This window comes from Lonchura striata, chromosome 1A, assembly GCF_050655825.1.
Source record: "Lonchura striata isolate lonStrDom1 chromosome 1A, ASM5065582v1, whole genome shotgun sequence".
NCBI classification, from domain to species: domain Eukaryota; kingdom Metazoa; phylum Chordata; class Aves; order Passeriformes; family Estrildidae; genus Lonchura; species Lonchura striata.
In genome coordinates this window covers 5378938-5449237 of record NC_140741.1, presented here as the reverse complement: position 1 = coordinate 5449237, position 70300 = coordinate 5378938, and the positions used below count along the sequence as shown (strand labels likewise).

The window sequence follows — 70300 nt, the reverse complement described above, 5'->3', positions numbered from 1 at the left end:
CAAAATGGGAGATGTGGTGTCTTTTTTTTCCAGTTTGTGGGGTTGGGAGAGAATGAGGATAGACAAACTTTTGGGTAGAGAAAAAGGTGCTTTGGGTGCTACTGCAGATATTTGAGCTTTAATTCACAGAATGACAGAATTATTTGGATTGGAAGGGACCTTAAGGATCATCTGGTTCCAACCCCCTGCCATGGGTAGGGACACCTTCCACTATCCCAGCTTTCTCAGAGTCCCATCCAACCTGGCCTGGAACACTGCCAGGGATGGGACACCCACAGCTGGTAATTATTTAGGGTACCCAGATCTCATAGAGTTATGGAACAAGGAAAGTTGCTCATCAGTAAACACCTTATAGCATAAGGGAAGGACAGCAGGGAAATACACAAAAGTGGGAGAATACAAAACAGCAAAACAGTAATTAAATATTTTTTGCTGGTATGATAGTGAAGAGACATTATGAAGAGCCTGCCACTAATAATTTTTGCTGAAGTAACACCAAAGAAGCCACTGAGTAGTTGAAAGATGTAAATTATTACTGATTTTTTAACTTTCACTGGCTCTCAAACTGTCTTTCAGGACAAAATTGGAGATGCAGTATCTTTTTCAAGTTTGTGGGGTTATGGAGAGAACAGGGATAGACTTTTGGGTAGTGAAAAACCTCCCTCAGGTGCTGAAATCTAGTTGGACTTTCTGGTTTGAGTTCTGCCAGCTGGCGTAAAAGAATATCATTTATGCCTCAACACATAAACAAGCAAAGGTCCCTTTGATCTTCTGAACATTGTGGCTGCAGTGTCAGTGCCCCTGTGTAACTGGTAATTCCTATCCACACTGGGATAAAACCTTCAGTGTGCATATGTGAGGCTGCTCCCAGTCCCATCCAGCCTGGCCTTGGGCACTGCCAGGGATGGGGCCGCCACGGCTGCACTGGGCAACCTGTGCCAGGGCCTCAGCATCCTCACACAAAAAATCCCTTCCTGATATCCTATCCTATACCTCCTCTCTGTCAGTGTGATGCCATTCCCTCTTGTCCTGTCACCACATTCTTATGTATATCAGTATCCTGATGATGTCCGGCCTCCGTGGTTCCCAAGTTTTCCTTGCTCCTTGAGGAAAGGAACAGCTTTGAGGCATTATCCCATCTATCATGGATCTGGCTCTTTGCATCTCTCCCTGTCTCCTCGCTTCAGAGCTGTGATACAGGAGGATTGCTTTTTATATTTATTTTATATTTTTACTGAGTATTCTTTACTTGCTTCACTTAAAACTCACCGTGAGCTTTCCTTGCTCTTTAAGGAGTGATAGCCTCTGTTTGCTTTCCCTGTCTCTGTTTGGTCCTTAACTTTACCAGCAACTTCCCAGGCCTCCTCCCCACTGACCTTACCAGATACCTCTGAAGCAGCCCATCAGGAGTCTTGGCATGGGATATTAGAGAGGAAGCATCTGTGGTGAGAAAACCAATTTAAGCTGTGAGTTAGCAGTGCTGAATCCCAATTAATATCCCGAGCTCTCTCCTGTTTCCTATGCAGGCCATGGAATTTCTGTCCTGACTGCAGCGCCGTCGGCGTTGCAGCAGCACCGCCAGGTCCATCACGCCGTGATCCCTCATGGCAGAAGTGGGAGATCCTCTGTCAGTGGCATTGTGGCCACTGTCTTTGGAGCCACAGGATTCCTGGGACGATACGTTGTCAACCGCTTAGGTAACGCTCACCAGGTGTACTGATGAAAGAGATACCCAAAAAGATGTTTAACCACACTAATTAGTCTCTGGGTTGCATGGTGATGGAGAATTCTCTGGCATTTTGGCTCTTAAAAGTGTTTTGCAGTCTGCAAGCATGTTTTGCAGCCTGCCAGCATGTGACAAGTAATAATCAGTGCTTTAATCAAGGAGATATTGGAGCTTTGGAAGATTAGGGTCATTAAAAGAAGTCCTACCCCTCTGTAGAATGCAAGTCTGAGGAGAGGTACAGCATGTATTCGATTCTTCTGGTTTTAGCCATATTAGGACATTTTACCAAAGGTTTGAAGGAGTTTGATTGGAATTGCCAATTCTTTGGAATTGCCATTTTGAATTTAAATTTTGGAAAATAACCCATGCTGCTTTTTTCCCCTCCTTCTTTTCATGCAGCTTACAAAATGTTAATATCCTTGCAAATGTTCCATTTTTTAGGTATTGTGCTGTGTTTGTAGGACACACCATTTTTGTTGTTAACGAGCTTTGGCATTTTGTCTTACAAGCCTAAATATTAAGGAAAAAGTCCTGTTTAAGAATTTGAATTACGTAGCTTCAACTGTTCTACTTCTAGCTTTGCAGATATGCATTTAAGATACTTATGTATAATAGTAGTGCTTTAATGCCAGGGAGGAAAAGGGAGCTTTGTTTATTCAGAAGTTCATCTACTTAAAGAGAGGTGTTTGTTTGAAACTTTGTGGTTTTTGTGGCCCTTTAGGTCGCATTGGCTCTCAAGTCATCATCCCCTATCGCTGTGATCAGTATGACCTGATGTATCTGCGGCCCATGGGGGACCTGGGGCAGCTTCTCTTCTTGGTGAGTCTGGCTTGGCATCAAGCACAAAGCCCTGGCTATACAAGGCAGCCAGGTAATCCTTCTCAAAGACACAGCTCCAGCTGTTGTCTAGCCTCTAAATGGAAATAATGTGGAAGAGCTTGCTTTGGTGATGCCTATTTACACATTATCTCATTTTTTCCCCCATCTGATGCTCTGTTTGCAGGAGTGGGACTGTAGGGACAAAGATTCCATCCGAAGAGCCGTGGAACACAGCAATGTGGTCATTAATCTTATTGGAAAGGAATGGGAAACAAAGTAATTTTCTTTTTTTTTCCTTTGTATATCATAGATTTGAACCTGGTATTGTAGCCATTGTTTTACAGCTTGTGTGTGCAGTGATGTTTCCATTTTCTTGGCTTCTGTGAAAAGACAACCCCAGTATTTTGCATGCAAACTTTCTTTAAATTATTAATTCCAGTCCTGGTAGTGATCTGCTTTGGAAAAGTGCATTCTTTCCACAATTTTCCAGTGTACAACTTTTGTTCTGTCAGAACATTCAAATGTGCTACTTTCACATATCTCATGAGTGTTCCTCGAGTGCCATCCTATAGATGACAAAGCCTCACCAATTTCTTATATTAAGAAACAATTTTTTATATTTAACTCATATTTACATTATATTTGTATTTACATTATCACAGAACTAAGATTTCATCCTGTCACTTGGACATAGTGATGAGTTGTAGCCTGCTAGAAAAAGCCATGATCAAACAGGAGTAACTGATGGAGAGTCCCGAAGATGATGACTAGTAACATCATTCCTTGGTAGAATTTTGGCACAGACAATATTAGCTACAGAAGCATTCCTTGATAATAATTTCTAAGAATAGTTCCTTTTTGAAATCCATTTTAAAATTCCCATATTTTAGGTTAAAAATACCTGTAACAGTCACCTGCTGTGTGTTTGTTCATGCACTTATGTCCATTTTATTTAAAGCCTTGTGCAGAACTGCCAGACAATAATTTAATTATGAGATTTGCCTTTGTATGGTGCATATTTTTGCTCTGGTAGTAGATGGAAACAAACATAGATATCAGTTTCATCTCTGTTTATAAACCTAATGCTTTTGTTGCCTTTTTTTTTTTTTTATGAACAGCCCTTCAATGTTCAAAATTTCTGGACTTGTGTAAGAAGTATGATTTATAGAAAAGGCAGTTTCTTTTATTATTAAAAGGAAGGGTGAGGACAACAACAGAAAGTTTCATTCTGGTTAAAAATCCCCAAACCTTGTTCTCTGTGAAGTTTCAATCGATTGAAACAGACAAGTCTTGGTCCATGTTTAAAACTTTTGGACGTTACAGAACTTAACCACTGTGTGACACAAATGTTTTAATCACATGCTTTGTGCATTTGGTTATCGGTGGTGGTGCTGAAACCCTGAGATCAAGTTCTCTGATTTTGTTAAACACGAGGTCATTGTAATCATCCCAGAGCCTGTGAAAGACTTGGGCAGGAAGAAAAGTAAGTTTAGATGGAGAGATCAGTCAAAAAAAGCAAAGCCTGCCATGAAATATTTTCTTCCTTGCTTTGTACTTGTGTCCAGGCTTCTCTGTGTGTACTGTGTTGTTTGAAACTCCATGGTTACAGGAGGGATGTTGTTCGTTCTCGTGTGTTTCTAAATCTGTTTTGGTGAGCAGAACAGGAGTGATGGTTCCCAGGATCAGATTAGTTATTGAAGGCTCAAAAATAACTTTGTATTTTTAAGGCTTTCTTTGGACTCCAGTGGGATCTGAAGAGCTGTGGGAGGAGATAAGGGACGCAGAGGGAGGTGTTTGGATAAGATGTTTGTTACCCAAAGCAAATGATCAAGATGCAGGGGTGCCTACAGGGACAACACAACAACACGAGAAACCAGTTAACTTTCTTGCAATTTTGGAATTGTTGGCAGGCTGTAATGTCAGTTCTGTGTGGAGGCAAAGCTCCAGTCTGTATTGTTCTTGATCAGATACCAAACTGCTTGACAGTATAACCCCCTAATTTAGGCCCCTTGAATGTCATACAGGGATGATTGCTTCTCCTGGAAGTCCCTTGCAGCTCTGAAAGGGTTCTAAATGCTTTGACAAATTGTTTTTCCATTTGCATGAGCACCTCTTTATTCTCTGCTTAGTTTTTGTCTTCTTCCCTGCTGCCAAGCATGTGCCCTGATTCATGCTGCTCAGAAATTTTGCGCTTTGTAGTCTAATTAGGTGGATCAAATCAAGGCAAGTTTTGAACAGGATTTGTAAAAACACAGCCTTACTCAGAGTTCAAGACGCAGGAGTGTTTCTTTTAATAAAGATAACCTGTTTTCACTTTGACTGGGAGTTTTCTCTTTGTCACAGATAAGTGGGCAAGAGGATTATTCATACTGATTTAATCTTACCAGGTGAAAGGGTGGAGAAACTAAAATTGAAGATTGCAGTTGCAATTTCACTTTACTCAATATTTATTATGTGAAGAGTCCATCATGAAGGGAAATGTTGTTTCTAACAAAGAGAATAGTTTTTTGATAATTCATTCAAATAAAACATAGTAACTGCTTTTTGGCTGAGTGGCAGCCATTGTTGACTGCTCTTAAAGTAACATTTGGGTTTTGCCTTGCTTTAGAAACTTCAAATTTGAAGATGAATTTGTAAATATTCCTCAAAGTATCGCACGGATAAGTAAGGAAGCTGGTGTGGAAAAATTCATTCATGTCTCTCACCTGAATGCTAGTATGAAGAGTCCCTCCAAATACCTCAGGAACAAAGTAAGTCTGGAATCCACTTGAATATATTTCCTGAGAATGTACTTAGTGTTTGGTTTGGGTTTGGTTTGGGTTTGGTTTTTTTCCCCCAGCTGGGCCTGTTAGAAGGAAATCAGTGTATGAATTTACTAAAGCCTTTGTTCTGCAGCTGAGAAATGTTTCAGCTTTCTGTGAGACCTTTATCTTAGAGCAGCATCTTGAGGATGAAATGGCTTAGATATAAATAATTTTTGTGCTACTGATGGTGTCTTTTCTTTCAGTTCTGTAGTCAAGGATGCTTTCTGTTATGAAAGGCATCCACTTCTGCTTGGTGCAGCATGGATCTAGTGAATGTGTTTGTTTTAATTGATAGGCTGTTGGAGAGGAAGCAGTGAGGGAAGAATTTCCAGATGCTGTAATTTTGAAGCCCTCTGAGATGTTTGGGAGAGAGGACAGATTTCTCAATCATTATGCAAGTAGGTACTCTTGGAATAATAAACCCATGTATGATTTGTGTAACTGCCTCTAGAGAACAGAGAGAAAATGGGATTTGCTTCTGAAAAACATACAGGTGTGTTCTTTTCAGCAATGTGAGGGATATATAGCAACATACTAAATTCTCAACTCTTGACAGAATTCTTTCTCAATCTAGTTAGATGTTGCTCTTTGTTTTTATTTTTGTAATAATCTTATTTTAAGAGGGCGTGTGTACTGACCAACTCTAAGGAAACAGCAAATGCAGCCCTCTCATTGCTGTTAATACAAAAACTAAATGTGTCTTGGAAAAAAAATGCTGCTGAAATTGGCTGGGAGTTCTTCCAAATCCTATTTTTTTTTTTCTGAAGAGAAGTCAATTTTCAGAAGTGGTCCACACTCAGTGTTGTGTCAAATGTCTTGGTTATTCTGGTACTGAAATGAAAGGATTCCCAGATTTTCTTTTTTTTTCTGTCAGACATGCGCTGGTTTGGTGGCGTGCCTCTTGTTTCTCTGGGCAAAAAAACAGTCAAGCAACCAGTCTATGTAAGTTTTCCATGAAATCTCAATCCCAAGTCCTTGGTGGGTGGATGTATTGGTCTGTAAACCACCTCTGAAATAAGAGTGTGTGCATGTATTCATTCCTGTTTTGTCTTGGTAACTGTTGGGATTTGCTCCTTACAGGTGGTTGATGTAGCAAAAGCAATTGTTAATGCAATTAAGAATCCTGATGCAAAAGGAAAAACATATGCCTTGGCTGGGTAGGTCACTTTTTCTGATTCTAGTTAACTCTAGTACATCTTTTTGGTGTCATTTTTTGGCATGCTGCACAGTACATTTAATTTCTCCATCCATGCACACAGTGTGAGCTGCAATAAATTCCACCTCCTTTTTGGGAGGAAAAATGGCTCAAGCTCTTACTGTGAGTACTCTGAAAATCCTAATCTGGACCCCACTGCATTTCATGTGATGTATGTGCACACAAAGAAGTAGTAGCTTGGGAACCATGCTAGACAACATGGATTTGGGGAAAATTCTGGTAAAGCTGTGTGGAAACCACCTGCAATTAGAATGGTTTAGAGGCAGTGAATGTACAGTTGGAGACTGGATTTACAGTTTACCCAGAGAATCTGTGGCTGCCCCATCCCTGGAAGTGTTCAAGCCCAGGTTAGACAGTGCTCTGAGCAACCTGGGATAATGGGAGAGGTGGGTCTAGAATCAGATGGTTTTTAAGGTCCCTTTCAACCCCAAACCATTTTATGATTCTTTGATCTCTTGGAACTTTTCTGGAGAACATGTCAGTTTTCATGCTTGTAACATTAGACCTTGGCATCTGTGAGATCCTGCGTTTATCAAACTGCTCAGCAGTGTGCTCTTGTGCTGTCATGGAGCTTTTCAGAATGTTTTGAATGGCAGCAAATTGCCTGGAAGGCCAAGGGAGATACCTGACAGCTCAGTCTGAGCACATCTAGAGTGCTTAAAATTCCAAGGCAGGATCTTAGCAAGAAAGGAATGAGAATTCCTGGTGTTTTATGTTACTCTTAGGCAGGTGGATGGAGGACTGATTGCTTCGTTCTCTCCATCTTGAGAGGGAATGTATTTTTTGGACAATTCATCTTGCTTTTAAATAGAACAAGATACTCTTAGTCAAGTAAAGGAAACTGAATCAATTTCTCTGCAGCCATTTCCTACCAAATATGGGGGATGTCTTTTTAATAAAGCATCCTTAATTCTCCATTTGATTTTTGCGTTCCAAGTGGGCTTGAACAAACTCATGTCACAGTGCTGGAAGTCTTTGAGTTCAGAATAGAATCAGCATGGAAGGAGGCACATTCAGGTGTGCTTTCAAAGCACACAAACACTTCATCCAGTGTGGTTGTGGTGGGCTAGCCTTGGCCAGCAGCCAAATACCCTCTCTTCCTTTCTGCCAGATCTCTTCCATGCTTTTCCCCAGCTCCAGGATGGGCCCTTCAACAGGCTGCAGTCTTCCAGGATAAACCTCCTCACTGTGAGCCACAAGGGAATCTCTGCTGGCAAATGATTTGGATTGAAGAAACAGGCTTTGGGGTGGAGGGTTTAAAATCGTTTATCTTCTCTGGTGCTGATATTGCAGTGTAGCTGACTGAGGTGTGACGTGTGCTGCGTTCCCTTCCAGCCCTCACCGCTACCTCCTGTACGACATGGTCGAGTACGTCTACGCCGTTGCCCACCACCCCTTCATTCCCTACCCGCTGCCACGGCCTCTCTACCAGTAAGTGGGACCCTAATTCAGTAAGCTCCTGGCAGCACAGAAGCATAAATACCTCTTGCATGGATTATTTACTCTGCCCAGTTGTTATTAAAGTGGTGGGCCTGCCAAAGTTGCCTTTCCTGAGGCACTTCTTAGACAGTTTTGAGCCTTCAGCTTGAGGACAGGCCTGCATTTGATGAGCTGGTACATGAAATGCATGCTTTTATTGAGCTTAGCATAGCTGTTCATTGCAAAGTCATTTCTCCCTGACACCTAGGGGGACAGACAGCATTGAGAGGACATAGCCTCAAGCTGCACCAGGGGATGCTCAGGAAGAATTTCTTCACAGAAAGAGTGGTTGAACATTGGAGTGGGCTGGCCAGGGAGGTGTTGAAGACACAACTGGACGTGGCACTCAGTGGTCTGGTTGACAAGGTGGTGATCAGCAAAGATTTGACTTGATCATCCTGGAGGTCTTCTCCTACCTAAGTCATTCTGTGATTGAATGGCTTTGCTGAGCCAAGAAGAAGCAAAAGGTCCTAATTCAATAAAATTATAAGTAAACCAAATGATTTTTAACAATACCGCAGGGAAAATTTGTGTGTATGTGTATGCAGACCCTGACAGATTTTTTTGCACAATCTTAAGGATCTGCTACTGAGCCTGGGACCGATCCTTAGGGAATAATCACACCTTTTTGAAGAGCTACCCCAAACAATAAATGCTATTTCAGAAGTCGCCCTCAGCATGATGGGTCTGTGTTATCATTTGGCATCCTGGTCCTCCTTATTTTTAGTAAAATACAAATTAACAAGCTTAATCAGTCACAAGAGTTAGAACCCTCCTTCCAGTACAACTCAGCATTGGAAGAGCTGATGGATAACACTTGGAACATCCTAAACTCTTGTGGCTGTTGCAATATTTGCTGCAAGAGGCACCAGGGTATAACATGACTCTGGTGACACAGAGCAGCTTGTTAGAAAGGTTCTATGTGGGTGCTTCTTCGTTTCATTCACATGTGCTGCAGTCCATGTTATGCTTTTTTATTTATGGGCTAAACTAATTTGAGAAAAATGCACCTAAAAGGCAGATGAGCCTGGTTGTGTTTATGTGCAGTGACTCAGTAGAACCCTAATCTTCCAGGTGAGCACTTCAGCAAGAAGTCCTGCCTGTTCAGTGAGTGATTCTGCTGTTGGTCCCGAGACACTGAGCAAGAACTAGAGCATTATTTCCTTTTCCCTGTCAGATTTCCCTTCTTTCAAGGGAAACTTCATTTCTGAAAACTGCAGATAACCCCAGTCCTCACCCTTTTTATAGATTGCTTCGGATTCCACCAGATTGTTTGTGTTGCTGATAACCCATTTAGTTGTCAGCAAGCATGTTTTCTCCTGGAGGCATTGAATCCAACTTTGTGGCTAATTGGATTGCTGCCTACACTGGCAGGGAGCAGAGTTTGGATGAAAGGCAGGGGCAAGACTCAGCCCTTTGGTGTGTGGGGAATTGGATAACCAATAATGCTCATTTTAACTTCTAGAGATCTGCTTCTCTATTCCATCCAAAGTAAAATAAAAGAATAATTCAGGAACAATTAATTACCAGAAACACAACTAAGAACTTGGTGGCTGGCACATCTAGTGCTTTAATGAGCTCAGAGCTTGCAAGAACTCTTGCTCACCCTCTATTAAGTCTGAAATAATTTTTTACCAGATTTCTGTGTATCTGGATAAATGACTGCACCTTTGCAATATTTCTTCTGTTCACAGTTTTATTGCAAGATTCTTTGAGATGAATCCATTTGAACCATGGTTGACACGGGACAAGGTGGATCGGGTAAGTGAGGACCAGCCAAAAATCCCTCCTGGGAAATGTTTCATTGTGCATTTGTAGCTCCTGCTTGCAGTTTTGCATTCCCCAAAACCACATGGAGTTGAAAACGGCCAAGAGTAGAGGTTGGATGAGCAAAGTGAAGGGGGCACTCTTAGTTTATGCACCTCTAGATGCACTAAAATCACTTCCATCATCCAGGGAATGGTGTTTTTAACAACTGAAGTTGAATTGGTCCCTGCACACATTCCAAAATCTCACTTAGCATTCAAGTGTGTTTCCTGGGAGAACATGGCCACTTCATGTTTATTCCTGACTTCTCAGAGTGTTTCAGTGGGGTGGAGAAGTAAGTTGCAAAAAACTGCAAGCAAGGAAAAAGCAGGAATTGGGAAGTATTAGTGTCAAAATTTGGCTTATGTGTAGGCTAGCAGAGATAGTCATGTACATTCCCTAAACTGTCTGCTTTCTGAATTATGGAGTTCATCTTCCACCAGCATTGGAATTTCAATATATTTTGTTCTAACACAATATCAATAGCCTACTTAACCTGATTGTCCCCCAGGATGTAATTGTAACATCTCCAAAAACCTTTCTTCAGCTGCTTTTGTAGTTTCTTGAGTTGCATTTCATAAAATAAGCCTGCACCAAATCACTAAAACTGTTGCAAGTCAGCTGTAGCATAGGTAGTGTGAGAGAGAGTTTCTCTGTGTCACTTCTGAGTTTGATTCTTCCTCTTTCCAAGCTTTTCTTCCTTAAATAATCTGTGCAATATTAGATGTGTTTGACTCAAAAGGCCTTTCAAGGAACACCTTGAGAAATCTCTGTTTTCTAGGAATTAAGTCATATGAGTTGCATATATGGTAATAGAATTAACTATTTGTGCAGAACCTTATTCTAAACCATAAACAGAGCAAAGGCATCTACCAGAGGTGATAATTCAACACAACATTTTCTTGACAAATCATAATATCCATAATTGGAGTTCAAGTATAGCCTTGGAATTCTGCTTGGTTTTGCTGTTGTGATGCAGTAACCTCCCTGATAATGTATGGAAAAAAAAGGAAGGCACTTCCTGCATGGTATTTATTCCTGAATTAAAGCCTGAAGGACTTCTTGCTGGATGCAAATACCTGTGCTTCCTGTCGAAGGTCTTGGTACTCACGACCTCGTGTAATTATGCTACAATTCCGTTTGATCATTCCTCTTCCTCTACTTTTGGCAGGAGAGTGATTGCATTCGGTGCAAAGCTGTTCATTTCAAGTGAATTATCTTTTTTTTTTCCCCTTACCCTCCCCATTCTTGTTGGAAGTTTCACACAACAGACATGAAATTTCCTGACCTTCCTGGTTTTGAAGAGCTGGGGATTGAACCAACCCCCCTGGAACAAAAAGCCATCGAAGTCCTGCGCCGTCACCGCAGGTTCCGCTGGTTGGACGCTGAGCTGGAGGAAGTAAAGCCAAAAACACAGCCCGTGTAACAGCTGGCAAGGGGGATGCTTAAAGCTTCTTAAACTGCCTTTGGATGACCCAACTTCTTTGGAGAACTGTGTACATACTGAGTAAAATGTATTAATCATGTGAACTGTATTTCACCAGTGTTGTCTTTTCAGTTAAGGGGGGGCTATCATTGCAGCGTGGTTTTTCTCTCTGCCACAAAAGCAAATACCATGGTTGCCTAGCTGGTGGGCATTGTAATGTTTTGAAGGTTGGGATTAGAGGAAATGTGTCATAACACTTGTCCCTTTCTCCCTTGACTCTCAAAGCAAATGTATCACTGAGCTTTAGGTGTTAAAATAGTTTCAAGTGTTGCCGTTGGGGACTAGGTCACCCAGAAACTGCCCTTTACAGTAGGGATTTCTAGGAGTGCCACTTGTTCAGACTACGAGATCTCAGACAAAGCCCTGGTTTTAAGTTTTTGACTCTTCTGAACTTTGTTTTCTGTGCTGAGCATGGCTCTTAAAAAAAGTGCCAGCCTCCTTTCAGGGAGTTGTAGAGAGCCACGAAGTCACTGAGCCTCCTTTTCTCCAGGTTTAACACCCCCAGCTGCCTCAGCTGATTGCTGTAGCCAGAGAACAGGCTCACTCTTTCTGTATTGCCAAACTACTGTGAAACTCCTGTGCAAGGTGTTTCTCAGATTTCAAGAGCTTCCACATTTTGTTGTTCCACATCAAAACTGCTGCTGCTAATGTTTATTCTGTGAGAAAGTGATGGGCTCTTGTGAGTTTTTTGATCCTGCCTTTGAAGGAAGTATTAAATTTGGCTCTTGGGGATTGTTTATTTTTCTTTTGATAAGTTCAAAAGCAAAGGCAAACTGGAAGTGAAGTGCATATTCATAGTAATTTGAGCCTAAATTTTTATTATTTTTGACTGCCAGCTTTTCTCTATCAGACCTTAACTCTGTAGTCTCATTAGCACTCATTTGATAAGTGTGGTCCTGATCTTGATTTATTGCATGTTGCTCACGTCCTGCTGTGAAAGCACTTGTGTTCCTGAGCTGCTTCACAAGAGTACAGAAAGCTGCAATTATCACGTAGCCCTGCATGGCTAACAAGCAGTTTCCATTTTCAGATGGCCAAGTGCTGCAGGAAAAGCTGGCAAAGGCAGTGTTGGAATGTGAGGTGCCAGTTCTGGAAATGTTTACCACAGTGCAGTGATTCATTTCTCCCACCCCTCTCATTCAAAGCACAGCTTTTCCAGTTGTACTGAACTCTCCTACAGTATCTTAAATTAACAGCCATTAGAGAGTGGGAAAGGAGTGAATATCCATAAGAAATATACTTGAAGCAGCTGTTCCACATCAGGATTATAGGTAAAGTGGAGCATCACACCACAATACTTCAGCTTACACAGCACTTCCCCTTCCCACCTTGCAGAAACTACACTGTGATTTCTCCTTAGTTACCTTTCCGAAGCAATCCCTTTCTTTTGTAATACAGCCCTGAGTACAGAACTGCTAAAGTTGGAAAAGACCTCCAGTGTTGAGCCCAATCTTGGGTTACCACCTTGGCGATTAGACCAGAGCACCGAGTGCTACACCCAGTGGTTTCTTGAACACCTTCAGGGATGGGGATTCCACAGCATCCCTGGGCAGCCCTTCCAGTGCCTGAGCACCCTTTCTCTGAAGAAATTCCTCTTAATGTCCAACTTGAACATCCTTTGGCACAGCTTGAAGCTGTTTACTATTGTCCTATCTTATTGGGAGCAGAGTCTGACCCCACCTGGCTGCACCCTTCTGTCAGGGAGTTGTGCAGAGCCAGAAGGTCCCCCCGAGCCTTTTTTCTCCAGGCTGAGAAGTGCTTAAGGATTTCTCCAGTTGCTTAGAGGTCAGATTTTAATGACTGAGAGGAGCATTCATGCTGGCAGTAATTATTCTGCAGTTACCTCTCTCTCCCTGCTCTTTCTTCTTTTCCCTGTGCCCTATAAGAAGTGCACGTGGATGTGATTCTATGAGAGGAGATCAGAGGACCGATACATTTAAAGCAATCCAAATTCTCAGTAATTAATGAGACTATTATTGCAACTTCTTTGAGGTAGGGGAGTAGAAGGTGAAGGGCACTGCCAAAAGAGCAAAGGGAAGCTGGTGGCAGAACTGAGAACCGTGATGGTGTGCTGCTATAGTGCTTTTAATTCCTGGAACTGGCTCCCTAAACACCATTCCTTCTTGTAAAAGCTTAACATTAGGTGGGCATGTTGCAAACTACAGAATGGAAATTGCCTTTCTCATCGTCATTAGGGAACGTCAGGGATTTTGTTATCGAGATTCTGGTTTGAAGCAACACGTGGAATCTTCAGGTGGAAAAACATCTCTAGCAGCACAGACCTGGCTTGCACTGAATCGCCAGTAGTCGGAGCTGCTGCTTGGCAAATCCTGATCCCGGTTTTCCATTCACCTCTTCCAGAACCTCCTTCCCCAACATTCATTCTCTGGGCTGATACAACTGATTAAAAAGCCATTAAATACCTCCCTCCGAAGTTTTTTGTGTATACACACCCAAAGAGGAGTGGTCAACAACTCCCTGTCCTGATGGACATCGGAGACAAGTGGTATCCCTTGGGAGATCATACTGGGATCTGTGTTATTATAACCTTTTGCAATGGTGCAGCCTAAGGGATCAAGTGCACCCTCGGGAAGTTTACAGATGACACTAAAGCAGACTTGTCACACCTGAAGGACAGGATGCCATCCAGAGGGACTTGGCACAGGTTGTCCAGAGCAGCTGTGGCTGCTCCATCCCTGGCAGTGTCCAAAGCCAGGCTGGATGGGGCTCTGAGCAACCTGGGCTAGTGGAAGGTGTCCCTGTCCATGGCAGGGGGGTGGAACAAGATGATTTTACCCTTCCAACCCCAACCATTCTGTGATTGTGTGATTTTGGCAACAGAGGTGTATGTTTCCTTGCTTTAAAACCATTGAGCTCACTTGTCTCAAGATTATCCCTGAACCTTACTATTGCAAACCTCCTCTACATGGAGGAGATGCCTCTCAGCCTCTGGTCCCTGGTCAAAGCAGTCTGTGCCAAGAAACAAAATCTCAGTTCTGCCAGAGGAGCACCTCAGGTGCTGTAAGGGATTGGTCAAACTGCCTGCACCTGAGGAGCCTTTCAAGGGAGCCTCCCCTCAGGTGTGACTGGAGGCAAGACTGGGGGCAAAGGTGACAACAAAGTGCTTAAAGCAGCCTCAGGTGTGTGCCAAGGGATCAGTTTGGCTCTGGCAGTGGTGGTTGTGGGAGCTGCTCATGGATGTCCTCCCCTTCAGTCAGCGGTGCCTGTGGTAAGTCACTCTTTTGCCTTTTTGCTATCTGAAATATTTGTTGTGGGCTTCACAGATTCAAGAATGGATGGTTTTGCAAGCTGGAGCTTCAGTGAGCAGCTGAAAAATTCTCCCCTAGAGATATTGTGTTTCTTCTGGGTTGGTGTCCTGTGCTTGGTTGCTTGGGGCTATAACAGCATCAGTGCCTCATTTTGTCCCTGTTATGGTGTTTGTGTTGTCTCTCTGCCTTGGAATTAACTGCTGTGTAAGGCTTAAATTTATGTTCTAATAGTTCTATGCGTGGGTAAAGTGCAGGTTTTGTTCTCTATGAATTTGTCCCATCTTTGGCCAACAGGACTTTCTGAGGGAAGGGTGGAGAATAGGAGCACCTACACATTCTGTAGGTACAATTTCCTTAGGAAGTTCACCTCTTGCTAATGTTGCAATTAATTAAAATAAGGGTGATGCTGCATTTTTTGAGCCTCTGAAATCTGAGGGCAGCCTCGGCAAAACAGAGGTTTTGTCCCAAAAATGTGTCAGGGCAGTAATTTAGTAACACAATTGAGTGAAAATGAAAGAGGTTTGTCTGCTTCCAGTTTTGCCAGCATTTTTCTTACCTTTTTCTCCCACATACACCTCATGCTTTATACCCTTAAGTTTGGTTTGGGTAGGAAAGAAAGAGCCACTAAATTTTCCATGTTTGTTGCTCCCCGGACCACCTTATTCCTTTCTTTTTGCTGCCTTTAGAGTTTTCCCAGCCTGAACTTCAGTTCATTTACAAATCTATAACAAAAGAAGAACCTCTTACATCTTTGTGTCTTCATGAAACAAGAAAAATCTAGTGATACAGGGTAAATTATAGAACAATCCCCTTCCCTATTAATTAACTATTACTCTAAATATTTGAAATTTTTCATGCTAGTCTTCAAAAACTGGTTTAAGTCTATATGAAATTCCTAATCTGATTTACTCAGGCCACTGACTTCATTTTAGAACCACAGACACATCATCCCCGGGCAGCCTATCCCAATGCTTGATAACCCTTTCTGTGAAGAAATTCTTGCTGAAAAGAGAAAATTCAGAAATGCGGAGGAAATGCTTCCCTCCTTGGCTATGTGCTCAAGCTTGCTTGGCTTTGTTGTGTGTGCAGCAGGAACCCACCTTGGGAGGAAGAATTGGAAAAGGAAGAAAAGGTTTTAGTCTGTAGTGTCTGGTGGAATGGAAAGAAGAGCTGGTCTGGAGACAGGAGCTATTTAAGGGGCTATTAACTGGCAGTTTCTTTAAGGGGAAACTAAATCAGAGAACAGACAGAATAATTTAATCTGTTACTGAGGGGTTTGATTCATTCTGATCAAACCTTGTGTGGTAAAACTGTGATAATCAATAAGAAGATAATGTTAAAAAAAAAAACCACACTGCTTTCATTCACATCTTTTTTTGCTTGACTTCTCTAAAGTCAGGAGATAAATTTAGATTTACCTCTTCATTTTCCTTCCTCTCTGTGCAACTGCAGCCCTGCTGAAACATTAAGTGTGCTTGTTATGAATGGGGTATAGAGCCCTGCTTGCATCAAGCGTGCTCCAGTCAGGACCAGTGGGCAACCTTGAGCTGATTTATTATTTGAATTTCATCTGTCTCATATCAAAAGTAAGAGAATAAAAAGGGTAGTTTTCAGAAAGTTAGATGATTTACTAATTGGTTTAATCTGTTTGTCACTATTCCTGTCCATATCACAACACAAGTTTTCCATTCCTATACAAAGTTCTGGGGTTTTTTTTGTTGTTTGTGGGTTTCTTGTTTGTTTTGTTTTGTGGGTTTGTTTTTTTTTAATTTGTTGATGTTCCAGGGTTTTGTTGATGCTATTGAACCTGCTGTAGATCTCTCTTCCTGTGCCCATTTTCAAATGCAGTGCATTTTGCATTAATTTTCTGGTACATAACCTGAGGGTTTTTTTTTTAAATATTCAGCAGACTGGGAGCCTTTTTCCCTTGTGCTGAGATCCAGGTGAGATGAGGACACCCACCAGCTTGGCAATTAATTACCAGCACTGAGAGGGCTAAAGGGCAGAGCTGCTCATGGTCAGCCCCCCAAAACCCCTCAGTAAACTGTGCAAGACCAAAGACTGCCAGTGACAGGGAGGGTCCATCAATCCCACAGGGCAGATCAGGGTCATATCCCATCCTCTGTGCCTGGAATCTGGGGATTTGAATGGAGCTCCCTCCTTGGAACCAAGCACTGACAGTTCCTGGGTGTTCAGCTCAACTTTCATGTCCATGAGCAGCCCAAGTTTTCCTCATCCAAAACCTCCCAGGGCTGCTGCTGTGAGAAGGGAATCAGGAAACCCCTGCCTGTGCTCTGGCCATGAGCCACACAGTTTGCCCCAGAGCTGTGCCCTGCAGGAGCCACAGGACTCCAAGCCTTGGGACTGGCTGGAAGCAAATTGGGCAAAAATCATAGTTACTTCTAAAAATCCTTAGCCCTATTGACAAGAAAATGAAATGTCCTTTTCTGTGGACTCCAGAGATACTTCATTCAACCTTGAAACACACTCTCCTTAAACTCCACAACTGGTCCAGGTAGGTGTCCATTTGTACATTTCCTTAAATTATTTTCAAAGCTGAGGACCACCCAATATCCCCACCTCATATGGACACAAAATTTTCCTGCCTTTTTTATTCTTTAAGCAGTTAGCTGTTTTCAGGGTTGGGGTTTTTGTTGGTTTGATTTTTTTTTTCCACAGGCAATGTCTTGCAAAAAACATCTATTATTGAAGTGGCAAAGACTTATTGAAGTGGTAAAAACAAGATCTGGTTGCTTTGTGGTTTGCTTGGTTTTTCATTCTCATATAGAAATAGTTGATAGTTTCTACTCCAGATATCACTTCTAAAATGCTGCTTATATGGCCATGACATTGAACAGCTATGTCATTAATTTGTTAAATCAGGCTTTTTCAGAAAGGCTGGGAAATCAGTCCAAAAAATTGGCTGACCTAAAGGATTAAAATTATAGCAATCACATGAAATGTGATTTTAGAATTGTTTTATACTTCCTGCCACCAGCAGATTCTGTCTTCATTTGTCAGCTGTAATCTGAGATAAGATTTCAAACTGTGTTTTTCCTGATTTTCGGGAGATTTGGTGTTCCTTCAGAGCTTGTTCTTCCATCTCTTTACTGTGAACCTACTTGGAGTCCCTAGTCCTCCCAGACAAGGCAAAATGGTAGCTGGCAGTGTGTGTTTGCCTGCAGAGCTCCCCAGAAATTTGCCATCTGTTTCCAAGTGCCTAAAGCAACAACGGTACCGCAGCAGCTTGGAGGCTGAAACCACACCTTGCCTGAGCCCTGCTGGGGTGGGCACACAGAGCTCTGGACTCAGTGCTCGCTTCTCATTCCATTTCTGTTCCTCTTGCAGTGGTTCAAAAGAGATTTGCCAATGTAGGTCAGCTCTGTGTGGATTATTTAACAGGGTTTCTTGCTGGAAGAGTTGTATAAACAAGTGTCAGGACTCAAACCTGGGAGCTGCATGGTGCAAGGGCACGCATCTTCCAGCTACTGCTTCTGTGGGGAGTTTGATAAATGGGAGATTCTTGTCATGCACATGCAATTTGAGGAGGTGTTATCAATTTGCTATAATTCAAGGGGTAGGGATGCTGTGATAGAGCTCTCTGCTGACAGCCACATCCAAAAAAGGCTGAGTAAAATATTTGCAGACCTTTATGAGCAACTCCATAGCATTGCCCAAGTTTGTTTTTGCACCTCCTTTATAGTTGGAATTTGTGTGTCTGCTGGGTTCCTTTTTTTCTTTGTTGAAGGAGTGCAGGTGCCATTATTGTGGATGAACTGAGCCTGGCTCCTTCTTCACCCACCCTAGAAATGCTTCCTAATGTGTTCAGCTCAGTCTGCATCGAGTTCCATGTCTCTGGGACTGCCATGCAAGTCACTTGGTTTAAGTAATAGCACACTGTGCTGCAATCTGCTGCATAATTATACACTTAATTAGAGTCACAGTTTGCTACCTATGTCACACTGTGACAGGGCTTGCTGCTCTATAGGGAGGGCAAAAAAACACTCGTCTACTTATAGCTCAGAAAAGCATCGTAGCAGTTGATTTTCTCCCTGAAGGTTTGAGTTCCTCTTAGAAGAACCTGCAAAACAGATTAAAGCTCAAGTAATTACTGTTTATTAAATGTCAGTGGTGAACACCCCCCAGGTGAAACAGACCTTTGGGCTTGCAGGGGAAAAGCCCTGGGAACAAGATGATGATGGTAAACACACTTAGAGCTACGGGATAAACAGAGAGGAAATTTCAGTGTGTGAGTTCTGAAGGAGCTGTGATTGTGAGGTCTTACATGGCCATCACAGAATTGCCTGGGTTGGGAGGAACCTTAAGATCATCCAGTTCTACCCCCCTGCCATGGGCAGGGACACCTTCCACTAGCCCAGGTTGCTCAGAGCCCCATCCAGCCTGGCCTTGGACACTTCCAGGGATGGGGCAGCCACAGCTGCTCTGGACAACCTGTGCCAGGGCCTCAGCACACTCACAGGGAAATTTTTTTTCCCAATATCCAATCTAACCCTGTTCTCTGTCAGTCTGAAGCCAATCCCCCTTGTCCTGTCACTCCAGGCCCTTGTCAAGGGTCTCTCCACATCTTTCTGTAGGCTCCCTTCAGGCACTGGAAGGCCACAATGAGGTCGGTATCTCGTGAGGTGAATCACCTTCACACAAGGCAAACATGCTCTTGTTATTCTACAAAATATCTCTCTTCAAAGTATCTTCCTTATACATATTTAATCTGCCTTAAAACTCTCTGTGATGGGCACTGTTTGTGTGTGTCAGCAAACACCAAATAGCCTTAATTTACCATTATTCATTTAAAACAATAGAATGTTTTGGATTAGAGGTATCCATGGGGCTCTGAGCAACCTGGTCTAGTGGAAGGTGTCCCTGCAATGGCAGAGGAGTTGGAACTGGATGATCTTTCAACCCTTCCAACCCAAACCATTCTGTGATTCTATAATTACGTCATTTGCTCCTTCGCAGAGCAATCCTCCCCCGCTTCTCCGTGAAATGAGATGAAAAGATGGGCATAAAAATTTTATTTTTCATCCTGTCCTTTCAAGACAGAAACCTTAGAAGTGTCTGGCTGCTGGAGGTCCCCCTGGATGGGCTGTTTCTCTGAGCATGACCCTGCAGCAGTGCAGCACTGCAGGGGCTGTGTCACCTTGTCCACACTTTTAAGCTCTCGGAAATGTGAGCTGACATCTCCCTCTGTAAGGGAGGAGCCCTCCACAGCATCTTGCTGCTGTAATCATGGCAGATTGCTTTTGCACAGACCCTGCTAAGCTGCTGTGAAGTTGATTATTGTGCATTTCACTGAGCGGTGCCAGGATTTAGGAGCCCAGGCTGTTAATTAGGGAAGTGGTTGTCCCTCTGCACATCCTTCCACACCTCGATGCTGTGCCCAGTTTTGGGCCTCTCATTTCAAGTAAGGTCCCTTCTGTTCACCCCATCCCAGCCTCTTTGCTTGATACCCCCACCCACCATTTCTTCACCAAACTCCCAGTCATTCTGTCCGTTTTCCATCATTCTTAGTTTAAAACTCTCCTCAGCAGGTTGGACAATTCTCTGTCTTGGCTTTTTTAACTCTGGCGATTCTATCACCAGAAAAAGATTACTGGAACAGGAAAGTTTCAGTAAACTTTGACCAAAAAATATAAATAATAATGAAGTGGAAGTGTTTCATACCCCTGATCTGTAGCAGTTTCCCATTATGCTGTTTAGGATAATTTCTCATGCATGCACAGTGCACACCACCCATGAATCCTGCAATGGAAGAACCACTCAAGCTCTGTGTCACAAAAAGGGTTCCTTTTCCCCCTGCTCATGGAAGGCTGTTCCAGAATTTAATAGTTTTGATCCTTAGAAACTTCTCCCCAATTTTCAACCCACATCTTTCACTGGGGAGCAGAGACAAACAAGTCTATGTGTTCTTCTTAAGTCAGGGTTGGCTTTTAGCTCAGAAATTTCTTTCCTTTGTATTTTTCCCTCCTGGGAAACCAAGGAAGCGGTCAACTTCAACTCAGGCAATTTCATTTCCAACTTCATTTTCTTAGGCAAGACAAAGTAAGCATTTTTTTTTCTTCTTAGTTTCTTTTCATTCAAAGGATGTTCTTAACTGCCTTCATAGTTTTGTCCTATTGATTGCTTGTAGTCATCCTGTAATCAAGCAGCGCATGGAGCCTTCATTCTTTTTCAGTCTGAACACAAAACAGAGGAGAATTTCTGATCGATCTCTGAGCAGACACTGTTTAATTAGGGTTTTTTTTTTTTCATGTGATTGCTATAATTTTAATCCTTTAGGTCAGCCAATTTTTTGGACTGATTTCCCGGCCTTTCTGAAAAAGCCTGATTTAACAAATTAATGACATGGCTCTTCACTGTCACGGCCATATAAGCAGCATTTTAGAAGTGATATCTGGAGTAGAAACTATCAACTATTTTTGACAATGAGAATGAAAAACCAAGCAAACCACAAAGCAACCAGATCTTGGTTTTGCCACTTCAATAATAGATGCAAGACACTGCCTGTGGGCAAAAAAAAATCAAACCAACAAAAAAAACCCAACTCTGAAAACAGGTAACTGCTTAAGGAATAAAAAAGGCAGGGAAAAATTTGTGTCCATTTGAGGTGGGGATATTGGGTGGTCCTCAGTTTGGAAAATAAGGGTGAGGAAATGTACAAATGGACACCTACCTGAACCAGTTGTGGAGTTTAAGGAGAGTGTGTTTCAAGGTTGAATGAAGTGTCTCTGGAGTCCACAGAAAAGGACATTTCATTTTCTTGTCAATAGGGCTAAGGATTTTAGAAGTAACTATGATTTTTGCCCAATTTGCTTCCAGCCAGTCCCAAGGCTTGGAGTCCTGTGGCTCCTGCAGGGCACAGCTCTGGGGCAAACTGTGTGGCTCATGGCCAGAGGACAGGCAGGGGTTTCCTGATTCCCTTCTCACAGCAGCAGCCCTGGGAGGTTTTGGATGAGGAAAACTTGGGCTGCTTATGGACATGAGGCACATCAGAGCTGGGTAAGGCTCAGGACCATGTGAGAAGCTGCTGCTCTCAGTTGGATGCTGCAGAGCTGAATGGGCAGCCTCAAAGCAGCTCTCAGTGATGAAACATTGGCAAAGAAGGTGAATGCATTCCTTGGGGTGCAGCTTGCAGAGTGATGACTCTTGCCAGCCAAGTGGGAGAGTCCCTCTGTTGCCAAAAGGGACACAAAAGTTTGGAGATTGCTGTGAGTTGAGGGGAATGTGAGGCGGTGGTTCAGCCAGGTTAGTCCAGTGCAAGTGTAGTAAACACAGAGCCAAATACTGAAATATTTGCAAGACCTCAGGAAACATTCAGAAAACAGAGGACTTGCTGCTTTGTGTCTGTGGTAGTTTTGCATTACCTAAATTCCTTCCTAACCTGGAGGTTTGTCTCTTTCTTCCTTGAATGGTTCTCTCTGATGCCTCTAAAACTGATTTTATCATCCCTATGAAACAACAGAAATAAAAACCTCCTCAAAAGGCACATTTTTCAATAGCCCACAGTATCTTTGGCTGAAGATTTGGTAGCAGAACAGTTCTTAATGTCTTTTCCAGCAGCAGCCAGATCAAGTTCTTGCTGGGCTTTGACCCATCTAACTTTCTCTCTGCAGATCCCCACCACATCCTTGCAGTCCTCTGGCACAGCTTCCCCTTCTTCCAAAGGTGATCAACAGCCTTTTTTTGTCCTGAGCTCTATCCAAATCTCCCTGTTCATCCAGGCTGCTCTCCTTCCTCACAGGGATGTTCCTGCACCTGTAGGATTTTGTTCATAAAGAATTTCCAGCCTCCTTGGTCTCCTTTGCCTTTCAGCGCTGCCTCCCTAGGGACTCTGTCATCTCAAACAGGCAAAGTTTGACTTTAGGAAACCCAGGGTGGAGGTTCTGCTGGCATCTTTCCTTACTTCTCAGAGAATCAAAACCTCGTGGCTTTGTCCAAGACAGCCTCCAGCCCTCACATCTCTCACCGGTCCTTCTCTGGGTGCCTTCCCTTGTCAGCTCCTTCCCAGCTGTGCCAGGAAATTCTCTTCAGGAACCTCCTGTTCCATTTCCCCTCTGCAGCACTGCAGTTCCAGCAGAAACCTGGTAAATTGAAGCCTCCCACCAGAAGATGATGTTAAGAGGTAGCCAGTGAATGAAATTACCTGTGGATATTCACTTTCTCTCTTAGGCATTGTGATCAAGGAGTTTTGATCATTTGGGGGTTTAAACATTTTTAATCTGCAAACCCCAGTGTGGTGTCTTCAGGCAGAAACTTATTTTGGACACCTGGAGTAGGAGAGGGTGTCAAGGTAGGTTTGGAATTAGAGCAGATATTACTAATTTTAGATTTCTGTCCAGGCTTGCAGCTGTGCACAGCTCTAGTCTAGATGCAGTTGTGTGAGAAGTAAAAAGTTTTTGAGTCTCCAATTTCAGGTCTGTGGCGAGGACTGTATCTTTGATGTGATGCAAGGAAAAATATTTTCCTCGTGAGAGTTGTTAACTGTTGGTAAAGCTCCAAGAGACAGTGAAATCTTCATCCTTGGAGAGTTTCTAAACTAGGTATTTTTTCATGGAATCATATCAAGAATGGCTTGGCTTGGAAGGGAACCTTAAAAATCATCTAGTCCATGCTGTGGTTACTGTGATTGATCACTGGGGAACCAAGCAGTGGCTTCTCCATCTCTGTGTGGATGGTGTGCACTCAAAGCTGATACTAGTCTCAATTGAAGATATCTCTAGATCACAATTTAGACAATTTAGACAGCTTTGGGACCTGCCTTGGGGATCCAGGGAGCTGAATTTCACCCAGGAGATGGAGTTGCTGTGCCATCCCAAAGCCAGGACAAGCACTGCACATTGAAAGGGCTCTCCAGCAGCCTCCAAGGAAAGCCAGATTTGATGGGGGGGAGGAGCTGATCAGCCATCCTCTTTAATGAAGAGATTTTATTTTTTCTGGGGCTGTTTGTGTTTCCTTTTGATCACTTTAAACTGCCCTGGGACCTCTCTGCCTCGGCTGCTGCTTGCCTTGAGGTTTGTGAGGGATGAGCTGTGAATTAGGAGTGCTCATGTTGAGTTGCTTTTTCATCCAGGAGGTTTAAGGCACCTGGCTGAACTTCCAGACAAATCTCCTTAGTTCCAGCAGGATGGCTTACTGTAGATCCTAAGGAGAGATGCTCAATCAAGAAATTCAACATGAGCTTCAGAATTCATTGATGGAAGAGCTGATTTCTTTGTTTTATTTTTCCACACAGAAGTGTCCTTTGCCCCCAGTTTTCCATGAAGTTTTGTAGTTGTTTTTTTTTTTTTTCTTTGTTAAACTTTTCCACATCTCATTTGAACCATTTCAAAATATTGTGGGCTTCCCCACTCTCTCCCCTCCTAAAGAACCCCGTAGATAAGAAACTAAACCTATTACTACAGAAAAATTAAATTTCCAAGTGATCTCCTGTGTTTCAGCAGTCATTCCCCACAGCTTTGAAATCAATATCTGCCTGTCTGGTGGGGATTTCTTTCCCCCATTTTGGGACAAGGTCTTCCCAAAGCCTTAGGTCTTTGCAGTTGGAGAAATGCAACTGCACTTGTTCCTCGTGAATACTTTTTGAAAATGATGGAGGAAAGCTGCATAATTCATCAGAGTTCTGTTTTCTAAATAGTTGAGCTGCATCTCTTCCTACTTCTATCTATATTCACCCCCTGATTAAAGCCAGGAACATGCAGTGAGATAGGCAGGCAGGGATTTGAGCCCCAAATGTGTCTCCCTTGCTTTCCAAAATGTTAAAAGACCACTTACACAAGCAGGATTAAAACGTTGGCCACCCGGCAGGAAGAGCCTTTGCTGAGATTCTCAGGCACGGATCAAGATGGAGAGCAGGCTCTGTGCTGCTGTAAGCACTGCAAACCTGACATTTCCATGAGAAATGTGTGTACAGCCAGGGCACACCTGAGCACTGGAGCTGATCACATCCTATTTCCTATACAGGGATAAATTGTGCTAGGAGTCCTCTCTGTTAACAAATATTGAGATTTTTTTTTTTTTCCTTTGGAAGGGGAATTTCTAGGCTTTCTCCCCTCTGTGGAAACTTGCTGTATCAGAGATTTATGGCTTTCTGGTGCTTTTAGTTGAAATCAGGCAGTGGTGGCACTGCTAGAGAGACAAGGGCAGCTGCTTGGGCAGAGAGAAATCAGGTGGCACTTGAGTAAAGAGAAGTTCTTGGACATTTTTAGCACAGGTCATGCTCTGAGGATGTATTTTATGGCCTCTTTGTAGATGTGCTGGCATGTGAGCTGACAGGGAATGAGCCAGTGAGGGCTTCTAAGGCTAATTTAATTTAGGTGCTTCTAAAGGTAGTTTAATTCAGATGCTGCTGGTAGTGGCTTAGAGGAACCCCTGTGTCCTCTGGGGGACATCAGCACCCCTAGGGAGTCATTTTCATCTTGCAGATAGGACAAGTTCTGGGAATTGGCTGTCAGTGCTTGGTGCCTCAAGATTCTTTGACAAGGGGTCATTTCACACACACTCCTATTCAGTTTGGGAAATTGGCCTAAAAATATTACAGTAAACAGGCTCAATTATTGTAAAATACATTTTATGCTGACATAAACCAAGCCTGCCATGGGCAGGGACATCTTCCACTATCCCAGGGTGCTCAGAGCCCCATCCAGCCTGGCCTGGAACACTGCCAGGGATGAGGCAGCCACAGCTTTGCTGGGTAACCTGTGCCAGGGCCTCAGCATCATCACAGGGAAGAATTTCTTCCTGAAATTTAATCTAAATTTCCTTTCAATGTGAAGTCACTCCCTTTTCTCCTGTCACTACATGCTCATGTAAATAGTCTCTCCCTCCTTAGCATATTATTATCAAAATAGTAAAAAATTGAGGAATAGCTATTTGGTGAACAGATAATATGTCTGATTATTTTTTCCCCACCCCCAGCAATAAATCCACCTCCCTGGATTTACCTCTTCATGAGGGTGTGAGTCTGCAAATATTCACTTGTATAGATCTTCCATGTGAGAAGGGCTGAGGGTCTTGGTAGAATAAAATTTCATAATGAAGTCCTTATTGGAGAGTTTTGGTCTTAAAGTTCATTTAAGGTTGCCAACTGGTACAAAAATGTTGGCCTGGCCTCAGGATCAAACTTTTATTTTTAATATAACTGATGGGAGCAAAACTGGTTGTGCACATCCCATCAGCAGACAAGTTTCAAAATGAGTGTATGACAGAGCTCAGCTGCATGGTTTTGAGTGTGAATGACTGGCTAGGGCAGGAAAAATCTCTGACACTTTGTACAGTATAATATAGCTTGGATGTTGCCTTTGGGAAATGTTTTAATGGGGACTCAAGGTATCTATTCACTTTATTTTGTATAGAATAGTCCATGTGTAATGATGGGTGAGAGACTTTAATTTCTCCTGTATTTAACCCAGGAACTAATCTACATGCCCTCTCTAGTTAGGTATACTAATCACATAAAAAAAAAAACCTGAGAGCAAAGTCATCCATGTGAAAATCAGGGTATAAATGCAGATTTTTTTTTTGCAGTAAAACTACTAAATCATGTCTTCCCAGCCTGAAAACTCAGTGTTTGCATATGAAATTGCAGAGAAGAAGATATTTACTTTACTTAATCCCTTTGGTTCCCTACTTAAAGAGTGAAGAGCTTTGATCTGAAGTTAATAAAAAAGAAGCATAACTGTATAAAACAGATGTAGCCAGGAGACTTTTCAAAAAATGTTTGGGTTTTCCTTGAGGGCTAGGAAGCTGGACCAAATTTAAAAAAAAGACCATTTTTTCAAGCTGATTGTCACCAGGTCACACCAGCCATGCCTTTGCCTCTCTGGATCTTGGAGGCTTTTGCTGATGAAGTTTCTGTGACGCAGGTGCCCTTGAAAATGATACCTTGTCATTTGTGTTAACTCATACCCCACAGAAGCTTTGCAGGAATCCGTGGCTAAAGGAGAAAAAAATGTGCCCACAGCTGCAGAAATAAGGATTAATTGGTTTGTTGCTTTTCAAATGAATTGGTGTATTATATTTTAATAGTTTAAGCTGGTTCTATATTTAGCACCTATACTTCTAGAAAAAAATTAAAAGGCTTTTGTTCCGCTGATCCTGAGGATAATCAGGCTTCAAATTGGAGATCAGGACATGCAGAATGGGTATGGGGAGTTAATTATTCAGAAACTGAATGGCTCAGATATTTTCCCTGTCATTCAAAAGCTCTAAAGCTTAACGATTTTTCCCCAAATAGGAGATTTTAATAGAATCAGAGAGTTATAGAGTGATTTGGGTTGGAAGGGGCCCTTGGTATCATCCAGTTCCAGTCCCCTGCCATGGGCGGGGACACCTTCCACTACCCCAGGTTGCTCAGAGCCCCATCCAGCCTGGCCTTGGACACTGCCAGGGATGGGGCAGCCACAGCTGCTCTGGACAACCTGTGCCAGGGCCTCCCCACCCTCACAGGGAACAATTTTTTTCCAACACCCAATCTAACCCTGCTCTCTGTCAGTGTGGAGCCATTCCCCCTTGTCCAGGCCCTTGTCAAGAGTTTCCTTCCACTATGGATGCACAGTTTCAAGAAACTCATGGCCTTGGTCTCCATCTTCTGTCTTTCCATGGGATGGTTTGGGGAAGCCTGGGAGGACAGGGAGCCACATCCTGTCCTTTATTAGTTTCTGTGTGTTTGCATAAAACACAAAACAATCCAGAGCTGCACAGGCCTCTGAGCTTCTGCCATTTCGTGGCATAATTCAGGGCAAGTGTTTCTGGATGTCCACAATCCAGCCTGCTGCTCAAAGCAGCATTATATCTGAAGTGAGGTCAGGTTGTGCAGAAATGTGTCAGGTTGTGTCTTGAAAAACTTTAATGCCATAGACTGCCCATCACCACAACTTCTCTAGGTTGCTGTGCTTTGATATTTTCCTGTGCCTCTTTTCCCCACCCCTATGTCCAGTAGGAACCCCTCTTGCTTCAATCCAGGACTCTTATCCATTGTTCTGGAGCTGGGCATGTGAGATCAGTGCTTTTGGCCTTGACAAAAGCCTGTCAGAGATTGGAAGGTGGCTTTAATGTGTCCCCACAGTTTTATTTTCAGTGTAATCAAGCTCCATTCCTTCAGCTGCTTTTCACGGGACAAACTCTCAAGGCTGGACAACTTTGGTGCCATTCCACTGAAGTTATTCCAGTTTACTTTTAAGACTCCCTGAAATAGCTGTTCATGCTTTAGGAGTGGTTTATGATTCATCCAAAAGGATGGATAATCCTGGCTAAAACACTTTGACTGGATTTCCTGCAGGCCTGTGCACAAACATATGAACATAGCATCTGTTTTCTGTTCCCTTGACTTCCTGTCTGGGTCATCTCTTTAGTTTTGTGTCTCTCCCACAACACCCAGGAAGCCCTAGACTCTTGCCCCAGAGGAAATACAGAGGTTTTGCCTTGGACTTGAATGAAGCCATGAAAGGTTTTTTTAAGTTTTTATCTTACTCCTACTGCTAGTGTCATTATTTAGGCAGAACATCAAGGAAATGCTTCTTAGAAATGTACATCTATGGTTCTTCAGGTAGAAAAAAAACTGGCTATCACTGCATATGTCTTATTATCTAGGTAAATGTTAAAAAGTGAAAGTAATGTTATATTGAGTTTTCCTGTCAATTCAGATGATCACATTATGAATAGAGCCTGGATTCCCAACCCTTCATGCCACCACAAAAGAATGTTCCTTCTCTTCTCAGACTTGGTCAAAGAAAATCACTTCAGGAATAGAAATGAATTATATAAAGCTGTACCCTGGCTATCTGGCAACCTCACATCTTCCCAGTAGGCACAGTCCTAACTTTATCCTAGCACAGTGCTCAGGCTCATGTGAGTCATCTGATAACCTCCTCGTTGTGCACTGACCTCAACCTTGGACCAAAATAAAGAGAAATTCGATTACAAACCTCTCCTTGGTGCTGTCAACCTCCCTCCAGTGTGTCTGCAGCTCTGAGCAGCGTGGCAGCCTGGGCTTGGCTTTCTTTCCCATCCGGAGGTGCTGAAATGGGAGCTGAGCTGGGGATGGGTTGGGTTTGTCCTCCAAAGAGCCTCGGGCTCTGATCCTGGGGCTCAGCACTTGCTCTGCTCACTGCAGGCGGGTTGCTCCTCCCTGATGTTGAGCAGGAGTCCTCTGTGATATGGGAAAAACTTGTAGGTTTGTAATTTTTTGTTGCCGTTCTCCCTTCCTGACAGCCAGATGCAAGCTGGGGATCTACAGGAAGAGCATAGGGCACTTGGGGCAGAGAAAGAGCAGGGAAGGATGAGTGATAGGATATTTTTGGGATAAGTTTTTCTCCAAAACAAGCCCACTTTGAAGGCACAAACCTCTGTCTGTATCCAGGAATGACCACCCGAGACGTGCTGTGTGTGACAGGAGAGGGATGGCACGTTGCCACACGTGGATATGGGCTTGTTAAAGCATTGCACTGAACAGAGATAATGCCAAAATAACCTCAGCCCTGCCACTGAGGGGCTTTGTGTCCTTGGGCACGCAGATTGTGCCTCTTCCCCATCTACAAAACAGGGCCCATCACTAAAGTTGGTCCATTCCAAAGCCATACCCTTTTTAGGGAAAGATTTAGAGTTTTGTGGTTTGTCTGGGGAAGATTCCATGGGGCAAATTAATGGAGGGTGCTAAGCATCCCTGCACCAGAAACAAAGCTGCTCATCTTCTAAAGCCTTGATTTAAATCTCACTGAGCTGTTCTCTGTGAGTAAATTATAGAACAAATTACCTTGGTCTCTGGAGCGATCCAGAGACCTGATTGGTCTTGAAATAAATATTTGAAACTTCACAGTGAAAAGCAGATATTAAATTAATGTTACTCTGCAGTGCCTCTGAACTGTTTCCTTGAAGATAAGCTCCCTTTCCTATTCTTGCTCTGCATTGGTCATCTGGTTCTCCAATATCTGAAACCACTAAAGCAGGAAAGTCATCCATGAGGGAAAAAAAAAGGTAATGCAACAGTTTTAAGGTGCATTTTCAGATGCATCATGCAAAAACTCCTTAAGAGATTCAATAGATTTACAAGGACACGAGTATTTCTACAGCTGGGGATAATTGTGTAAATAAGCATAGCCCTGCATGCTTATTTTTCAGAATTATCCAACCAAACATGCATGCAAACATGCCCAAATATACCTAAATATTTCTACAAAGCCTGCACTTATTTGGCTTTAATAACTGACCCACTTATTTGGGAAGAGTAAAGGTGAATCTGACAAAAATTCTAAGGATGAATCAAGAAGTTTGGGTGGAAGGCACTACTGAAACATGGAATCATTCTGTTTAAGACCCTTAAAAAGTTAGGACTTGCAGACACCAAACTTTCAGCACTGAATGTGACAGAGAAAGAAAAGATGGTTCTGTTCTAAGAACACCTAATTTGTACCCCGGCTACCTTGGAATGAAAGGATTCTTTCATCTGAGCCCTTCAGGCTCAATGCACCTTTTGTTTTACATGAAGCCTGAGGCATTCACCTCCTGTCACTTTGCTGGGGAAGTGTTTTACCTCCTTTATGATGCAATCAGAAGATCTTTGTATTCAGCAGAAGGTTTCCTTTTCATGTCAGTTAGCTGGGGAAGATCTGTGCACCTCGTTCCTTTGAAAAATGGATTAATGATTCAGAAGTGCATTAACATTGAATATCCATAGTCAGGCTTCTAAGCGAGTGTGATCCCGACTAGCTTGGAAAATTAACTTTTTCCAACATGGACCAAAACCACACAAACATAGCAGTTTCCTGTGGAAATGGAATAACAAGCTCACACATAAGTTCAGGTTTTTCTGGGAGGAGCATTCTTTGAGTCTGGGGTAAGATTTTGAACATGAGATCAAGTGTAGTGCCTCTGTAACAAGCACAAAAGGAAAAAAAGAAGGTAGAGATAATGGTTTGCATCCCAAGAAATCAACAGGAGATGATTTGGCATGGTGTAGTGCTTGGAACTCATTATGGGATTCCTTGGTGCAAGTAATGGCAATCACTTGGGAATAGCAGAGAGAAATACATTTTGAGATGATCCCTAATTTTTTGTTCCTCACCCAATTATCTGAATTGCAATGTCGGCCTGTGCCACCAACTTTATGTGCAGTTCACCCACTGAGAAGATTGTGGAGCACACAAATTCTGTCCCTCAGATGTGTTTAGGTTTTTTTTTTTTCTCTTGCCACAAATTCTACCTGTTTTAATACCCTTTGAAGGAGCAGCTCTGTAGCTTAAATAACTTTCAAGTTTATATTTTAAATTTGAACCTGTGTCTGTTAGAAGGTCCCTGTCAATTCATTTTTTCTTCTGATCCAGGGTCAAGTTCTGCATAAATTTGCCATCCTGGAAGTGAGATCCCAGTGTCTTGTGGGTCCCTTGGACCTCAATTACCTTGATGTAATCCTGATGACTGCCAGCAAATGTCTGCATGCTTACCCAGGGATAATCAATAACACTTTGGGCTCAGAAACAGTGATTGCTCACTGGAATTAAAAACTTCCTAGGAATTAAAAACTGGTGATCAGACAAAAACCTCTTTTTGAACAATGAGGATGGTAGTCCTTTACTTGCAAAGATCTGGGAATTACATTTTAACCAAGGCTTCCTGAGCATATTCTATGAGGACACTTCTCTGATGGAAAATGCATATTATTAGGCATCATCAGCAGCTGAGATTTAATGCCAAGAAAGCTTTTTATTTTCCCCTCTCTGGGATGAATAGAGGGAGTGATCCTTGGTTCTCTGCTCAGAGGAAACTCGGGAGCAGCTGCCAGGTGGGGGTGAGCTGCAGCCACCTTCTGCCTGTTCCACTCAGCAGCATCCTTGGAAGCCAGGCACTGGGAAAGGGCAGAGAAAAAGACACAGGAGGCTGTTGCTCAGCCTTATGGTTCTTATAAACAGCCACTGCTGAATCCTTTTTCTCCTTAGGAGCAGGCAGGGAAAATGGGGGAGGAAAGAAATGCATAGATAAGGCACCAAACCCCATAATGACAAGCACACAGAATTTCCACAGGTCTTTTTCTGGTGCAGTGAACTGATACAAAATGGAAAACAGGCACATGGTGTTCCTTTAGGTTATCATTTCCTTGGCTGTCAGAGGTCAGGTGAATTCATCTGACATGAGGCAGGAGTGGACATAGAATCATGGAATGGTTTGGGTTGGAAGGGACCTTTAAGATTGTCTTGCTCCAACCCCCTGCCATGGCCAGGGACATCTTCCACTGTCCCAGGCTGCTCAGAGCCCCATCTTACCTCCCTTGGACACTGCCAGGGATAGGGCAGCCACAGCTTCTCTGTGCCAGGGCCTCAGCACCCTCACAGAGAAGAATTTCTTCCTAATACCCAATCTAAACCTCCTCTGTTTCAATCCATTCCCCTTTGTCCTGTCCCTACATCCATCTCCTTGTAAAAAGTCCCTCCACGTGGTTTTGTTTTATTTTTTGTAGGCTCCCTTCAGGTGCTGGAGGGCTGAGCAGTTTGATGTTGCTTTGTTGCCACAGTGCTCAGCTGGATCCAGCTGCAACCTCCCCATAAATCAGAGATAATCAGGGCAACCTCCCCATAAATCAGAGATAATCAGCAGATGAGGCATCGCCTCAGAGGAGGACACAGAAACCTCTGGATCTGTCCCTGCAAGCTGGCTAGGCTTACATGGAATTGAAGGAATGCTGGAAGCACTCAGTGGGTTTTCAGTAGCACTGATGGCCTAAAAATACAGGCACAGGAAGGACTCTCAGGTCACTGTTGCCCCTCCAAGGAGGCTGGAGCTCCTTTCTCAGAACATGTTCTTGCATTACCTGTGCAGAAACAGCTGCCAAAGGGGTGGAAAGCAGCCTGGTCCTTCCAGTGTTCCTGGGGGATGTGCTTGGGAGAGAGCACTGCAGAGAAAGGCTCTTGCACATATTTCTTTCTCTCAAGGCTTGGCAAATATTTTTCTCGTGGAACCCCCCTCATACATGATTTGGGAACACATAGGGCGTGTTTTACTGGGCTGCAATGATCTCCACAGCCTGGGCATCAGGTGCTGCAGAGAGCTCAGCATTTGCAGAATGAGCTCAGCACTTGCAGAATTATTGGTCATTTTGGGCTTGCAAAAATAGATGTGATCTTTAAGGCTCCATTCCAATAGCTGGCTCTGATGACAGCTCAAAATGCCTCACAAAATGAAGTGCAGTTAAATGCTATTTCTGTCCTGAGCTGATCTATGTTTTTTTTTTTTTTTTAATTATTATTCTTAAATATTAATAGCAATGTCTCCACAAATGATCTGAAGTTAAGAATTCCACATTTCCTGATCATTTAGTCAATCCATTCCTCAAGCTAGGTGCTAGTTGTGCTAGAATGGCTGAAAGAGCACTTCTCAGCAGGATTGGGACCACTGTCCTCAGGTGAAATTGTTCCCTTGGGAAAAATCCTAGAGAAGCTGCTCCTGAAGACCTACTGGGAAACAAGACCAGTTTTGTTTGCTTTTTAAAAGTCTAGAATACTTCATTTATTTTTAGATGTCTGGCAGTGAATCTGGCTGCTTTAGGGATGCTTAAGCTCTCCTTAAATTCAAGTGAGGTTCCTTGTTTTTCCTCCAACACCAAGATGCCAGCTATAGTTTTGATTCCACAGACCTATCAGTTCAGTTTTGTTTGCTTAATTGACAGTCTGATAAAGCCTTCTTCACAAATATTTTGGTTCCAAGGGTTTGACTGGTCCATCACACAGGCAGGGATTTATAACAGGAGAAGATTAGGAGATTATATATGTTGTAAAGAAAGCTTTTCCTAAAAATCGGGTGGAAACTGCTACTCAGAGTTTTAGAAAGGGTTAGTATGTGATGATGTTTACAAACAGGAACTGAAATTTCTGGGTTTTCAGGGCTGTGGAACTAAAACATGATAGGGGCTTTGTGGCTTAAATTGAAAAACAGCTTCCATGGTAAATTTAAAGCTCCTCTTCATGTTTTAAGAAATAATTCAGGTATTTTCCCACAGAGGATTATTGACTTCAATGAGAGCAAAATCAGAAAAAAACTCCAGTCTGAACAGAAACAACTGGAGTTTGAAACCTTGCTATGGGAAAGGCATTATGCATTTTTCATAGAAATCAATGAAATATTAATTCCTTTTAGTGACTTAGATGAGCACTATTAAAAAAAAGTATTAGAACTGGGGCAAAAGAATTGCATTATTCAACCACATCCTCTTCATTACATGTTATTAAAGAGATGTTCGATATTCTGAGAGGAAAAATGCTTTTATAGTTCTGGTTATTAGAGTAAAAAGTTAAACTTTTGTCAGTCTTGGGAGAGAGAACTGAGGCTGAGGGAGATGTTCCCACTCCTTCCTTTCTAAAGACGTGAGCATCAACTTTATAGTGAAGGAATTTTATTTGACTCTTGTGCTGGAACAGACCTATCAGTTCAGTTTTGTTTGCTCAACTGACAGTCTGATAAAGCCTTCTTTGCAAATATTTTGGTTCCAAGGGTTTGACTGGTCCATCACACAGGCAGGGATTTATAACAGGAAAAGATTAGGAGATTATATATGTTGTAAAGAAAGCTTTTCCTAAAAATCAGGTGGAAACTGCTACTCAAAGCAGAGATCTAGAAAGGGTTAGCATTGTGATGATGTTTACAAACAGGAACTGAAATTTCTGGGTTTTCAGGGCTGTGGAACTAAAACATGATAGGAGCTTTGTGGCTTAAATTGAAAAACAGCTTCCATGATAAATGTAAGGCTCCTCAGAAAAGCCCTCAGCAGTGTTAGAGCCTGGTTCCACTGACATTCCAGGCTCCTTTCCAGTGATCCCAAAAGAGGTCAGAGGGATTCCACCAACCAAGAAAAACTTCTCCCATGCCTGTCCCTCCAACAGTACCTAAGTTACTATAAAAGGCTTCTCCTGAGTCCAAGGTCGTGTGGTATTTGTTCCTTACAATCACAGTCCCTTGGCTGCTGACATCTTCACAGCAAGCCTTGACCTCCTAATGCCATAAAAAGTTAATTTTATGGATTTCTCATTAAACTCCAAAGGGTGGTTTAGGAAGGTTTGTTTTACAAGCAGCCTGTGCCTGTTCAGGGTGGGTTTAAAAAAAAAAAATAATTAAAGTGGTGCTGCTGTTGTTCCTCCTCCCAAGAGCTGAGGCCTGGCTTGGCAGGCATTAGGAAACTGTGGGGTAGAAGTGGATAAGACAGATCTAATAGGAGAGATGTCATGGAAAGAGTGTGATTCACTGCTTTGGGCTGTGCACAGAGCTCAAATCCTTGGTTTAATCTGGTGTTAGGTGCCAACTCCATGTCTATAGCTTGACAGTAGGAGAGAGAGCTTTTTTCCCTTGGCTCCTGGGGATCCTGAAACTCTTCTTCCCCTTTGGAAGAGCCTTTCCCACATGGTTGATCACATCCCAGTGAAATAATTAGATATTGGTGCTGTGGATGTGTTCTGTAAGCAGCAGCTGGAGCTTGGAGAAAACACCTTTTCCTTGGAAACCCTTGCTCTCAAAGAGGTTTTACAGCAAAGTTCTCCCAGGTCTGCTTCCAAGATTAACACAGAAGGCTTTAAACTCTGTCTAGTGCTTAAAACTGTGACTCTGCCAAGCTCCAAACCTTGAAAAAACCTAAAATTGCAGATCTCAAATCAGACAAGTTTACATTATAGATATCTTCCATTGCAGTTTAACACATTGCTCAGATTCCATTTATTGTACCACAGGACATAGCCAGGGAAGTGCAATGGCTTTTATTTCCTAGAAAATGGGCATTAAGGATGAGACAATGCTGTATTCCTGATAAAACAAGGGAGGCAACATTGCTGGGAAAACTAAAGGGAAAAAAAAAAACCAAAAAGCAGTGAACACCTCAGACTTTCTCTTGTCCTTCTCCTCTACCTTCCCTACCTCACTGAGCAATTTATGTATTAGCTTTACTTTTTATTTTTCTTTTTTTTTTTTTTGTCTGTTTACTTATGGAGCCACTTCCTCTTGCACTGAAATTTGATTCAGACTGAAAGAATCAGAACTTGTGGCTCTCCAGTGGTTTTCAGAAAGTCCAGGAGCAGACACAGATCATTTTTGCATGGGTAACTTCTGTGTCAGATATTTTTCATCCTCACCTTCTTTGTGACTCTTAGGTTTTTTATTCAGCTTTTCTGCAATGCCCCACTGCTTTTCTGCAATTTTCATGCAGGGGAAGAGATGGCATTTGTTACAGAGCTAATCTTACATCTGCTTTTTATTGCTGTCTGTTTGAAGATTGACTTCATGTTCCAGTGGTCAAGAAGAGGGGAAGTTATTTCTGCCCTTTATAGCCAAGAAGGGTGGGAAGGCTGAGTGAATGGATTTAGTCTGGTACTGGGTTTTGTACATCAAGTGGAGCTTTAATTGAATTTGATGTCTATTTGGTTTATATTCAGTAATGATAAAAATACGAAAATATTAAGTTTAATGATCATGCTACTGTTATATTTTGAGGAATCTGGTAAAACCCTCTCTGCCCCAGCTGGAAGGTTTCTTGTTGATCCTAAGACTGTTCAAATGAGATTTTCTTCATGTTGCTTGTCTACCTCTGAGCTAATTTGCTTGCTTGTTTTTATTTGAAAGCTTCTGCTAAAACAAACCAGAGGGGGGGGAAAAAAATATTTGGCTGTCTCTGAAACAAAGTTGGTGGAAAATGTTTTGCTCTGCCTGTCAGGAGTTATTACACTCATTTTGCTACAAAGCTTTCCTACTTTTTGAGCAGAGCCAGAAAATTTGGCAGGGAGGCTGTTCTGACATCATGATGCTTTCTGCCATCCTTGAAGAAATTTTCTCAATGCATTTTTTTTTTTTTTTACCATGTATTTCATTAGTGACTTGTCAGAGCTTTACTATGGAAGTGCCTGAGGTTTCCTTAGCTCTGGGCAGACCAGATGTTCCTGTATCAGTGGCAGGGACTGTTCTGGCTGGCCAAGACCTGCTGCTGCTGGCAGGGAGGGATGGAATAAAGGGTGCTAGGCTGAGAGCTGTGTCTCCAGGGCTCTCCATGCCTGCAGGCAGGACACTGGCAAGTGGGAAGGCACAGAAATCAGGGAATGGGATGAAGGGAGAGGCAGCCTGAGGTGAGAGAAGGAACAAGTGGGGGCATGAGCCTTTTTTAGCCAGATGAGCTCTGGAAGTCTCATCACTTCCATTCCAGGGGTGAACAGAAATCCCTGTGAAGGACAATTTGAAAGGCCAAATCCTTTCCCTCCTCTTTGCGGCTGGGACTGTGGACAGGCAGAGGGGGCAGGATGGATGTGTGACACAACAGAGTTCCCTTCACATCAGAGCAGTACAAACCTCACCAAAATCTTTCTTTATTGTTCCTTCTTAATAAAAGGGAGGGTGGCATAAAATAAGGCGAGTTTTGCGAAGGTACAGGCAACATCCAATAGAGTGTTAGAACTTGTAAGGACTAACAAATTTAAATGTGACGAATTTCCACAGTGGACGTGTTTTTTGCTGCTGTTGGTTGGTTTTGTCTTGGGTTTTGTCTTTCTGTGTTGGTTTTGTTTATCTTTTTAATGAAGTTTAAACAGGCTGCAAGTGCACGTGACTGTAGAGATGCCCTCGGTGGGTCATCCCAAGATCTCAGGGATGGTTTTTAAGGGATGCTGTAAGTGGCCAGCTCCTAAACCCTCCCCAGGTTTTCCACAGTTTCACAGGCCCCCCTCAACTGTCATGGCTCCTCCTGTTCCTTGTTGCCCTCATCCATTGAAATTATTGACTGAAAATTTTTGGTGTTTGCCATTTCTCAGTCATCCCTTTGTGTCTCTTTGTGTTTTTTCTTTCTATTTTCCCCTTTGTTATCACCTTTCATAGAATCATGAATTCACTGAATGGTTTGGATTGGAAGGGACCTTTAAGATCATTTTGTTCCAATCCCCTGCCATGGGCAGGGACACCTTCCACTAATCCAGGTTGCTCAGAGCGCCATCCAGCCTGTCCTTGGACACTGCCAGGGATGGAGCAGCCACAGCTTCTCTGGGCAACCTGTGCCTCCCTTACAGGAAATAATTTCTAATTTCTTCCTGATATTCCATCTAAACCCACTCTCTGTCAGTGTGAAGCCATTCCCCCTTGTCCTGTCCCTCCAGGCCCCTGTCAAGAGTCTCTCTTTGCATTAAAAGGATCCATGTCTGGGTTGCCTTAAAGAAGCAGAAGCTTTTTCCTTCCACACAGTCTTACAGAGCATATAAGGCACTGATCATTTCCTGTGCCACTCAGAAAACATTGCAGCACCACCTAAAACCATCAGAGGTGCCACTGGCAGCATGTGCAAGCTGCTCTCAGCCAATACTCCTTGCAAGGGCATTCTGGACTTGGGCTAAAATCATTTTCCTCACTGTAGGTTTGGAAAGAGGGGATGGGCACCCAGATATAGAGGCACCAAATTGCCACAGCAGAATTCTCAAGAATCTCTTGTCATTTTGGAAATAATGCCTTTCTCTTGCATGGAAGTAGGGCTTTGTTGAAATATTAGGGTTTTGGTGTGAGCCAAAGTTACATGAAAGGATTGGAGCAGAAGGAACTGGGAAATGAGGAAGGATAGAACAGCAAATTAAAAGGCTGGGGGAAGACAGGACGTGGGAAGGAGGATGGGACATGGACAGGATGGAAGAATAAACACTTGGAACCAGCTCAGGACCTCTAGGATGGAAATAAATTACAGAATGGAAATTAATATTGGAGTGCAGGAGCAAAAGGGGTTGAACAGACCCACAAGAGGACAAAATTCAGCTGAAGCACGAACAGAGCTGTCAAAGCAGTTGCACCTGATGCTGCAAAACTTGGCACAGTACTTGTACACCTCAGTCATTTTAAGCTGCCTAGCAAAGGGCTGTGAAACCCTCCATCTTTCCCTGGGGAGAGGTCTGCATGCTGCTGTCACTGCCTGGCACAGTCCTTCACTTGCTCACACACCACAGGGTTGTGTTGTGGACCTAAAAACCATGACAGGATGTTTTTCCTCCTGTGATAAAGGGGAGCCTGAAGTCCCTGAAACACATCCACAGCATCTCCCTGGGAAAGGGCATCTGAAAAAACCCCAATGTATTTACATGAGAAATACTTAAGGGATTTCAAAATAAAGGTTTAGAAGTTGCTTATCTGTAGATAGAATTCTGGGGGGAATCCCAAGACAAACACTGTATTTAAGGCACTTTAGGTTAACAGAAGTACTTGAAAGCTAGGAAATATTTGTGTGGAAGTATCTGGTGCAGCCTGTTTAGCCTTCCACTCCTCCATTTACCAGTATTGTCACAAAATCTTCAGTTATACCATTATCTAAGTTTTGCCAGTACAAGAATTTGTCCTCATTCAACACACAGGAAGGACAGCATTCCAGGAATAGTCTGGGTTGATCCAGGGCATGAGACTGTCACCTTCACTTTGTGGAAGTGCACTTTTTCCTCCATCAGCCAGCAGTGGCACAAGCACCCTTTTCAAAGGGCAGCAGGGAGACAGCTCAGGTCCTGGCTGCATGGGGATCTGAGCAACCTGGGCTAGGGGAAGATGTCCCCCCTGCCCATGGCAGGGCTTTGGAATAGGATTTGGAAGGGCCTTTAAGATTTCTTCCAACCCTGGCCATTCTATTATTCTAGTACTGGGATGGAGGTTTTCCCATCAGAGAATATTCAAGGTTACTTCTGTTTCGAGAAAACTGGGATTTTTTTTATCCCTGCTCATTGGTGGTGATGCATGAAATCATTATGGATATGTGGGTATTGTTAGATGCCCAGCCCTCCTCACCTTGTCTGCTTCTTTGAGATCTGCAGTTACACAAACTGAGAATTTTGTATTTTCTTCCCTCTTGGAGTGCAAAACAAATAGGAGAGCCAAGGTTTCGTTGCCCATATGCACTGAAATCAGTGCTCTTTCCTACCCTGAGTGATTGTGGCATTCTGTGAGATGCCATGTTTCAAACACAGGCCTTCACTTGGACTAGAATAAAGAGGCTGAAGGCACTCAGGGATCTGACCATGAGCATTTGATGCTGCAGTAGTTGATTCTCTGATGCTTGGAAGATGTTAATAAACATCCTTCAGGCTTCTCCTGCTTTCTGGTGAGAGTACAAACCAGGAGAACTCCTGTTTCCAAATGGTATGCCTAACAGCTCCAGGGCTCAAGCTAATTCTGCTTCCTCCCCTGTTCAGCACTCTCATTTATAGATTTATGGCTCTGAGTAAGAAGGGAAGTATGAAGTTGGCTGTAATTGGTACTGTGCATAAGTGTAAATTACCATTTCAAATGGGGATGCTCTGCCAGCTATTGCTTTTTTTTTTTTTTCATTTTCCCTGTCTATTGCTCTTTTTAGACTGTGGGGATTTGTTTGATGTGTAGAATATTTTGGCTCCTGAGAAATGATTCCTACCCCAGGGCCTCCAGCCTGTGGGAGGTTCTGTTGTGCCTCCCAGGCTATGCATTAAGGTGCTGATGGATGATTTTAGAGGTGCATTGATCACCAAAATATACTGCAGGTATGGAAGGTGTTTTTCTTGTTCCTCCATTTGATGGGGGTGCGTGTTACAAGATGTCACCTGGGCAAAGCATGTCAAGCTGTTCTGCTGAAGGCCCAGTGCTCAGCCAGCATCCCCAGCATGTCCTGGGTAGCCTTCAGCCCCAAAAGGAGTTCTGGAAAAGGAATATGGAAAGTATTTTGCTACTGGGCTGCAAGCAAGTGAAGAAATTGTAATAAGGTTATAGGGATGAGAAGCTCCATAACTGGGAAAAGTACCTGACTGTGGGAAGCAGAAGATAGGGGGAGCACAGGAGCCATGGAGGAGGGAATTGGAAAGTTCAGGAGATGCTGAGGTGACTGGGAAATGCAGGAAGACAAGAAAGGGGCTAAGAAGTTTTGCATGCCCTAGCTGCAAACCTGGATTCCCACTTGAGATATCTCAGTTTTGGAGTGAGGGTCTCTGGGTTTGGCTTTCCTGAGAAAATGCTACACAGACACAATTTTTTGGCAGCTGCAGTGCTGATCACATCAAATCTTGCAAAAGGGAGCTAAAGGAAATCCAAAGGGTGGCAGTGCTACCCAAAATGCTCAGCCAGTTTTGGGGTGCATCCAAAGGAATGGTTGAAACTGAACTCCTGTGCTGCAGATTGACAGTGCCTGTATGGACCAGGCCTGGAAGGACAATGTCCCTGCAGCCTTGGAGCAGGATGAGAGCCCAGAACTGGGTGTCCTGTGCTAGCCAGAACGATTTCCCCCGTGAATCTCTGATCTCTGAAGGGATTTTTGTGCACCTTGGCATTAATGACCTGTGGGAGGGTGTGGTCATCGTCAACTCTTGAACCATAGCGAGGTGCCAGAGCTGAGCTGGGAGATGTGATCACAGCCACTGCCTCAAAGAGGAGCTGAATGGCACCCTGAGGTGGCACTGGCCTTGTGGTGTTGGCTTCAGAGCCAGCACCCAAATCCCCTCCCAGGGAGCATTGTGGCACAGCAGTGTGGCTTTTGGGGAGCTGTTCTTGTCCTTCCCGACATCTCCAGGTCCTCTTTGCCTGCAGCTCTGCAAACTGTGTGCCATGGAGAGCTGCTGGGCCAGCAGGATCTGCAGGGAGGCGGGATGGGATGGGTTGGGCATTGGTAATGTGAAGCCCAGAGCTGTGGCAGCATGGAATGTCTGTGTGGGCTGGAAAATGGTCCTGTACGCCGTGCTGGAGCTCCATACCCCAATTATGTATAATATGAAACAAAAATACTCTTCCTTGCGTGACAGGCATCTCCCCATAAATGAAAAAATATGTTTTCTTCTGTAATAGTCATCTTCAATGCTAATGAGCAAGAAAGGGAAGGGGATTAAGTGACATTTAATTAATATTCACCTCCATCCTGAGAACAGAGCCAAAGAAAGCAGCCATAATCAGCTGGTCAAAATGTCCAGAGCCTGAACCAGGAATTGCCAGCTAGTTAGGAGGGACTGGGAAGGAGGGAGGCGTAAAAAGGAGAATGTTTTCCTCTCTATCCGTGCTGCTAAGAGATGGTGTAGGCTAAGCACATGGCTTGCAGCCAGCAAAGGCATCAGATGCTGCAATGATAAAAGCCTGGTTAATAACATTTAGCTCCGACAAAGGGCTTTCAAGGGAAAAGACAGACTTTTGTCCTGGGAAGGATGGAAGCAGAGTCACCTGTTAGCCCATCTCCTCTCTTTCAGGAGAAAGTACAATGTCGTGAGTTTCTCTGCGCTTCCAAATGCCGAGCGTGACAGGGATGGGGCAAACCACAGGTTTCTAAAGCCAAAAAGAGCTGGTAGTCTGATTGCTTGTGAAATGCAGATTCTGATTTTGGGAAAACTTAATGCTGGCTATGTGGTGATGGATCAAAAAATTTAAAAAAAAAAAAAAAAAACAAAACAAACAAAAAAAAACCCACAAGCTCAAGTGTTTGGTATGTGGGAAAAGAGGCAAACTCGATCCATCCCACATAAGGAGAGAAACTGCATTTACCTGCATCTTTCCCCAGATCACCGTGACAGGTTGTCTCCATCTGTGGATGGTCCGATGCCACCGTCGTGCTTGCATCACGGCGATGACATTTATAAATGGAGGTCCGCGAGCCACAGGCATGGAGTGACTGGCTCAAGGTCAACTCCAGCCTGCGGCGGGGACGGGAACAGCAGCGAGGTCAGCCCGGTCCCACGGCCGGGCTCTGAGCCCTGCCCGGAGCCGGCGGCGGGGACAGCCCCCGGCAGGGTTTGCCGGAGGGGACAAGGGCAGGGCTCCGGGGGGGAGAGGTGGGCGAAAGAAGGGTGGCAGCGGTGCCGCCCTTTGGACCAGCTGTTGCGAAACTCCTGGCCGGAGAGCTGATCCCCCGGCGGCTTCCACTCGGGGGTCTCCCCCGAAAAGCCGACGCCCCCGGGCTGGGGCTGCCGCGTCCTCCGCGGCGCGGGGAGAGGTGGGGCGAGCATCCCCCGTGCGCGCATCCGTCTGGAGCGGAGCGTGTCGGCGCTGGCGCGGCGTGCGTGTCTGTGTCTCTGTCTCCGCGCGGTGCCTGTGTGTCTGTGCGTGACCCCGCGGGTGTGTGCGCTCGCACACCGCCCTCTCCGCGTGTCTCCGCGGCTGTGTGTCCCTGCGTGTGCGCGGCGGCGCGGAGCCCAAGCCGCGGCCGGAGGAGGAGCCGCGCCGGGAGCCCCGCGGAGCCGCCGGGCGAGCGCGGCCGCGCCGAGGCGCAACAGGCGGATGGCGGCGGGCGGCGGGCGCTGAAGGCGAGCCGGGGCGAGGCGGAGGGGCAGGGGAGGGCGGGCGAGGAAGGGCAGCGGCGGGCAGAGCGGGCGGGATGCGGGCGGAGGAGCCGCTGGCGCTGGCGGCCCCGCGGGCGGGCGGCGAGGCGGAGGCGGAGGCGCCGGGCGAGGAGCGGAGCGGCGGCAGCTGCTGCAGCAGCGAGCGCCTGGTGATCAACATCTCGGGGCTGCGCTTCGAGACGCAGCTGCGGACCCTCTCCATCTTCCCCGACACGCTGCTGGGGGACCCCAGCCGCCGGGTGCGCTACTTCGACCCGCTCCGCAACGAGTACTTCTTCGACCGCAACCGGCCCAGCTTCGACGCCATCCTCTACTACTACCAGTCCGGGGGGAGGCTGCGCCGGCCGGTCCATGTGCCCCTCGACATCTTCCTGGAGGAGATCCGCTTCTACCAGCTGGGCCAGGAGGCTATCGAGACGTTCCGGGAGGACGAGGGCTTCATCCCGGAGGAGGAGAAGCCCCTGCCCCAGCATCACTTCCAACGCCAGGTCTGGCTGCTCTTTGAGTACCCCGAGAGCTCCGGGCCGGCCCGGGCCATCGCCATTGTCTCCGTGCTGGTCATCCTCATCTCCATCGTCATCTTCTGCCTGGAGACCCTGCCCGAGTTCCGCCAGGAGCCCAAGGGCCCCCAGCCTGGCTTCGGGGAGGCTACGCCGCTCGGGGACGAGGTGCTGCTGCTGCCGCCGCTGCCACCGCCGAGCGGGACCCCCCCGCCCCTGCGTCCCGCCGCCGGCTCCGGCCCGTTCTTCACAGACCCCTTCTTCCTCATCGAGACCCTGTGCATCATCTGGTTCTCCTTTGAGCTCCTCGTGCGCTTCTTCGCCTGCCCCAGCAAGCCCGAGTTCTCCCGCAACATCATGAACATCATCGACATCGTGGCCATCATCCCCTACTTCATCACCCTGGGCACCGAGCTGGCCCAGCAGCAGCAGCAGAAGCAGCAGCCCGGGAGCAGCAGCAACAATGGGGGCCAGCAGCAAGCCATGTCCCTGGCCATCCTCAGAGTCATCCGCCTGGTCAGAGTCTTCAGGATCTTCAAGCTCTCCAGGCACTCCAAGGGGCTGCAGATCTTAGGGAAGACTCTCCAGGCCAGCATGAGGGAGCTGGGCCTCCTCATCTTCTTCCTCTTCATCGGGGTGATCCTCTTCTCCAGCGCTGTCTACTTTGCAGAGACTGACGACCCTGACTCACTGTTCACCAGCATCCCTGATGCTTTCTGGTGGGCTGTGGTGTCCATGACCACTGTGGGCTATGGGGACATGTATCCCATGACCATTGGTGGCAAGATTGTGGGCTCCTTGTGTGCCATCGCGGGTGTGCTCACCATTGCCCTGCCTGTCCCTGTCATCGTGTCCAACTTCAACTACTTCTACCACCGAGAGACTGACCACGAGGAGCAGTGCCAGTACACCCACGTCACCTGTGGCCAGCAGCAGTCACCCTTCTCTGAGCCCAAGAAGGGGGACAGTAATCAGTCCCTCAGCAAATCTGAATTCCTGGAAGCAGAAGACCTGGAGTCCATGAAATATTCCAACTTCATTCCTCCCAATAACCAGGGATATAAAGAGAAGAAAATGCTGACAGAGGTGTGACGGGTTTTGTTGTCCTGGGTCCAGACACGGAGCTGCAAGCTGCTGTTACAGTTGTCTTCCTACAAGCAGCTGGATCTATTCAGCATTTACATGCCAGACTGTGAATTGTGATACCGTAAACAGAATGATTGTGATAATGGGCTCTTCTGGCCTGATGTGCTGTTTCTCATTACTGTGTGCAGCCAGAAATGTTCTTGCTTTATTCCGTGGAGTGCTAGCTGTCATCCCCACTCCCTTGTGCATTTCTTTATCTGCTCTCGATGACTGCTTTAATCCAACATTTGCTCTGAAACCAAGTCTTGTAACTCCACTAGCAGAGAATCCCTTGCCGCTACTTCAGCAGAAGCATTCAGCAGAGTAAACAGTTAAAGGGGCTGCAAACATCTGGCTGGAGCCGTGCCCTCAGTCCCTGTGCCAGCACGGTGCCCTTGGCTGTGGGATCAGTCACGCCTGCCATGCCATTGCCTTTGAATAATGGAAACGCTGCAGCCAGGATCACAGGGAGCTCTGCAGCTGTAGGGGAAAGCCAGCAAGCTGATGCCTGCCTTCTTTGCAACCCTTGGCATGCTAAAAGATCCTCCTGGTTTGTGTTTCAAAAAAAAAGGAAAAAAAGGTGCATAAATCTAAAAGCTCTTTGCTACTTGTGACCATACATCATGTATCAAAAACAGGCTTAAAGCAGTCAACAGGCTTGGTGAAGATTCTCTGTGTTTTGAGCTTATCTCAGCCTTATTTATGCCAGTGCCCTGATGTCAATTGGCTTTTATAGTACCAACTTAATCTTCATAGTGGTAAGTGCCTTCTGATGCAAGGCGTGTTGGAGTGAATTCATTTGTTATCTGCAGAGTTCATCTTCACACAATAGCGTTTAATGAGATGTGCTTTGTGCTTCAGACACCCAGCTCTGTATTCGGGCGTGTGAGAGCAGTTGACTCTGCTGCTTTTTTTAATTGAGCATTTGTGTAGCCGAGGGAAGTTTGCATGTTGGCGTTTTGTTGACATGGCAGGAAAATCCTGACTGCAGAGAGCCCTGCACCTGTGCTGTGCGAGGAGGATCGAGCTGGTTTAGCAAGTCACAGGCACAAAATGCCCCAGGGCGAGCGTGTCAACATTTGAAACTGAGACTGGCACGGATACAAACTTCCCTAAGCTATCTGCACAAAGCCAGCAGCGTCCTCCAGACCCTTTGAATGAGGGGAGAAACAGCGAGCCCTGAAGAGATGCTTTTGCTGTGTTGCTGGCCTAGCCAGTTCCTGGTATTCCATGGATAGGAGGGACAGCAGTGTTTTTTGCACTTCGTTTTGTGAGAGCAGTTTGTGCCAGCCATGCAAAATATGCACAGCTTGGCCTGCAGTGCCGGGTTTGCCAAGGGACCAGAGATTTCTATCTTCAAATACACATTTTGCTTCCCAGAGCATTTCATTAGTTTCAGTCAGCTCTGCCTTACAGCTAACTTGAAAAATGTTTCAAGCTCTGCCAGCAGGTGAGAAAGGGAAATGGATGCTTTCAGGTTCCACTGGCAGATTTTCCTGCAAGGAAAAGTCCTTCTTGTTTGAATTCTAAGTGTTTATTCTGCATTCACACGTCTGCATGTGTATGAAAGCAAAGGCAGCCATTAATGCCTTGCATCACACTGTATGAAATGCATATTGAAATGTACTACATATTGCATGGGACATGTGTGATACATAAACCAGACATAATGCCAAGGTGCAAAAGTACAGAGAATAGATTTTGTGTATATATTGTGCTTTTCAAGCCATAAGACTAAGAATGCTAAAGTCCTAGAATAGCATCATAGAATGACCTGGGTTGGAAGGGACCTTAAGGGTCACCTCTTTCCAAAGAGGGGCACTTTCCAATAGACCAGGTTGCTCAGAGCCCTGTCCTTTAATATAGTTAAAACTGGCTATAGAACAGGTTGTGAGATAGGATCTGTTTGCATCTTTATTACTGTGCCTGTTTTCAATTGTCTTGAGATATGGCTCCATGCCTAGAGTGCTTTTCTTATGGCCTCTCTCCATCCTGGCCCTGCTCATATGGTAGAAGTTGTTTGTGCAAATCATAGCTACTCCATTTCTCCTGAGTCCTGTTGCCTTCTGAAATGTTTTTGATGTGCAGGGATCTCCCTTGGGGTTAGCACACAACCATTATATTAAAACCTCTGCTCTCTCTCTTGCTGAAATCAGTAGGAAAATGCCACTTGTCTCAGTCTGGGTGATTGAGATGAATTTGATGTGGTGAGGGCTCATAGCTCAGAGGGGTCTGCCTGAATAAAGCCTAATTTCTCTTTGCTTCATGGGACTGAGGCAAAAGTTTGTGAAGGTCTGAGCCTTGGGGACCATTCTGCATCCCTTGGTGTGTGTAACCAGCTGGTGGGTAAATTGTCCTGGTGAATAAGTGGAACTGAGGGGCACGGTGGTATCTCTGTTGATTTTGTATAAAAGTTGTCCAGTTCTTAGTGTGTCTTAGTCTTGGTGGTGTTCTTAGCTGTGTTTCGGGGTCACCTTAATGAAATCTTTACTGTGACCCAAGAGAGGGACTGTTCTTCAAATTTTGTGTTGCTAGAAACTAGCAAAAGAAGCTGCTGTTTAAGAGGGATGTTCCGAGGCTGCTGCCCTCTCCCAGCAGAATGCCCATGTTTGGGGATATTTTATGCCTGAGTCTATCAGCTGATAAAAGTTCCCCCAAATTAAGATATAAAAAACTCAGGTTGAACACAAGTTCAGGAGGAGTCATGAGACACGCTGAGCCTACGTCAGAAAAATTCCTGTGCTCATTTCTCCCCCTGGGCCTGGCCCTGTTGGCCCTGCCCAGAACAGGTTGTTCTCCTGACCAGCACGACAGAGAGCTGGGCATAGAGACTCCAGCAAGAAAAAAAGATCACTGGTAGCACAATCTTACACAGATCCTCTTGCAAAGAGGTGTCCTGCCTTGGGGTGGGATCCATCAGTGAGTTTCCAGGTGGAATGCAGCAGTGAGTTCCTAGTGGGTATTGGAATCTCCTGCCTGCAGGTCACACCCGAGGTGTGAAGGAATTTTATGGTAAGCAAGGCAGCTCTGTGCAGTTTTTGTGAGCCACTTTTGTCAGTTCTGAAAAGTGCAGATGAAAATGTGTAAAGTAGGAGCGGTGTTTGTTCCCTGGGTTTTCTGTGTTTGCTCTGAGAGATACAGAACCCCAAATACAGAACACCAACAGAAGCATGGAAACTGTAACCTTGGGACTCATTTGGGGCACGTAAATCCTTCTCTAAGCACCTCCTGAAAAGCAGTGAAGTCCCAGAGTCATCAGTAATGCTATAGGTTACAGAACTTGTGGAATCTGACCTTTTTCAAGGAGCCTTCAGATTTTTTTTTTTTCTCTTGACCGAAATGACACAGTGGCACCCATTGACTTTACCAGAGGTCTCGTGCCACCGAATCACGGAGATGCTTTCAAAAAGCTTACCTCAAGCTCTCAGCCCTCAGCACTCCCCCCAGCTGCTCAAAATGCAAATCTTTCCTTCTGAAGGTAGAGCACATCCCTGTGAAGCCAAGTAGGCACCTCCAGGGACCTGTTTCCATAACAACCTCCCGGACTGTTTCTCTCCATGCTGTGATTGTGGCTACAAGTGAAAGCACTCTTTGGATATTTTGTATTCAGACATCAGCACCTTATTTTTACAGATGTTTTCCTTGCCTACTAGAGCTGATCCCATCACCTTATGTTGTGTACAGCTGCCCTGTCCAATTTCAGGTGGGCAATCTCCAGCTTTTACAAGCAGGGAGTGCAAACCTGGAGATGGGAAGAGATTTTATATGTCCATTCTTGCACACAGAGAGCTGGAGAGTGTGTGAAGGACAATTGGAGCTGAGGGGCAACTGGCCTGTGAATTCAAAGTCATCTGGGTGCTTGGTGGCAAGGAATATAAGCTAAAGCGTTACATTAAAGACCCAGAAATTCCTCTTGCAGCAATCTCACTAGGAAATAGTTTTGCAGTGGAAGAGACTATTGCTCCTTCCTGATCCCCTGGCTGGTTTGTGATGGTTGGTTCTCCTGATAGTTTTCCCACAGGATGTTTTGCACCAAAGCAGGCAGGGTAGAAATCAACTCCTTGGAGGTGGGTAAGAAAGGAAGGAAAGGAAGAATTTTACTGAGGATACCATTTTTTTATCCACACAAAGGACTGGAAGCATGAAGGGTGTGAAGACCTGTTCTGTGGTGTTTTACTGTTGGACTCCTGCTCTCACCTCCAAGATGAAATTCCTGTTCTGCTCCTTCTTGGAAAATGTTGGAATTTGGGATTTTTGAGTAGTCTCCTGTTTGAGCCTTTTGATCCAGCTTTCATGGATAAAAATTCACTGCTACAGCAGCTGTGGGGGTGAAGGTGACTGGACTTGATCTTCTCTCCTGGCTCCTCTCATTCAGAGGTCCCTATGGGATAAAGAAGAGTGAGTGTAAAGAAAATTCAGGGCAGCAAGTGACAGGGTGAGGACTGAAGTGTCTTCCACATGGTGATGGAAAGAACAGCATCAACCCTAAATGCAAAGGAACAAACAGCTCCAGCATCTGCTGCTATTGCAGAAATAGGTAAGGTTTCTTTTTGTTCTGGGAAATTAATGACCAAGAGTTTCTTGAAATTAATGAGGAAAGATTTCCTCATTAAGATTTGCAGCCTAAAGGGAGAATCTGGTTCTAGGTGAAGAAAGAAAGATAATTATAAACTACAAAAATGTAATATGAGCCAGATCCTCACCATCTGCTGATTCAAGCTGGCAAAACTCCTTTTAATACAACTACCTTGGATTATATTGGGTTCCAACTTCAATCTTCTGCATCAAATCCAAGCACGTGCACTGTTTGATAAACTGCTTCTTTTTGTTTGTTCTTTTCTTGAGGTCCTGTTGCCATCAGGGAAAGATCTGCAGATTACAGCAGGAGTCAATCACAGCTTTCCCAAAAGCTCTCACCTGACTCGAGTCCAAGTAAGTCCTACCAAACTTGGCAGACCTAAGCTTAACTTTAAGTTTTTATTGACAGAAATTAAGAGCAGCAGCATTTTATGCATTTATTTCTCAGTGTGGGCAGATTGACGGGGAATTGGAAGATTCTGCCCTCCGTGGCAGCCCTGTGAGCACAAGAGAGATCTGCTGGTGCTGCTGTAACCACGAGCACAGCCCTGAGCCCTTCATCGTGGCTCTTTGAAGCTTGCACTAGTGGCAGATCCCTCCTGAAGAGCTTTGCAGCCATGTTATCAGCAGGTTTGCAGGAGAATGCCTGAATTGCAGGCACCTGCTTCAGCCGTAAGGAGGGGAGAGGGTGCTGGCAGGATGAAAAGACTTTAATCCCCTGATGAAAGGGACCAGGGGATGCTTCGTGTCCTTAGCTGCCACCAAAGACTGTGCCTGAGGAAACTGCCTGCCAGTTTCAAGGAGCTCCTCTTGTTCAGGCTGGGGTCCTACAAGACCCTACCCAGGGAAATAAATCCAGAAAAATGTTTTTGGGGAAAGCAGACAGGGACTGTGCTAACTGACAGTGCAGCAGATGCTGTTAGTACATGTTAATTCCACATGCTTTTCCCTCTTTGAGTGGGTTTTCCCTTGCCTGTCTGGGGCTTGTTGGCTGGCACAAGGAGTTTGAATGTCATAACATGGCTTTACATTTTGGGAAACTCATAGCTGAGGTCAGTGTGTGTTTTATGAACATTCAATGATAAACCCTCACCACTGGAAATATCCAGGTTGTCTGTAGTGCCAATCAATAGGATGGAGCCTGAGAAATAATTGAGCTTTGCTGTGTAAAACTTCTTAGTGATAGGAAAGAAAGGATTTGCGGTAGGGAATGTGCTTATCAATTTCCATAGTCACCATAAATACTGAAGCTGTGTTGAGTATTCATTGGAGAGAAGAACTGGGGGAAACCTTTGTCTTCACACAAAGAAAACTGAGCAAGTATTTCTTGTCACTAAATTAATATAAAGATATTTATTCAGTGGTATAAAATTTTGGAACACCCTTAGTCCAAAAGTGGCGTAAGTCACAAATTTATTGATTTAATTACCAAATCTAGTCATTGTCCGTTTAACAAAATGAATGGCCTCGATTCTACTCTCTCCCCAAGGTTAGATAAATGTTTCCTTAAGATTGTGGATGGTATGACTCCTGATTTAAATGAATCTGAGAGAAGAATCAGAAAGAAGAAGGCTATAAGTGCACATGACTAGGCTGGATCTCTTTAGAGTGCTGTAGGTGCCCATTGGTCCATTCACCTAAAAGGTTACATACAATTTTACACCAACAAAAGGTTTGGCTTTTAGAGTACATATTGGTTTATTCTCTTACATTCTCTGGAGGGAAATTAAATGGTATTTTACAAGAAAACTGGAACATTACCATCCCTTCTTGCTGCTCCTTGATGCATCTGTTGTTTTCAATTAGCTTGATGGCATCCATTTTCAGAAAGCAGATGCTGCCCTCTTTTACACTGGTGCAATTCTGGAATAACTCCGCTGACGTCAGTGAAGTGACTCCAAATTTATCCACGGCAAAAGCAGAATTGGACCGCGGTCTCTTTGTCTGCCTCTCTGCTCCAGAGCTCTGGGGGAGTTGTGCCACTGCCACACCATAAGGTGAGAGCGAGTTTGCTGTGCTGTGCTTGGCATTTTTGTGCCCCTGGCACTCCCACTCACGTGCCTGGCTGGAACAGGAGCCCCCCTGGCCTGGGGCATGCATGGCCACTAAATTCCTGCTGCTGCCTCTGGATTCCTGACCACTCTCCATCTTAGTTTCCTCTTGCCTGGAGATGTTTCCCAAGGAGACAGAGGTTTTTAAGCTGAAGAAATGTAGTTGCCATCCTCGAGTAATAGAACAACAGAAGGGTGGCAGAGGTAGATTTGGAGACGAGCTCTGCACCTCCTACATTTTTGCTGATAGGGCTGTGTGAAAATCATTTCAGTCCTGGTAGGTTGGCTCTACATCTGCTGGTTTCAAAGTCTCCATTTACAGGGAGACTAGGTTGGAAAAAATGGGACTTTCCTGCTCTAACTCTTCTGGTCTCAGTCCTGCCTTCCCTGAAACTGGACAGAGAGCTTTGTGTAAAATCACCTTTAAAAGTTTGCCATAAGGGAAAATACCACTGGAGATGGGACAGATGAGGGCGAGTAGAAGGAATAGTTGTGGAGTCATGGAATGTCCAGGGTTAGGAAGGGCTTTAAAGACCATCTCATTCCAACCCCCTGCTATGAGCAGGGACATCTTTATTGCTCAGAGCCCTACCCAGTCTGGTCTTGAATATATCCAAGGATGGGGCAGTTACAGCTGCTCTGGGAAACCTGTTCCAAGGCCTCACTACCCTCACAGGGAAGAATTTCTTCCCAATATGCAATCCAACCCTCCTCTCTGTCAGTGTGAAGCCATTCCCCTTGTCCTGTCACTCCAGGCCCATGTCCAGAGTCTCTCTCCATCTTCCCTGTGGGTTCCCTTCAGGCACTGCAAGGCCACAGTGAGGTCACCCCAAAGCCTTCTCCTCTCCAGGCTGAACAATCCCAGTTCCCTCAGCCTTTCCTCCCAGCAGAGCTGCTCCATCCCTCTGCTCCCCTTGGTGTCCCTGCTCTGGTCAGGCAGATAATGCAGCCATAAAAACTGAGGTACAAGTCTTGGAAAATCTCAGGACAAGCATGTTTGGTAACACCTGGCAAATAATAATTCTGTAAGGCCTCATCTGGAATGCTGTGTGCATTGTTGGTGACCTAAATTTGGTCAGGCAAGATGCACAGGAGAACAGCAAGAGTGATCAGGTGGATGGAAAGTGCTTTGCTAGTGGAAGCTGGAAGAGCCTGACTTTTCTAGGCCAGCAAAAGACTGACAAGACCTGTAGTTAGGAAAGTACTGGGGCAAAATAACTAAAAGAGAGGAAAAAGATGAGAAACTGTAAGCTCTTCCCACATTTCTTGTGTCTCCAGATCATTTGCCATACTGCACGTTTACCTACAAAAGACCAAATCCTGGTGATTTTACTATTAAATACTTGGGGTTTGTGGGTAGGAGGGAGAGCTAGGAGAGGAACTGTGAATCTTGGGAGGTTTTTCCTCTGTGGGACTGAGGAGAGAGAAGGAAGTCCTAGGAGTGTGGTAGAATGGCACAGGGGATACCATATCTCTCAAGGAGCTGGTCTGGAGGCAGAGAGCAAATTCACGCCCTTTAAAAAACCCACCAAACTCTGTTCACTGCTCTTCCCCTCAGCCTGGAATGGCTGCTCACCTTGTCCAGTCCTTTCTCCCTATTCAGGGCTCTCCAGCTCTTTGCTGACCTTCCTTCTTCCTGGAATCTCTGGTCATTCCTCACTCCCATGAGCTCCCTGCAATCATTGGAACAGTGCATTGCAATTCATGCTGGGGAAAGCCTTGAACCAGCTCTGCTGCAGCTCAGATAGATTGTCTGATTTGAACAACCTGCTAGATAATCAGATAATAGATAATAGATAATAGATTATATATTATAGATTATAGATTATCTAGCAACCTGCCCTGGTGGAAGGTGTTCCTGCCCCTCTGGCAGGAGGGTTGGAATGAGGAGATCTTCAAGGTCCTTTCCAACCCAAACCAGTCTGTGATTCCATGTTTTTTTGTAGAAATAAGCAGTGCTGCTCACAGAATCATTAAGATTGGAAAATACCTCCAAGATCATCAAGCTTTCAGTGGAATACCACAATGCCCAGAAAACCATATCATGAAGTGCTATGTCCACTCGTTCTTTGAATAGTTCCAGGGCTGGTGACTCCAGCGCTTCCTTGGGCAGTCTGTTCTAATGCTTAACTACTCTTTCAGTAAAATTTTTTTCTTAATATCCAACCTGAACCTTCTCTGATGTGACTTCAGGACCTTTCCTGTTGTCCTGTCCCTTGTTCCCCTGGAGAAGAGGCTGATTCTCACTTGGGCTCACCCTCCTGTCAGGGAATTTTGGGGAGCAGCACTGTTGGGTATGAGGTCAGAGCAGTCGATCCACTCTGGTCTTAAGAGAAGAGCAGAAGAATTTCCTATTGCACACACTGTTCTGACATAGCACGAACAAAACTTGACATTTCCTATCTTACCTCTCTCAAATTGTTTCCCCACATAGAGGTGAAGGTTCCCTTAAGCTCAGGAGGCAGCAAAAATATTGACTGAGGTGGGAGCTTCATCCATTCAGCCAGCTGTGTCACAGAAGTGCCAGGAAGGAGCTTTCCTTGAGCTTGTTGATGCTCTTTGTTCACTTCAGTGAGGAAACCTTTGTCTTGTCATTTCCATCGCTATTTTGGCCAACCAGCTCTGCTCTTTTGCTTTTCTCATGTGAGTAGAAAGATGGTGAAGGGCCTGGAGGGGAAGCCACACGAGGAGCAGCTGAGAGGACTTGGTGTTTTCAGCTGGAGGAGAGCAGACTCTGTGAGGTCAGAGCTCACAGCAGATTCCTCAAGGGGAAGAGGAGGGGCAGCTCTGATCTCTGCTCTGTGTGACCAGGGAGAGACCCAGGCCATGGCTGGAGCTGTGTCAGGACAGGGTTAGGGTGGATATCAGGGAAAGTTTCATCCCCCAGAGGGTGCTGGGGCACTGAACAGGCCCCCCAGGGAATGGTCACAGCCCCAAGGCTGCCAGAGCTCCAGGACTGGGGTGGGATTGTTGGGGTGTCCTGGGCAGGACCAGAAACTCGACTTGATGATCCTTGTAGGTCATGTCCAACTCAGGGTACTCTATGATTCTGTGATTCCATGAGGAAAAAAAGAAAAAGCCAGGCACTGGAAATGTTGTGAATATCCATGCACATCACAAAAGCCTGTGAATGTGGACACCACTTGTGCTCTATCAGTGGCGTTGGCAGGATGGTGCACATGAATCTGGTGGTCCCTAAAGTGTCTTAAGAACCTGTCCCAAGCCCTTGGCATCATTTGAGTCATGGCAACAAGCCACATGAGAAAGGAGTTGTAAGAAATACTGAGTAAGGCAAGGAGTTTGATTTGAACCATGGACACAAGGGTTCATTTATTTCTGATCTCAATTTACTCCCAGAGTTATGGAATGGTCCAAGCAGGGTGTAGTTCTCAGGCTTTGAATTATTCTCACATTTTAGCGTGTCAGAAATAGCTCTGTCTGGCACATTCCTATGAGAACTGTAGACTATGGCCTTTCATGCTTATGACAAAGCAATTGATCTTTGTGGTCTGTCCTTGGAAATGACTTCCAGAAATATTTTGGAGAGTATTCACAGCTCCATTAGTCTGGTATTTGATGATCTGCTACGGTTTTCAACAGTGGACTGCAAACATTTCTCTAGGATGTATTTTCCTCAAAATCAGCAGTATTCCCCTTCCTCAAAATCAATCAATATTTGGGAGAGCAGTTTCATTTTAGTTCATTTTGGTACTCTTTACAAAAGGCATGTTTGGAAAATTTTGTAACATGCACGTTCTTTGTTAATATTCTAAATATTTTTCATTTCTTTTAAAGAAAGTGCATGTAAACAAGGAAAAATACAAAATTTTGCTGTGTTTTCTTAGTTTGTTTGGTTTTGTTTATTTTGTTGGGGTTTTTTTGGTGTTTTTTTGTTTGTTTGGGGTTTTGTTTGGTTTTTCTTTCTAACTTTGATCTGGAATGAAATATATTACATAGATTTGGGGTTTGTGGGGTTTATTTCCTTTTGGAAGGAAGGGGATTATCCTTGGTTTAGGGGACTTTATTTTTAATAAACTCTTTTTTTAAGCAGTGTAGTGATAAGTGTTGGTTGTTCCTGTTCATTGCCAGTGTGGCTCCAGTGTCAGCTCCAATACTTCCTTGAATTCAGCTAGGTGATACTCAAATGCTGCAGAAGAGGTGGAATGACAGCCCAAAACTCATTGGTAATTACAACATGTATTCCCAGTGACAGAAGGGATGTTCCAGTGCTTTGGCTATGGCTGAGCCAAGCCAAGTGTTCTTTTCTGTAGCTGCAACACCTGCCCAGGTGAGAAAGTTGTTTTTTTTTGACGAGACCAAGCTGCTTTTCCAGTGCTGTCTGACTTGTTAGAACATGTCATTCTGAATTGTGAACTCCTCCTGTTCCCACTCAGCTGGATCTTTTTACACCAAGATTATGTGATAAGAAAAAAAAAATTTTAAAATCTACATAAAGCTTAAATTTTTACTAAAATTTTCTGGGTGAATTGAGAATGGAAGGAAGAAGTGCTATCTGCAGAGGACTGTTCCTTTACTTTTTTCTTGTTTTAAAAAAGAAAAAAATAAACCAAACCTGTGCAGATTAGTGAGTTGCCACTAACACTTAGCTAAGGGGATTTCAGAGGAGATGAGCTGGGAGTTCCTTGCACAGTAACCACTAATCAGCATCCCCATAGAAGATGTCTGAATACATATTGATCGAGCCAGCTGCAGCTGGGAGGGGTTCTGGAGGCTGATGCAGCTTTCCTCTCTATCCTCCATCCCCAATCATGGAAACTGTATAGAAAAACTGTATAGAAAAAAAACCACCCACTGGTACTTCTGGCCCTGGCATTTCTGCTTGTTGAAGTTGCATCACAAGAGGTTGTGTGGGCTTTTTTGATAGTTAAGAGACTGCTTAGGAAGGGAGATGATTGTCCCTCACATCTCAGTGCCTCAGCAATAATATGGAACAGTATAAAGCCATTGGTTTCCTTCTTTTCCCTAAACCTTTTAGACAGGGAGATCTTTCTGAGTATTCATCTTCTCCCTGGCACCTGGATAATGTCAGGCACAGCTGGAGACTTCTCCTCCCTCAGGACACAGTGTTGTGCTGCTGTCACAACAGAGGTGACAAACAGATGGGCAGGGAGGATTAAAAAAACACAGGAAAATGATTGTCCCTGTGCACGGGACTCATGGAATACCCAAATGCTGACAAGAACTGCTGTTACCTTGTTGGGCTTGGCTGATCTGATCCCTGTTTGCCAGGCTCAGGCACAAAACATCCAGAGCAGCCCCTTGATTGTGACTCCCCTTCCCTTGCAGGCTTAAAATGATCTTCCCTTGTAGATAATTAAAAGTGTGCAAGAATATTTCTGTCTGACAAAGGCCAGAGCTGATTTAACTGCAGGGTAATATTGAAAGCTCCTGGAATGCTCACTCCATGGAGATAAAGAGGCTGACATCACTTTTCACAGCTAGTTTAGAAGAAGGGAACTGAAGCAAGTTCTTCTCTTCTATCCCCTGAGTTCCCTTCAGGGACCAAGGTGTTAAAAACAGCAGAAGAAAAATATGCTGGAGGTGGAAAGAGTTCACCATCTCTTTCAGGGATTTGTGTCAACTCTCCAAGCATGAAGGACTGGTACTGAGCAGTCAAATCTGCACTTTGCTCAATCTGGCAAGACTGGGTGTTTTTTTTTGGATTTGTTTTTTTTTTTTCCTTCAGATATTCACTGGCATTGTTAGGCACTAATCCTCCTAAATGATTTGGTAGTTTTTCTTCCTTTATGGTATTTCAGAGGGATATGAGGATACATAGAATAGCAATTACAGCTCTTCATGGTTTATATTTAGTCATATATTGGTGATTCAGAAGCAAGCATATGTAAAAAGGCCCAGATGAATCCTCTTGCAAATTCCTTGCTGTCCTACAGCACATTTAGGTGCTGGAGTCTTACAAGCAATGCATGAGTCTTACAGAAACCTTATGTTTTTGGAGAGGGAGTCATGCCATGTCTTTGTGTCCACCATGATGCATGAAGAATTTTTTTGGTTTTTTTGAGGGTTGAAATATTTTAATATCCCTGTTGATACAGACACTTGGTTTCAGGCAAATGGAGCCAAATTCTCAGCTGGTATTCATACATCAGCATATTTTTCTTCTGATGCCAACTAGGCAGCATAGTACAGGGTACTTCAGAAGCCTTTTTATCATTTAGGGGTTTTTTGGGGGTCTATTTTTGGGGTCATTGGGAAGCAATGCCTGTTTATCTTGAAAATTCAATGTTTTGAAGTGTAACTAAAATGCCCATTTGAATGTTTTTTGAGTTCTGACTGCCAGACATGCCACAGCACCATGCTGGTCTGTGGACAGTCTGATGCTCACGGGCACTTTCTGGGTCAGGATCTGGGATGGATCTAACATTTCACTTTTCCTGTACTTCAATTCCTCTAACTCTGGAAGAGAAATAACATTTTTATCTCTTCAGCGTGCAGTTGGGTGTTTATCAGTGGTAAATTTCTAGGTACACTAATTTGTCTTCATATAATGCAAATGGTCATTTTTTTTTCCTGCAGGGAATCACAAGCAGATGGTGTGAGACAGCCCTGGGAAATTAGAATCATAGAATTACAGAATGGCTTGGGCTGGAAGGGGATCTTCAAGATGATCTTATTCCAGTGCCCCTGCCTGGGGAGAGACACCTTCCACTAGACCAGGATGTTCAAAACCCCATCCAGCCTGGCCTTGGATACTTCCAGGGATGGGGATTGAACCTAAATGTGCAGCTGGGGCAGCTGCTTACTCTGAGATCTTCAAGGAGCTTCTCTGATCTGTTACTGTTTTCATTTGGTTGTACTTCTGTAAATGATATTGTTATTTTCACAGCTGGAAACAGGATAAATGGGATGTTGACCCTCTTTACTTGCTTTAGTAATGTTGCTGCCATTGGTAATTTTATTATAGGAAGAAAAATCTTCCCTGTGAAGGTGGAGAAGCCCTGGCACAGGGTGCCCAGAGCAGCTGTGGCTACCCCATCCCTGTCAGTGTCCAAGGCCAGGCTGGATGGGGCTCTGGGCAACCTGGGATAGTGGAAGGTGTCCCTGCCCATGGAAGGGAGGTTGGAACCAAATGATCTTTAGGATCTCTTTCAATCCATTCTGTAATTCTCTGGATATTTCCCTGTGCCCCTACATCCCTTTCTGTCAATGATTGGAAAGCTCACTACTGTGTCTTCAGGTGACAATAATGGGAGTATAGGTACTTACTTAACTAAGAAACCAGGCACTCAGGAGATACCATAAATTCATTCATACTTCCAGAATTTTGATGGAAGGAGGCGTTTAAAAATGCCTTAACACACCATGGCCATTGGGATTTTTTTTCCAGTGACTTTAGTGAAACAGGGTTGGAGCAATAGCAAGTGCATTTCAAAATCCTGCCTCTTGCTCCAAGCAGCAGCTGAGGGGCGATGCTGCCCCTCTGCCCAGCCTGTGGGGCACATCTGCAGGGCTGTGTCCAGCCCCGGGCCCCTCAGCACAGCAGGGCCATGGAGCTCCTGCAGCGGGGCCAGCGGAGGCTGCCGAGAGGATTCGGGGCCTGGAGCAGCTCTGGCAGGGAAAGGCTGAGGGAGCTGGGGCTGTGCAGCTGGAGAGGAGCCCCAGCTGAGAGGAGCCCTCAGCCCTGGGTGTCCCTGGCTGCAGGGAGGGCTCCGAGCAGGGCCCAGGCTCTGCTCTGGGGGCCAGCAATGGCACCAGAGCCATGGGCAGGGACTGAGCCCAGGAGGCTCCACCTGGGCAGGAGGCACAGCTTCTGTCCTGGGCAGGGACCGAGTCTCCTTCACAGGGGACATGAACTTGCTGCTCGTATTCCCATTGCTGGCTTTGATCACAGGGAAACCCTGGAGACCCTTGGGACGAGGGGAGAGCTAAGGAGTGTAGATGACTATGGCCACTGCCTCAATCACGGCAAGAATTTCCTTGTCCCTAAGCCCCTTTCCCACATTTCTCAGCAGCAGCTGCCACCCTGACTTCCCAGGGCTGGGGTGGCAGCAGGACCGTGGCTGTTTTGCTGTCCCCAGGCTGTTGTCCTTAGCAATTTCTGACTTTGCCTCTGCTGCAGAGATGTGGGAATCCAGGGCTTCCCTTTGGCTGCCCTGGCAGGTCTGGGACCCTGGCAGGGGTCAGGAACCCCCCTGGACAGAGCCCCCAGAGACACTGGCTGTGATCTCTGTCCATGGAAAAGAGTCTTCAATCTTACAGCATGAATTACCAGCTCTGAGTGTTTGATATAAGTAATAATTAAGTGTGGCACGAGTGCAAAAGTAAAATTTTAGGATTCTAGATAAGGAGTCCAAAGGGGACAAGATGGAGGAAATTGGGTGTGTCTTGTCCTTTTTCTCCTTCTTCATGCCCTCCATGTTTCACTGTGGTGTTGGCATTTTCCTGTTGGTTCAGGCTAGGGACACACTGTCCAACGTAGGTGACAGATATTGGCACGTTATTGTAAATCCAGCCCAGGGAGTTTCTGGTATTTAATGTTTGTAACATCCCACTGAGGGCAGAGCCCCACACGCTGCCCTGCAGGACAGAGCTGGGCAGGGCAGCAGAACATGTTAGAAATAAACAGAATAAACAACCTAGAAACCAGCACAGACCAATTATGGCTTCTGCTTTGGCAGTGGGGCTGAAAGACAGAGACTTTCTACAATCTCAGAATCATCAATATCCAAGATTCCGACAGCAGAGGGATATTCCAGACCTTGTGGCTCAATATATAAAGTGGGGGAAGAAGAAGGAAGAGAAAGGTATGTTCAGGGTTTGTTTTTGTGGGATTTTGTGTGCTGGTTCCCTTGGGATATTTCAAAAAGGCATTTCAAACAGAAGTGAAGAAAGATGAGGATTTAATAAGGGCTAGAAATGAGGTTACAGCTGATAAGGATGGTTGGATTCAAGAGGAGTAGAGCTCTGGTTGCTTCATCTTCTCAGCCACTTTAAGCTGAAAACATTGACCTTTGTGGTCCTTTCCAAAAATTTTAATAAGGGCAAGCGTATCTCGTTGAATTTTAATTTAGAGTCATTGACTCTGCAGTTCTCCCAAAATATTTCTCTTGAAGGGATACTTTGTGAGCCTAGGGTAAAAAACCTAAGCCCTGTGTCACAGGCTCCTCCAACACTGACAAGAAGACTTCAAAATCTGCGCAGCCCAAATTTTCACATTGGTGATTTGGCTGCATCTTTGACCCATAAATGGGAAAGGGCTGGGAAGCTGTGTGGGTGCAAGGTTTTTGGAGTGCAAGGTTTTTGCAGTGATCTTCAGTAAAATGCAAATGGTGGTGTGGTAAATAGCAAGATTGAGAAGTGAATTTGGTTTTGTGCAGTGCTTTGAAGTGTTTCAGAAGCAATAGCTGGTCGTATAATCAGAGAGTAATCAAGGTTGGGAAAGACCCCCAAGATCATCAAGTCCAGCTGATCCCTACCTTGTCCCCAGACCGTGGCACTGAGTGCCACGTCCAGTCATTCCCTGGGCACCTCTGGGGATGGAGATCACACCTCCTCCCTGGACAGCTCCTTCCAAAGCCTGACCACGCCTTTCATGGAGAATTTCCTTCTGATGTCCAACCTGACCCTCCCCTGGCACACCTGGAAGCCATTTCTTCTCATCCTGTCCCTGTTCCCTGGAGCAGAGCCCGATCCCCCCCGGCTGTCCCCTCCTGTCAGGAGCTGTGCAGAGCCAGAAGGGCCCCCCTGAGCCTCCTTTGCTCCAGGCTGAGCCCCCCCAGCTCACCAGGTGCTCCTCACAGAACTGGCTCTCCAGACCCTTCCTTGTTATCAATTAATCTCAGGGTTTACTGAATACAATTTCTCAGCAGCAAAAAAAAAACAGTTTTTCTGCAGGGTTGGTGCGTAGTTTCCAATGGAGCCTTTTCTGGCATGAAGATCACAGTTTTTTATTCCAGAAAAATGCCCACAGAAAGAGAGATGAAACTTTCTGGGCAAGGACATGCACCGGCACGGGAGATTCTGTGGAATGCTACCGAATTCCGAAAAGCCTGAAATTCTAATTTGAATTGCAGTGGGGAAAAAAGTCTGACTTTGGGAAAAATACTGTCAGGAAGCAGCCCCGAGAGCCCGGGAGGAGTTTGTGGAGTGTCGCAGTGCCATCCTGTGGGCCAGGGAGGGATGAGATAAGGGACACCTTCACTGGTGCCTGGTGGAGGCTCCATCACTCCCCACTGGCAGGATACCGGGGAGAATGGGAAGGGTAAAACCTGCAAAACCCCTGGGTTGGGATAAGGGCAGTTTTGCAGGGAAAGGAAGAGCTGTGCACACAAACAAAGCAAACCAAAGAATCAATTCCCTGCTTGCCATGGGCAGGCAGGTGCTCAGCCATCCCCAGAAGAGCAGGGTCCCATCACACCTAAAGGTGACAAACACCATCACCCTGAACGTCCATCCCTTTCCATCTGCTTCCCCCCACGTTATACACTGATGATGATGATGCCACAAGGTCTGGAATGTCACTTGGGGTCACCTGTCCCAGCTGTGTCTCCTGCCACGCACCCCCAGCCCCCCTGCCAGTAGGAAAACCATTTGGGTCTGTGTCAGCACAACCAAAATTATCCCTGTATTATCAACCCCGTGTTCAGCACAAACCCAAAACACAGCCCCTGGGAAGGAAATTAACTGTGCCCCAGCCAAAAGCAGCCCAGCCATGAAGGCTCCGCTCACACGAGCAGCGCTGTCTGCCCCAGCATTTATTAATCCATTTCCTTTTATGTACAGAAACTCAAGATTCTCTGTGGGTTTTATCTCTAGTGTTAAGCTTTGAAGGATCTGCTTTGGTGGCAGCTAAGGACAAGCACTTAGGCTTGGGTCACACTTAGGGAATGGCTGTGGGACTTGCCACATGGTGCATTTTCTGGAACGAGTCTTTCACAATGTCATTAAACCCAACAATGTCCTTTTAATGTCAGAATTGAACACAGCATGTGCTGGAAAGTCAGGATTCCTCAAGGGAATCCCAGATGGCTCCCAGGGTGGGAAGTGTGAGCTGCATATGGGAGGTTAAACTGGGGGTTTAATTTGAGGAAGGATGGTGCAGTGTTGGGAATTTCCTTGAACATTTTGATGTGCTCAGTCGAGCTAAAACAAGCAATCTCACATGAGGCTGTGCTGGATCTTTGCTCTTGGTTCTGCTAGCTGATCTGATGTGTGCTTTGCAGCAGAGAAGCACTGGAAGGAGTTCATCCTCTTGTTAGGAGCAGAGCTGCTCACTTCACAATCCTGCTGCTTTTTTCTGCTTCTCTGCTTTAAGATGGGCACTAGAAATACATTGGATCTGGTCTATTTAATCACCTCTGTCTTATCTCTGCACAGTGGGATAACCTGGCTGCCACAGGGGTCTGTCCTAATGAAAGCGAGTAAAATTTGCTTCAGTGGAGTTACATCCACTTGAAGTAACTTTTCCCACATTTTTGCCATACCCAGGGACATTTAAAGCCTGAAATTATTCTCAGTTAACTCATTAGAAGTTGCTTCTGTCTGTAGATCTTCTTGCTTGCATGTACAGCCTGAATGGGATTGCATCTCTCACCACCGAGGGGGATTCCAAGACCTTGCATGGAAGCAGGAGGCAGAAGTTTGGTTTTAAACATGAGTGTTATTCCATGTTTTCAATTCATAAATGTAGAAGGTGTCTGAAATGGGGTTGAAAAATTGCCCAGGTGAGTTTAGACCCCATTCCAGAGCATAGTCCAATTTTTCACATCTCTGGTCTCAGAAAACTTCACTGAGGAGTGTTGAGCTATTTATTATTAATTGAGGCATCAGTTATCAGGCTCTCAAAATTAAGGACAATAAAGGATAGAGAAGTGGGTGCCCAAAAGTAACCCCCTGCAATCCTCTACGCATAAATGAGGCCCACCTTGTAAAAAATAAGAGCAGTGTAGCAGGTTTTGTTTGTGTACATGACCTTCATTCTGCTTTCTGGAACTCAGCCCCTTTAGACTTCAAGCTGAGCATCCAATGTCATTCACCATGTGGAAAGTTCTTGGTTTAGTTTTGTACTTTAAATAGCATTTAAAAGTAACTAAGCAATAACTGAGTAATGAGTAAGTCATAGGCAAGGAGTACTTTGGTATTTTGTTTTTCTTGTGCTTCACATTTGCCTTCATGCCTATTCCTTTTAGGTGCTTTAATACTTTTGTATTTATATAGAGATAGAAAAATCTTCTTTGGTCCACCTGCCACTCTTCTGGCCCAGTGCAAACCTTTCCTGTTGCTTTCTCTGTGTGAGTAACCATTATTTTGACGGTGCTTTCCAGCACTGTCATAAATTTGGATATAGGATGATTTCTTGCCAGTCTCTGCTGTGCTGTGCTAGCTAAACCCTGGCTTAGTGGACAGATTTAGAATGTGAAGTTTGCTGGCCACAACTGGTTGGGTTTTTCCCAATATTTGTAGTGTTGAATGATTGTTTGTTCTGCTGTAAATGAATAAAACAGCTCAGATATACTTTCTAAGCTGTTTGCAGAGATCTGCTTAAAGCTGCAGTGTTTGATCCCTGCAGCTGCTTTGTTTCTAGAACACCCAATGAAAGCTTGGCCAGAAAAATTTAGGCTTTGGCTTTTCGATTTACAGGTTATTCAAGAAGATTTTTCATGCTATTTATAAAATTCATTAGCTTTTTATTTACTGGGACCATGGTTCTTTTGCACAAGCCTTGCTTTGAACAGGGAGGTAACATTACAAACCTTAAACATGCAGCACTTCCAGTTCAAGAGGAGTCACATTTGCTGCCAGAGAGTTTTCCTAAATGAATTTACAAACCATAAAGGAGCAGGAATCATCTCCCTGCAGGTCAGAAACAAGCTGTAAGAGAGTATATTTTACAATTTCTAAGCATTTTTTGATTTTTAATATACACAATGGATAAAAGGAAATCCTAGACATGGAATATTGACTATTTAGAGTTTCATTCTCTCCTCTTTCCCAGTGGTACATCTCTACTACCTTTGGGGAAGATCCATGTCATACACATAAGTGTAAAACTAGAACAAGAATAAGACCAAACCACCACTGTGATTGCTCACACTGCTAGGAAATCCAGGCATTTGTCATAGGTTCAATTCATGCAGCTGCTGCAGACATATCTTTCTGCCTCTGGATTTTCTGATGGGGTCTCTGCTTTACCAAACTCCAGTCAATCACTGGGATGCAATTACTGCTGCTCTGAATCTCTTGAAAACCATGAGCTGGCCTCAGCATCTCAATTTTTCTATCCTCTGTAATCCCTGAAGTGAAAACTCTCTTCTCCAACATATAAATCCACAGGAAAAAAAAAAAAATTACATGAAATAAAATGCACTGAGGGAATTTTGCTTTGAAGATCAGCACATATTTAGCCTGGAAAGCAGAGATTGCTCACAGCTGTGGTGAACTTATAGCAAGCAAATTGTGCAATTGGTTGGTAGACCTGGCTTTTCTTTCTCTTAGAAAACTTTTTGAAGAGCAGATGCAAATGTGCTGGTACATATTTATATTTATGTAAGGATGCATATTTATATATTTTTTTGTGCTGCTGCCATTTTCTCCTTTCAGAACCTAGGCAGAACTCTTGAGAAATCTTGTTCACTTTGTAGGCTTCTCCCATCTCTGATGTTTCTCCCACTTCTTTCTCCTCCTTTGGGCTTTGGCAATCTGACAAACAACCTTCTGGCCCAGAGCTTTCTCACTGCCACACTTTTTACAGCCTGTTCTTTTTCTTTTTCTGGCTACTTGAGTCCCTGCCAAGCAGTAGCAAGAGCTGTGAGAGCTCGGGACTGGAAAGTGTATGGTTTTCATCGTGGAACAAGCTGCTTGCAGACCCCTGCACTGAGTGGGAAAGGGAATTGTGGTGGAAAATGCTGGGTAAAAACATAAACTGTGCAAACTCCTTGCAGTGCAAAGGCTTGAGCTGCTCAGCATTTTGTCAGGCACGAGCTGAACTTCTTTAAGCTCATTGCTAGCCCTGCTCACACCATTAAGTCTGGACCTCAGAGTTGTGTTTAGCACTCAGGAGTCATGAAATGGTGAATTTAAGATCATATCCCATCCATGTAGCTGTGGTGGGTTAACCCTGGCTGGGTGCCAGGTGCCCCACAAAGCTACTCTGTCATCTCCATCCTCAGCTCCACAGGGGAGATAAAATAGCATCTTCTTCACTTCTCACACTCTTCCTCTGCTCCAGTGGGGGCTTCTTCCCATGGAAGTCAGTCCTCCAGGAGCTTCTCCAATGTGTTTCCCATGGGCTGCAGTCCTTCATGATCTGCTCCAGTGTGGATCCCTTCCGCAGGGTGCAGTCTTTCATTTATTCCAGTCATTTTTTTTCTTTCTCCTTCTTTTGTTGTGGGAGACTGCTGATAATTTTAATAACTTATTATTAGCCCTTTAGGTTTTATGAGTCACCAGCACAGATGCAGCTGGAATGGACTGCACAGACGTGTGACAATGGAGAAGTCCCTAAAGGAAGAAAAGTTCTTGCAGACCCAACTTTTTTTTTGTTCTGCTGTCTCATAAATTGTTTCAGATCTAATTTTAAGAAAATAAAATAAAAATTTTAAATTCCCTTATTTGCTTTGATAGACTTTCCTGCCCTTGGCACAGAGGAAGGGGCTATAAGCCAAATTATCATTACAGATCCATCTTAAAAGGACCTAAAATTAGATGCCATGAAAATGGCTCTGGGAATCCCCAAGGTCCCGGCTACGGTAAGAATCAGACTTTGTGCCTCTGTCCTTGAAGAGCACGGCCCTGCAGTGCATCCTAACACATTTTGCAACATTCTAATAAATATATTTCATCTCATGCAAGAAGAAAGGTGTGTAATTCCCAGGAGCTTCAAGGAAAAATTGGCCCTAAAGCAGATCCCAGGAGGCATTAAGGTAAGCAACGAAATGTAGCCCTTTCAATTTTAGCCAGCTGCAGCTGACAACAGATTTCAAATTTAGACCATTTCAAATTTCAACTTCAAACATTCTCATGAAGAAATGAACCCTTAGTTTGTTGTGGCTTTACTGTGATCCATGTAGAATAACACCTTTTTCTTGTGCATTTTTTTTTAACACAACACTATTTTTATTTTTTCTTGCTAGGCTGGATTCTGTATGCTGCAAGGCTGTCATGTCAGGATGCTGCAAAAGAGGTTGTTACATCTTCTTCCTGAAAAGTTGGTGGAGTTTCTCTCTATGCAGAGGGTACAACCTTTATGGTCAGGAAACTGTTTTCCTTGCTCTGTGGTTTTCTTGCTGCTGCTGCTGCTTTTAAAGGGGTCAGCACTCTTAGCTCCAGGAAACTGAAACTAAATGTGAGCAGGGACTGGAGGAAGGAAGCAGGGAGAATCCCCTACAAGATTCCAAAAACTAAATAAAGCAGGATTCAACTGCCAGTGGCTGAATAGCAGCAATTTATGAGCTGTTCCTCAAAAGCCTCAGACAAGCACCAAGTACTGTGGGAAGCTGGAGATTGACAGAGGACACCTCCGGAAGAGTCTGCTGTTTAAATTTCCTTTAAGTTTTTTTTTTTTGTTTTGTTTGTTTTTTGGTTTTTTTTTTGTTTGTTTTGTTTTGTTTTGTTTTGTTTTTTTTCTCTCAAGTGGAGCATCCAGACCTGGCAAATGCATAAGGTCAGCCCTTGGAAGAGCAAAAGGCTGTCTCCAAGAAAACCAAACAAGTGGCTGAAATCTGTCCATTTGTCTGCCTGTCTTTTTGGCCTGTGATTACTGTGCTTTTCAAAGCTATGCTTTCATAACTTGGATAAAAAGGTAAATGTTTCCTATAGCTCTGCAAGTAGTAATCATCCTGTTCATGCAAAAAATCTGCTGCCTGAGGGATGGGCCCAAGCCAGAGGTGTTTCTCATTTACCTACAAAGTGTCTGGCTTTAGCATCTGTAGTCAGTTTTTGTGAACATGTGAGTCCATTGCCTGCTCTAACAGAGTTAGTGACTTCCTTTCAGTGGTTGTAGAGAGTTTCACTGAAATAGCACTGTTTGTAGTCCATTGTGTGACTTAGGAGACACAATAGCCAGACAATTCTGCAATTGTAATATAACTGTACGTGGCGTTCCCAGAAAATGCTCTGAAGTCTTCTCCCGTTGCACCACGGTGATAAAAACCACTGCTGCTTTTCAAGCTCCACGAGGCCGTGCTGTGCTGAAAGTGATAGAAAAGCCAATTAGCTCTGAAAAGTGAAGGGCAGAGAGGGGTGCTTTGGCCTGGAATTCCCTCCCTTTGGCAGCAGCAAAGGTCAGCTGTGCAGCCAAATCTCCGTGACCGCATGTGGATCCAGCTTGTGTGTGTTGCCAGCTATCTGTACAGGGAGTGGGAGAGGGTGGGGAGGAAGAATTGATTCTGGAAGGGGAAAGCTTGAGTCCAAGGGGGAAGTGGAGTGAAATGTGATAGTTGGGATTTCCAGAAGGTAGTTTGATGGATGCTGGGCATCCAGCTTCCCTAGAACTCTTTATCAGTAACACCCTCTATATCTCCCTCAGTGACTTTTAGCCTGTCTGGCAGTTTTCAGCATCAGTGTGTGAGGAAAAAGAGATGGAAGGCAGTTCTCTCTGATTTGGCAGCTCTGGGACTGCAGCACATCTTTGTGCTGCTGGCTGAGGGTCTGGATTTCTGAGGAACTTCCTGGCTACCTGTGGCTCCCACAGGCTTGTAGGACTGGGCTTAGAGAAACCCTGAGCTGCCAGATGGAGGCTGCTCCTGGTACAACTCTTTGGGGTGTGGATGTGAGCCTGCAGTCCTTGGGAGGCAAAATGCACTCCACAATCCCAAGGAACTTGCTCTGTCTGTCAGTGCAGGCCAGCTGTGGGAATCCTCCAAGTCCCTTTATCCTGGTCTGTGTGTCAAAGCCCTGTGGCTGACCATGAGTGCCCCAAGCTGCCAGGGACCCTTCTTGCAAGGGCGATTGTTTTCAGAGTCAGCGTAGATGCTGGCTACCTTTGGAAAAGTGGGGAAATCCATGGGGCAGAAACCTTGGGCCATACTGTGTGCTGACACCGTGCTTTGCTTTTGGTGTGAAACCTTGCTCTGATGCATCATTCCAAGGAAAACAGCTGGAATTTGCAGGCCAGGTCATGTGGGGAGATAAGTAAGTACAGCTCCCTTACTGGACCTGATTTATACAGCTCAGGTCCAATATTTGTGAGAAATTGTTGATGGTGGGAGCTTTCCTGTTTGTTTGTTTCGCTGAAAACTTGAAGCCTTTCAAATAAAGAAAAATGAGGTGTAGGGAATTTTTAGCTGGAGTATGTGCTTCAGGATGTTTGCTGCATTCAGGCTTCAAGAACACAAATTCTCTGCAGACAATCCCACACACAGTGGGGAAAAAAGGATATTGGGCTTGGAAGTGCACCAGGGAGATGGGACTCGAGTGAGCTTGGAACAGCAATCATTGTCATTAGTGGTGGTGCTGTAATTTGTTCTTGACTCAAATTAAGCATTGCACAGGCAAGAACCTGGTGAAACCTTGTAACTTGATATTTGTGGTTGTTCCTGCCGGTGTGATCTGCTGTTGAATAGGCTAGACATGAATAAAATCAGTATTTTTTAAAGTGCTGTGTGGGGTTTTTTATGTCAAAAAGGCTCGTTGCCCTCTTGGACTTTACTGTGTTCATGTGAAATGTTTGATGTGGAGTTAATACGGGTCTGCAGCTTTTTTAGGACAGTCCACGTCCCCTTGCAGAATTTCACCTTCCTCAGAGGTGGGTGGTGCAGTGCTGCACTGAACTTCTACCACAGGGAAAGATGTGAAGGTAATTTGTCGTGTAGCCCTGCTGGTGCTGCAGGGGTGGTCCCTCTGTGCTGTGACAGCTCTGCCTGCCATCAGGCTGGAGTGATCTCCTGGCTGGACATCAGTGTGCTGCTGCTGAGGGATGTGTCTGACTGCATTCCAGCCCTTGCTCAAGGCAAGGTGTTGGTGAAGGTGCTTTTGCATCTCCCACATTCTGTGTCTGGTTGGAAACCAAGACTGAAGATGTCAATTTTTGCACTCCCCAGAGTGTTACCACCTTCCACGAGACCTGTCCTGCTCCAGCATGGGCACTGCATGCGGGAATGCTCAGTGGCAATCTCCAAATTACTCCTCACTCAGCTTTTGTTTGCTTCTGGACTCGGGAGTCACAAAGGTAAGTCCATGTAGGTGGCATTTATCCATGTGTCTGCCTCACAGTCATGCTGGCAGAGGGCAAGGAGACAACAGTCAAGGAAAAAGCCTTGTTTTCCCAGTGGATGCAGGAGTCTGTGTCTTGCTGAAGGGCAGCGGTTCCCACACAGATTGTTTTTCTTTTTTCTACTCCCCCACCACTGTGGCAGCATTGTTACTGGTGAGTTCACGTGCTTGTCTGCTCGCTGTCCCTCAACCAAAGCCCTCACTTGCTCTAGTCCTTGAGCCCTGGACACATTTGCACATTTGAGTTAATCCATATATTTTGTTTGTTTTACAAAGTCTTTTGTTCTCTCAGCTGCCACATTTCAAACCACACTTGCTTACTTTACTTCATCTCTTTCCCTTCTTCATCCAGCCCAGATGATTCTTCATTCCTCTCTGGAGGGAAGTTGCTGTCCCAAACCTATTGTAAATGCAGGTGAACCTGGTGGGAAGAAATGCTGATGTCTGACTCCAGTGCAGAAGGCTGAATGATTTCTTTATTACTATGCTATAATACATTAATATACTATTTAAAGGAGATACTAAAACTACAAACCTACTTTTTCTAACTACCATATCTAACTCGCAACTCGTGATCCTCTCTGAGAGTTCAGCCCCAGGTGGGTTGGATTGGCCACCAGGCTCAAGCAATCCTCACCTGAATACAACCAAGCACTCACCCCAGGTAAACAATTCTGCAAACACATTCCACAAGGAGCAGAAATAGAAATAGTTTTCTTTTTCTTTCTTCTGTGTTCTTCTATGAAAAAATACTGAGAGAGCAAAGAATGTGCCTGCCACACAAACCCCACTGCACTAAAGTGAGTGCCACAAATGCCACCAAGGAGCTGTGTTTTGGATCCCATCATTACAGACCCCACCACTGCCAGCCTGCACCAGCAGTGCTCCAAACCTGCAGCAATGTGTGTAGAATTGAGATTGCTCACAACTACAGGTAGGTGTATAATGTCCAGGCAATATCACATAAATCATCTCTTCACC

The 70300-nt window shown here is 44.7% G+C and overlaps 2 protein-coding genes across 8 annotated transcripts in view; both read left to right on the top strand.

Annotated features, from left to right (window-relative positions):
- The window catches only part of NDUFA9 (NADH:ubiquinone oxidoreductase subunit A9), an 11968-nt gene extending 583 nt beyond the window's left edge, over positions 1 to 11385 (top strand). For both annotated transcript variants that reach the window (XM_021535514.3, XM_085568899.1), the window contains exons 2-11: positions 1527 to 1697; positions 2448 to 2545; positions 2730 to 2821; positions 5154 to 5295; positions 5645 to 5747; positions 6224 to 6291; positions 6430 to 6506; positions 7901 to 7996; positions 9739 to 9805; positions 11109 to 11385. In XM_021535514.3, coding sequence (XP_021391189.1) covers positions 1527 to 1697; positions 2448 to 2545; positions 2730 to 2821; positions 5154 to 5295; positions 5645 to 5747; positions 6224 to 6291; positions 6430 to 6506; positions 7901 to 7996; positions 9739 to 9805; positions 11109 to 11276 — 1082 coding nt within the window. In that variant the 3' untranslated portion in view covers positions 11277 to 11385. The remainder of the gene's footprint in view (positions 1 to 1526; positions 1698 to 2447; positions 2546 to 2729; positions 2822 to 5153; positions 5296 to 5644; positions 5748 to 6223; positions 6292 to 6429; positions 6507 to 7900; positions 7997 to 9738; positions 9806 to 11108) is intronic.
- Positions 11386 to 42144: 30759 nt separating this feature from the next.
- On the top strand, positions 42145 to 68706 carry LOC110473194 (potassium voltage-gated channel subfamily A member 6). 6 transcript variants are annotated; one of them, XM_085568896.1, is made up of 5 exons: positions 42145 to 49035; positions 49344 to 49430; positions 50883 to 51073; positions 65786 to 66030; positions 66241 to 68706. In XM_085568896.1, the coding sequence occupies exon 1, from the start codon at positions 42909 to 42911 to the stop codon at positions 44463 to 44465; it is 1557 nt and encodes a 518-aa protein (XP_085425022.1). In that variant the 5' UTR covers positions 42145 to 42908; the 3' UTR covers positions 44466 to 49035; positions 49344 to 49430; positions 50883 to 51073; positions 65786 to 66030; positions 66241 to 68706. The 6 variants fall into 6 exon arrangements, with proteins under 6 accessions (XP_085425022.1, XP_085425021.1, XP_085425023.1 ...); XM_085568895.1 differs by lacking the exon at positions 65786 to 66030 and adding an exon at positions 59788 to 59913; XM_085568897.1 differs by lacking the exons at positions 50883 to 51073; positions 65786 to 66030 and adding an exon at positions 59788 to 59913.
- The last annotated feature ends 1594 nt before the right edge of the window (positions 68707 to 70300 follow it).

What these genes read in the sequence shown, in the direction of transcription:
- LOC110473194 (XM_085568894.1), top strand. Translation starts at nt 42,909, where the DNA reads ATGCGGGCGGAGGAGCCGCTGGCGCTGGCGGCCCCGCGGGCGGGCGGC.